Here is a 72,089-nt window from a genome sequence, read left to right as displayed (position 1 = left end):
GGGAGATAGAAAAGACGGACCAGGCTAGGAAGGAATGAATACTGGTTGGCTAACAAAGAAGCTAACAAAGGAATTGCAATAGCAAAGAACAGGGCATCAGAGACACTCTACCAGCTTCTGGAAAGTGACTCAATAGGTGGCACAAAGAAACTATAACAGGTTGCAAGGCAAAGACCAAAAGATAAAGAAGACAGTCAGACGCCCTTCTTAAGGGATGCAGGCAACAACCTGCTTATCAGTCCATAGGACATCAAAGGCAGATGGAAGGAGTACTTCCTGCAACTTTTGAATGAAGAAAACCCCACAGAAGCTGTACTGCTCCAGACCCAGCCTGCAATGAGAGAACAGGAGGAGCCCACCCTAGAAGATGTAAGAACAGCACTAAGGAAACAGAAGTCAAGGAAAGCAGCTGGCTCAGATAAGGTCATAGCAGATATGGTAAAGATGCTGGGTGAGATAGGATAGAAATGGCTCCTGAGGGTAGTCAGAGCAGCATGGAGAGAAAGGCTTATCACAGATGACTGGAGAATAAGCATACTTGTGCCAGTGTACAAGAACAAAGGGGACAGCCACAACTGTGAGAAGTGCAGAGGTAACAAACTCCTGTTGCATTGCACGAAAGTTCTGGAGAGGATGGTTGCTAAACGGATACGCATAGTAGTAGAAAGTAAGATGGGAGATGAGCAGTTTGGATTCCAATCAGGATGCAGCATAACTGACCCAATGTTTGCAGTGAGACAGATAGTTGAGAAGAAGCTGGAGTTGAGGAAACAGTCCAACTGGGCATTCCTAGATGTGAAGAAAGCATATGGCAACGTCCCAAGAAAGCTGATTTGGGCAGTACTGCATTGGTTTAAATTCCCAGAAACATTGGTAGAATTAGTGCAGGCTATTTACAAAAATCCACTGACTAATGTATGAACAGTGTTTGGTCTGACAGAGGGGTTCCCAGTGGGAGTGGGTGTGCACCAGGGTTCAGCTCTGAGCCCACTGCTGTTCATACTAGTGATGGACTATATTAGTAAACAGGCTGAGGGGACAGATCAACAAAGTTGCTGTATGCAGATGATGTGACATTACAGGCAGACTCTGAGCAACAACTTCACAAAGGATAGGGGAATGGAGTGCAAAACTGAAGGCACATGGGATGAAAGAAAGTACCTATATTACAATGGCTGTTGTTGTGTCTTTCGGCTTTTCCCAGTTAGGGGTTGCCACAGCGGAACTCCCTTCCGCTAATGATTGGCATTAGATTTTTATGTGCCGAGTTGCCAGCCCTGACGCACAACCTTCAACAAAGGTACACCCATTCATGCATGTCTCCACACGGAAGACGCTCTAGCTGAGAATCGAACAGGACAATGTCTTACTGCGAGGTGACAATGTTACCGCAGCACCACCACTGCAGTCTACATAATGGCAGCAAATTGGGAAAAGAGAAGAAACTGAGAACTGAGAAAGAAGGGAATATAGTGGAACAGGTTAATAGCCTCAAGTATCTGGGAGGGGTGGTTGAGGAGAAAGAAAGTCTGAATGAAAAGGTCAAAGGTAGAATCAGAGGGGTTGCAGCCAACTGGCATAGAGTGTCAGGTGTAGTTTATGAAAGAAGAATGTCAAAGAAGCTGAAAAGTAAGGTTTACAAGACAGTGGTGCAACCAGTACTACTCTATGGTACAGAAACCTGGGCAGTAAAGGCAGAGCAGATGAGAAAGCAAAAGGTGATGGAAATAAAGTGCCTGAGAAGGGTGATAGAATGTACACTGTTGGACAGATGAAGAAAAGCGGACCTAAGACCAGAAGGCAAAAGTAGCTCCAGTTCCAGAAAAGATCAAAGAGAACAGATTACTCTGGTTCAGGCACATGTGCAGAAAACCAGAAGACAATCTGGTGAAGAAGGTTTGAGACTGACAGGAAGAAAGTAAGAGGGGAAATGAAGACATCTAGGAAATAAATGGATGGATTATGTGAGAGAAGATCTGCAACAGTCAGGTGTGAGTGTTGAATAAGGCCCGAGTGTGGCATTGAATCAAGAGAAAGATGGTGACATTTAACATAACACCCTGACCATGTAAAAATGGGAAAAAGGGGGTTGATGATGATGATGAGTGTGAGTTTTTGGTAGTGGAAAATCCATGAGTTCTGGAAATGTTTGGTATTCCAAAAATCCATAAAGACATATAGGGTCCTCCATTGTGTCCTATTGTTGATGCAAAATATTCCAAAACTGAACCATTGGCTATGTTTATAGATTATAAGTTAAAACTTTTTACGCAAATGCACTCTTATTTATTGAGATATTCACTGCATCTCTTGGCATGTCTAACTCAGGATTTGTTTACAGAGGATTTGATGTTTGTGACAATGGATGTTGTCAATTTATTTTCTCTGATCCTGCATGCAATTGGCCTTAAGTGATGTAGGGACACATTGTTGGGTTGTAATTTTTTAAATAATTTAACTATGGAAGATATATTACAGATGTTGGAAATAGTTTTATACAGTAATTACATCTTGTCTGAAAGTGATTTTTTTGCAGAATTCTGCGGTGGCAACGGGGCGGGATGCGCCCTGATATTTGTAAACATTGTAATGTATTTTTGGGAGAAGCAGTATATGTTTGGTTCTAGGTTAATTACTTGGATTTTAAAATTTTTTTATTTTTTTCATGATATATTCATCTTCTGGGTAGGGTCAGAGGAACGGTTAAAACAAGTTTAGCAGTTCTTTTTTAAAATTTACTTTTAAATTTTCCCATGATGAGATCATTTTTTTGGATGTAATGGTCACTAAGGATATTATTATTCATCAGTTCATGTCTAATATATATGAAAAGAAAATTTTGCAAATTCATATTTGCATTATATCATGATACATCCTTATCACCAAAAGAGAGGTCTGGTAAAGGGTCACACAGTTCATGAGGTCAGAATGACATCTAAAGAAGAGATGTTCTTACATGAAATGAACTGTCTTGTCAATTTATTTATTGAGAGCGGGTGTCCCATATCATTTATTCTACCCATTTAGGATGAGATGGTATTAAAAAGAATGAATGGTGTTTGTAAATTAATGTGTGTGTATGTACTTTTAAGTAGCTATCCAAGGGCTTGCACAAGTGTATAAATACTGAGCATGTCTAATTGCCATTTTGTAGTAAGCTGTTGAGATGTAAGCCTGTATGTATATAAGGTCTGTCTGTTAACCAGTTTGTTCATATTTTATGATGCGGCTCTCCATCCTGACATGTTTCTATGTATTAAAGCATCTAAATGAACTACTCCGCCTACTTGTCATATATGTTAGAGAAGGCCGAGCAACATGGTGTCAGAAGCCACCTGTCTATAAGGACATGGCACCAGGATGGGATCCAGATTCTTCAATTTGAGATCGAGAGGCACTCAGTTGAAACTGGAGGAATATAGAGTAGTGAATCATCCCTACACCATGCATACTTCACAAAATAGGTCAGAAACGAATTTCAGATGTTAAAACTTGCTCAGCACTATTTCTTATTTGCAAATATGAAACAAAGCATACAGAACCTTTAAATGATATTCTCATAAACTGATATGTCTGATATTGATAAAAATCTTCAAATTACTATGGAAAATGTTTAAAATAAAGTCCGAATTGCATAAAATGAATTAAGTAAGAGGAAACAACTGCATTTTCTATAAGCACATATTTTTCATATTAATCAAAGATATTTGAGTTATCAGAAGTGTATAAAGTGTTTGCATGTTTGTGCAGTATTACAGTAAAGCTATTTTGTAAAGTACAGCCATTTCAGAACATATTTCGCAAAGTACAGTATTTCGAAGAGTTTATTGTGCATTTGAATGTTGTTACAAACTCACAGAACAGTTTGTACATAATTGCAAGGGCCATATTTTCAGTGTGATTGTGCATACTTTGTGGGGCACGGCAGACAGATTTCGAAAACCCAGTGCACTTGTGTTTGACAGTAATATTGCTGAAAACTGGAGAGTGTACAAAAGTAAGACATTTTCCTACAAGCTGTATTTTCTGATAAAAATGACTGTACAAAGGCATTTATTCAGCTTAATTTAGCTAAGTCAGAAGCCGCAGAAAGGGAGCATTTATTTGTGTATGGACCTGCTATCTATGCAGGAGAGGGGGAAACCATCATATTGTTGTACCGGCTGATTCAAGGGAGGACCCTGAGTGCATGAAACATAAATTTAGAGAAATGTGTAACCCCCAGACAAATGTTACAATGGAAAGGAACTTATTTTATACAAGGTATCAAAAGCCTGATGAAACTTTTGCAGCACACATAACTGACTTGAGGAATAAGGTTAAAATGTGCAGACTTCGTGATTTAGAGGATGAGTTGATAAAAGACCGACATGTGTGGTATCAAAGATGATGCTGTGAGAAAGATTTTGCTTCATGAAAGTGATTTAACTTTGAATAAGGCCATTGATATTTGTCAGATATACGAGCTCACAGAAAAGCACACACATATGCTTATAAATGAGAGTAGCTCTAGAAGGCACAGAGACAAAGCTCATGTTGATAGTATGCAGCAAGTGGTCAAAAGAAACAGACCCAAGCATATCGCAGCAACTGTAGCCCCTGCAGCACTCACTGGTAAACCCCAGAGCTTTCCAGCAAATTCCAGAGTTCGCACAGTCTCAGTGAAGCATAAGAGTGAGTCAGCAAACTCAAAGCAAGTGCCCCAACCCAGTTTCATTGCTAACTAAAATAATTGTGGTGGAATTCATGATTCTAAAAGGGAGAAATGTTTAGCTTTTGGTCAGCAATGCAGAAATTCAATAAGTGGAATCATTTCAAGACGTTCTGTAAATCAAAAGGCCCACTTTCTTTTATTAAGAGGGAACATTTCAAGAAACGAGTTGATCAATTAGAGAACTGCAACCCTACCCTTTATGCTGATGGTGTATCAGTGCTTCATAAAACAGTCAATGCAGTAGATTTAAGGGCAAAGAATGAAGTATTTTGTGCTGTTCAGATAAATGGAAAATCCACAGAGCTCAAAGTTGACACAGGTTCCAAATGCAATGTTATGTTGGCAGAAACAATTACTAGAGTGTGTCATGGTGAAAGACTTGATTTGGCAAGGTGTGCAAAGCTTGTTGCTTATAGTGGTGAAGAAATTCAGACTTAAAGCTCAGTACTGCTTTCATATTACTCTGCTGAAAGTGGTCAAGTGGCACATCTAGTCATTACTTGGGCTCAGAGACAGTTTAAATATGGGACTGCTTTCATTTAATAAGGAAGTCCACCAAGTCAGCTTGAAAGACCACTACTGTAATTTTGCCGAGTACAGTTTTTCTATCTATGCTGATCTTTTCGAAGACAAACTAGGGAAGCTTCCAGCTGTGTACTTCATGAAGTTAGATCCAGATGTCAGTCCAGTCCAGTTATCAGGCCAGCATGAAAAGTTCAAATAGCCATGTAAGACAGAGTCAAAGCCAAGCTAGATAACATGGAGCAATCTTTTTCTAGCTATCCTTGTGCTATTATAGTAGACAACATTCTAGTAGGAGGTAATGGTGAATCTGAGCATGACAGAAACCTCAGAAAAGTTCTGGAAAGAGCATGTCAAGTGAATCTTAACCTCAACCCACAGAAATGCAAATTCAGGCTACAAGAAGTTACTTATGTTGGTCATTTATTTTCTAGTTCAGTCCTACGACCAGAACCTTCAAAACAAACAGTCATTCTTAAGATGCCACCTCCCGACAATGTTCAAGCCCTGCAATGTTTTCTTGGCATGCTTAACTATCTAGGCAAGTTCATTCCAGACTTGAGCCAACTTTCAGCACCACTTAGAGAGCTGACACATAAATATGTATCCTGGTCTTGATTAGAACAGCACCAAAGAGCATTTGATGTCCTGAAACAGAGAATTGCTAGTCCACCGACTCTCAGATACTATGATGTTCACAAACCAGTTACACTTTCCTGTGATGTTTCAAAATTTGCTCTTGGTGCAGTCATTCTACAAGAGGGTCAACCTGTTGCCTATGCATCGAGAATTCTTACTCAAACTGAAATGCTGTATGCCCAGATCAAGAAAGAGCTTTTAGCAATTGTGTTTGTATGTTTGAAGTTCCATGATTATGTTAACGGTAGACCTATCCAGACTGAAACAGGCCACCGACCTCTAGCCACTATCTTGAGAAAGCCTATGCATTCACCTCCAGCCAGATTGCAGTGTATGATGCTGAGATTGCAAAAGTATAATTTCAGTCCTGTCTACAAGAAAGGCTAACTTCTTTCTCTTGCTGATACATTATCCATATCGGCCAAAAACACCACAGAACAGCACGAGAATGAGTACCTTGATTTTGAAGTCATGGACATGAGAAATTTTTCATCCACACATCTTGATAATCTGGGAGATCACACAGCCATAGATCCAGTTTTACAAAAGCTCAGCCACTTTATCAATCAAGGATGGCCATTGAAACAATCTAGTTAACCTCAAAATGTGCAACCTTATTTTTGATACAGAGATAAGATTTTGTCTGACAATGGTATTGTTATGAAAGGTCCAAAAGTAATTGCTCCAAAGTGTTTGCAACAAGCATACATTACTATCTTGCATCATGGTCACCCAGGAACTGATATACCAAAAGAAGGGTGAGAGGAATGGCATTTGGCCTTCTATATCACTTGACATTGAGAGACCACTTTCATCTTGTTCTGTGTGTAATAATAATAAACCACATCAACAGAAGGAACCACTTTAGCTAAACTAGATTCCTGAACTATCTTGGTCAACAGTAGCCACCGACATTTTTGAGTGGAATGGTCAACATTATCTGGTGTTAGCAGACTCCTATTCCAGTTGGTTTGAAATTGACCTACTTCCTACACTAGCATCCAGTACAGTCATTACTAAGATGAAGCGTTATTTTGCAGTCCATGGTAGTCTGCACAAAGTTATTTATGACAATGGCACGCAGTTCACAAGCCAACAGTTCAAAAGATTTGCTGAAAAATTGGACTTTATTCATATCACAAGTAGCCCTGAGTACCTGCAGTCAAATGGTTTGGCAGAACTTGCAGTTCAAAGTGCAAAACAGTTACTAGAGAAGTCAAACCAAGATAATAGTCACGTTTTCCTGAACCGCTTGACTCTCAGAAACATTCCTCGTGATAAACATCTTGGTTCACCTGCCCAGAGACTTCTGTTGAGACAAACCAGAACCACATTACCAATCAGTATTCAATTGTTGGTTCCATGTGTTCAGTGAAAAACAGTTTGTTGAAGAAACGTCTAACGCAGAAGTCCTACTACGATAAAACCAGCAAACTGCTCAGTCCATTACAAGAAGGAGAAGTGGTAAGGATGCAAATGTCCAGAGGTTATGAGTGGATTGGAGTCGTGAAGAGTATTTGCCCAGAGCCAAGATCTTACATTATGGAATCACAAGGAGTAGACTTTAGGTGGAATTGGAAACATTTAGTATGAGCCTATACCACAGCACATAGCCTGTGAGAAAGACTCTTTATCTCAGAGTGAATTGTCCAGTGTTCTAATTCTTGAGGAAGTTCCACAGAATATTCCCATTCCTGTGATGAATCCAGAAGTTCCTGATATGAGTTGTTCACCAAAGACTGTCCCTGTTGCTAAATTTAGTTCAGACTATTATGTTACGAAATCCGGTCATTTTTCCAGACCATGTAACAGATACACAGCGACTTGGACATGAACATTGTGTTTTGTTTCTAATGTCTATAACAATTAAATGAAAACTCCAGCCAAGCTAGAACTTCCAATGAGTGACCTCCCAAACCTCCTGTAACAGAGACACATGGGATATATGCAAATGACCCTTATGAACATCAGGTGTTTCAGCTATATGGCGATTCTGATTGCCCATGACTTTTACATTTGAAGTCATTTTAATGGACAATTTCAGGCCAATAAAGCCAAACCCCACTAGCTATGGATATGCATATTTCGGCCCTGTTATGACCTCGTCAGCATAGCATAAGCAGAGTGTTTGATTAAGCATAAGAAACACAGGGTTGTTATACCCAGCAATGACTTCAAATGTAAAAGTCATGGGCAATCAGAATCGCCATATAGCTGAAACACCTGATGTTCATAAGGGTCATTTGCATATATCCCATGTGCCTTTGTTACAGGAGGTTTGGGAGGTCACTCATTGGAAGTTCTAGCTTGGCTGGAGTTTTCATTTAGTTTTTTTCTGATTGGTTTTTCAGTGTGACCTTCTAACTCTTTATTTTAATGTCTATAACAATGCATGTATAACTCTAATATTGTTTTACCAAGGGCAATCTTTTTAATAGTGAGGGTGTAGATCAATTTGTGTGTATGTACCTTTAAGAAGCTATCCAAGGGCTTGCAAAAGTGTATAAATACTGAGCATGTGCAAGTCTAACTGCCATTTTGTAGTAAATTGTTGAGATGTAAGCATGTATATATGTAAGGTCTGTCTGCTAACCAGTTTGTTCATATTTTATGATGCTACTATCTTTCCTGATATGTTTCTATGTATTAAAGCATCTAAACAAAATACCACACCTGCTTGTCATCTATGTTAGAGAGAGATGAGCGACAGTGTTTATATACCATTATTGGATAATTCATTGAACAATACCTTAAACTTTTCAAAAAAGAAAAATGAGGGGTTAACAAATTTATTTATTTATTTTACATTTGTTAACCGGGTTAGTTCAGCTGAGCATTTGGCTCGTTTTCAGTGGAGACCCGAGGAGAAAAGCTCTGCAGTGAGTTTTTTTTTAAATTTTACTTACATACAGTTAAGACACTACCATTTGGAACTAATCAAACAGTTAAAGAGCTATCATTTACAATATATCATACAGAAAACCCTTGGGTATAATGTCATAAAACTTTCAGAAAACACTTAGGTACAATGTCTTGAAAGGAATAAAGCATTCATGATTCTTGTTTGGTAATATACATTATATGTACAAAAGGCATAGCATGGGGATGAAGTGGTTAAACATAGAGATAGAGGAGTGCAGTATATTAGATAGGCAGTGGAAGATGAGAAAAAAGATGGAAAAGAAATAGATGAGAAGAATAAAGAGGGGGAGGTATTAGAAGCTAGGGTAGGGTAGTTTCATGGAGGATGTCTACAGTAGCAGGACCATTTGTTTGTTAGGTATCTGCAAGTGATTAGTTTGAAGTGCTTGGTATAGTCAAGGGACCTAATTTCTTGGGATAGTTGGTTCCAAGCTGCAGCAGGGTTATAGTTATATAGTAAACATCCTGTTTTGGTTTTGGGTTTATAAATCTGTAGGAAGTCCTGGTCTGAGCTACGTAGTATCCTGGTAGGGGAATATTTAGATATAATAGATGAGAGACTAGGGCAGAAAGATGGTAGATAGAGGATGGAATAGATAATTTGCAGTTGATGTAGTAGGAGCAGATGAGGGAATTCAAGTCAGTCCAATTGTTTAAGGGATAGGCAATGGTGTGACTTGTAGGGTTGGTTTGTAGCAAATCTGGCAACCTTATTACAGGTAGTTTCAAGTTTTGTTATGAGTGTGGTGTTAAGGTTTGTGAATAATTGACAGCTATATAGAAGGGTGGGAAGAAGAAATGCATGGGAGAGAGTTATTCTAGCTGTATTGGTTAAATGTGTATTATTACGATATAGGAGTCCAAGTTTCTGGTGAGTCTTTTTGATAGAGGTATTGATTTGGAGATCAAATTTAAGCTGATCGTCTATTATGACTCCCAGCAGTTTAGTGCTGGGTTCAGCAGTAATGACAGTGTTAGTGCTTGATAGGATGGTAAATGTAGTTTTAAGATTTATGAGTTTTTTTGGGAGGAAGAGTAAGAGCTTAGTTTTCTTAGTGTTGAGAATTAACTTGTTATCACAGAGCCATGTCTCTATGGTGTTGAACGATGCTTGGGTAGTAGAGTGGAGGTCAGATGGATTGTCTGCAATGGTGATGACAGTAGAATCATCAGCATATTGTAGATTGGGGACAAGAGGTGTAAAGTAGGTTTGTAAAAATATTGAAGAGCAGTGGCCCAAGTATGAATCCTTGGGGGACACCCATTGGGATGCTAAGGGGGGGATAGTGCAGAATGCCATTTTATAGCTTGCTGGCAGTTAGAGAGATAGCTAAACAAACAGGTTATGGTGGGAGGAGAGAATTTTAAATGGGAGAGTTTGTGTAAGAGGAGGGGATGAGAGACAGTGTCAAAGGCTTTGGACAGGTCGAGGAACAGACATGAAGCTAGTTCATTGTTGTCATGGGCCAATGATACAGTATTGATGAAGGATATTAGTGCAGTTGTAATACTGCGTTTAGGAAGAAATCCATGTTGTGTGTGTGTTAGAAGGTTCTCTTGTAGAAGGTACTGCATTATCTGCTTGTGAATGCATTTCTCAAGAATCATAGAGAGGGGAGACAGTATAGCAATTTGTCTGAAGTTTGATATATCAGAAGAACTACCACCTTTATGTACAGGTAATGTATAGAATGTTTTCCATACAGCTGGAACATATGATTCAGAGAGAGACCGGTTAACCAGGATGGATACTGGATAGGTTAAGGGTTCAGCAGCAATCTGTAGAAAGTAGGAAGGTAGATTATCAGCTGAGGGGGGGGGACAGGGTTTGAGTTTGGAGAGTAGGTATTTAATATAGTTAGTAGAAACTGATTTAAGGGAAAAAGAGTTGAAATGATAGGTAGTAGAAGTTGAGAATGTGGAGTTATTAGCATTTTTCCTAGTGGGAAGAGCATTTATTATGGTAGTTATTGAGTCAATAAAATGATTGTTAAATGTAGTGGCAGTTTCTTCAGGAGTTTTATTTGGGCATGGGTTAGGAGGGGAAGGGTTTCCTGGATGTAGTATATGATTGATTGTGTTCCAGAATTTTTTGGGGTCAGATTTTAGGGTAGTGAGAGGGTTTGCATAGAAGTTAGTCTTGTCTTTGTTGATAATTTTCTTTATTTGATTCCTAAGTTCTTCATAGGTTTGTAGGAGAGAAGGGGTCTTAGTTTTAGTCCATAATTTCCATATCCTGTCCTGGTTTTTCATCAGGGTTCGAGTAGATTTAGTCAGCCAAGGAGCAGTGTTAGCTTTGATTCTTATTGTGCGGAGAGGAGCAAGGGAGTTTAGGATGTTAAGAAAGGTGGAGTTGAAAGAGTGGACAGCCTCATCTAAGAGGAGTGTAGTAAGATGGGACCAGTTAATTTTAGAGAGTTGGTCAGTGAAAGAGTCAGGGCTGAAATATGAGATTTTGCGGGAAGTGATAAACCTGAAAGGTCTGGTGAAATGGGGAGTATGTCTAGTTACTGTGATAGGGCAGTGGTCACTAAGGGCATTTGGTAGAGTGTGAGGATTATGGCAGTTTTAAGGGTGAGACACCAAATTCCAGTCCAGAACAGACTGTGACAGGTGTGATTTGTTAATATAGGTAGGGGTAGTGATTAGTTGCTCAAATCCATGTAAGTTGATACAAGAGGTCATATTAGGAGTTTGTATTGAGAGCCAGTCTATGTTCACATCCCCAAGAATGATGGTTTCATTATGGATGGTCTGAGAGAGGTTGGATAGGATGTTCTCGAGTATGCTTAGATTGCCTCCAGGGGGGATATAAATTGCTACAACCATTATGGTGGCAAAGTTGTTAAGTTTAACATTGGTATGTAAGAGTTCGGCTGTAGAGAAAGAGGGTAGAGGGAGGTTTGGACTGGTTATTGAGAGGTGGTCAGGGTAGAGTATGGCTATACCTTCTCCTCTTTTCTTTTGTCTGTCAAGTCTAAGGATGTTATAGCCAGGTGGGGTAATTTCAGTATCTTGATTATGTGGTTTTATCCAGGTTTCAGTTAGGGTGACTATGTCTAGAGTATAGTTAGCTAACCAGGCATGAAAGTCCTGAACTTTATTTACTACACTCCTGAAGTTGATAGAGCAGAAAGATACTTGTTTCTTTAAGGGAGTGAGGTTGGTTGAGTTTTGTACCAGATGATTATTGTTCAGAGTAGGTTGGGAGGGGCCAGGGTTAGGATGGATGTCTCCAGATAGAAGTAGTGGCTTAAAGTAGAGTAATTGTTTAAGTGGGGAGACATTTTTGTATGCTTAGAGTTGGTTAGGAGAGGGGGAGATAATTTTATTTTAGGAAGGAGTGTAGTATAGTTTGGAATATAAGGACAGGTTAGCAGAGGAGCTTGGGGTTTAGCATTTGGATTTAGAGTCCAATTAGTTGAGTGGAAATAGGGTGGGGGTAGATGTGTGTTGTAGCAAGTGAGGAGGTAAAAGAAGCAGAGTATAGGTATCAGGAGTAATGTTTGAAGTTTGACAGGCATGATGTAAGGGTAGAATATGTGTAGACAGTGGGAAGGTAGGGTGAGAGTTAGGCAGTGGTATGTGGGAAGGTGCTATAGATGAAGAGGTGTGTCAGGGAGGAAGTAGTTGGGAGGGATTGGGGAGGAGCTAGAAGAGGTGTGGTTTAGGTGGATAAGTATAAAGGAAATGATATGGGGGGTGGGAGGGGAGCAAAGTGAGCCCAAGCCCAGCGTGGGTGAATGGAGCGGGGCCCCTACCGAGTAGCTGCTGATTTAAAAAAAAAAACTATCAGTCAGCCCTATGTCAGAATGGTTCAGGATTACTTCGGGTAAATTAAAATATCTGTTAAATTGCAGGGAGTTAGTAGGTAGTATGTTGTAGGGAGAGTGAGATATTTAAAGTGTAGTTTTAAGACAGGTGCAGAATCTGTATAGGGCGTCAGGTTCTCGTGGTACTGTGCTCACACTGGTTACAGATACATTATATTCCAGGGAGGAATAAGGTAAATGAGTTCAGATAGGACTTAATCATTATTATTTGCACTTAAAAAGGGGGAGGTTAGCTTACTTTATTTCCAGTCTCCAGAGGTAAGCTTTTCAAGTATAGGTGGGTCAGATTCCAGTATTTAGGCAAAATATGTCAAAGTCTTAAACTGGGAGTCAAGGTGAGGGTATAAAAACAGGGGAGAGATCTAGGAGAAACAAAAAAAAATTACAGCTTATTTAGTGGGCTAGGTTGGGTAGAAGATACAGATATCAATGGTTCAGACACAAGAAACACTAACATAAACAGAATTAGCATTGTGAACACTTTTAAAACATGCTTCTAGATGAGGTATCAGGGACAAGGCTTAGCTGGGATGACTACAGTTCTTAAACAGCTAATATTTGTGAAAACTGGAGGATGTTGGATGTTTGCTTTATGCTATTAAGCTTGGTAAACCATTTATACAGGTTCAAATACTGAGCGCTAGATGCATTAATCAGTACAGTAGCCCTGTGTCTGTATTTACGGAGACAAAGCAAACGTATGCCAGCTCTTAACTAGCACTAATACTGAATGGAGGTTCCAGGACAGAGTGGTTAATGCATTCATCAGGACAGTAGCTCCTCTGCTGTAATCACAGAGACAAAGCAAACATATGACGGCTCTTGGTGAGCACTACTACTGATGCAGGTTCCTGGACAGAGCCCTAAATCTTTATTTAGCCCAGTAGCTCTGCTTCTTTAAGCATGGAGGCAAAGCTTGCAAGCAAATGCAATGGTGTTGACATATTCAACAGACACCAAAGAGTTGACAACGGTGGTGAGGAAAAATTGGCCCTATTGTAGCAACTGATAATGCTTTTAGAGGCAGAGTAAATCTGATTCCTAAATTTATTTTTTAAAAGCAGCAGAAACATTAAAGGGCTTCTCGAGTGTGGAAGTAGATTGGACATGGGGAGTTACGGGCAGAGGAGGAGCAGCACCTATAGTTGTGAGGTTGCTCTCAATGCCAATACATGTATAATGGTGACTTGATACATCCAGAAAAAAAATAACAAGTAAAAGGTATTTCAGTTGTAATACAGCTGGAGTGGTATACATGACAGTTTACCAATCTTGTTCCTTTTACTATGGGTGCAGGTCAAGTAGAATCTTAAAAAAGTGTAAATATGAGCATCTGCAGGATATTAAGAATGATGGTCTGGATAGTGCTCTGGCAAAACATAAAAAAATCTGCATGAATTTTAGTAAATTCAAGTTTGCATTCTTAGAAAAAGTTAAACAGGATGCCAGGGGTGGAGCTTGGGAGGATATGGTTGAAAAAAGGAGTTAAAATGGCAACTTGGGTTAAATGCAGAAGTATTTCCTGGATTGAATGACACCGTAGTAATTAAAGGTATTCTTAAAAAAACACTGTAATAGGTTATGAATGGTTGGATGTGTGTGAATATTTAGAATATGATCTTATTGCATGAATTTTGTGTATTTTTTAATTGTTATACTTTAATTAATTTGTATTTGCTATTGGTTCGTAGTTAATTTTGTGGGTTATTTAATGATGTGATGTATGTATTTTATGTCCTGAAGAAGTCCTTGAGGGACAAAAGTGCTTAACATTAAAGTATTTCAGTGAGTTTCTTGTAATTCTTGTGGTCTTTTGGATTGTTTGTTGTTGTTTGTGGACTTTAAAAGATAAGACAAATTGTACTCCATTAAGAATGGACTATAAAATGACTTGTACAGCTGCTCTTGTCCTTTTTAAAGGGCTCTTTTTAGTTGTCTTAAAATTTAGCCTGTTTTAAGTGGAAGTCATATATGCTACTGACTTGAGCGTTTAGGTATAAGGCTTCCTTTTCTTTTCTGTCTTGAGTTGACATAGGGTGGGATTCAGAGACAGGCACTTTACTGTGAATAAATGGTAGCAAGCAGGGAATCTTAACATCAATACTGACAAAACTGTGATTGAGACACAGCATCATATCTGTCAGATGTCCCACAAAACACCAAACAGTGAGGTGTAAAGTGCAAAGAAAGCATCTCAGTTCAGGATTAAGTTCATTGTTCTGCTGAATGTCCTGCATGAAGTATGAGTTCTCAGGGGTTGGAGATGTAGCAGCAACTAGGTCGTAGGTGTGTGGAACTGTGACCTGCAACATAGAACAGCACTGAAGGTTGTGGGGGCATTATTGAAATTGGAGGATAAGAAGCATAGGAGGCTGTACACCCTTGCAATGCTATGAGCATTGAAGGTGCTCAAAGACAGGCTAATATATTTACTTTTTTAACAATGTCCACTGGGAACAGGGTTAATATCTTTAATGGGGACATATTTTTCTGACTATGTGCCCATATCCAGTATAACACTGGAATACCTTAGAGGAGATCACAGGAGGTGCAACTGCATTTTCTCAAGGATGACCTAAGAGTATTGTGTAAAAGTGACAACTCACAGTCAAGTGGCATTCAGTTAGTGTCACAGGGAATAATGTGTGTGCCATATCTGTGTGCACATGTGCTGAAGCGGTGGATCACTGATTCCAGGCAATGCTTCCATGGAAACATAATGGATTGCCATTTGCTAGTGCACGTCTGTACCTATTATGCAAAAGGGTTGTGTTGACAGCTTTTGTATGCATTAGAGTTGTCAGTAAAATGTGTCATCACTATTACTCTTGCTGCTTACTCAGTTCCGTATCTATTGCACATCATCTGCAGAAACACATTTCTTCTGCAGCCATACTGCAAAGATATCTTGGAATTGGGTGTTGGCTTTCTCTGTGAATTTTTCTAAGCACTGGTTCTATTCAATGTGGGCAATGCATTGCATTTTGCCCACAGTGTAGTTTATCCCATGTTCTGTACTGTGAATACATTTTTGTTGACTATTTTGCATAAAACATCAGTAAAAAAAACTGTTATTTTATTTATTTTACATTTGTTGAACGGGTTAGTCCGACTGGAATCAAAGTCCATTTTCAGCGGAGGCCTGGGGAGATAAGCTCCAGACACAATACAAGAACAAAAAACAGTTGAGAAAGAAGAAAAAACATTGATTATATATAGTATTATAATTTTAGTTACAGGTGTAGTTAAGAACGGAATACAGGTAGAAGTAGATTCAGACAGTCAATGTTACAAATTCCCATTTTAAAGTTAGTAGTAGATAAACAATATCAAATTAGCTAAGTAATTACATACATTATGTTAATTTAGTCAGGCTTGTCACAGTGGCATATTCATTTTAGTCAGGCTTGTCACAGTGGCATATCCATTTTAGTTCCAGATGTTGTTTAATTGAGGCTTTAAATAGGTCTGGTGAGGAGAGCATGGTAATGGCACCTGGTAGTTTGTTCCAGGTTCTGCTTACAGAATTTGCAAATAGGGCCATGCCAGGAGCATTGTTAATTCTAGTTGTTTGTATTTATAAATTATTTAATGAACATAGCAGTCTTGTGTTTTTATGGAAGAAGATGTAGTTACTAAGGGCTGGAGTGTTATTTGGGTTCTTTAGGATTTTATTAGCCAATATTAGAAAGTTGTACTTGACGAGATTGGGAAATTCCAACCATCTGAGCTGTTTGAGGTTAATGCAGTGATGGGTTCTGAAAGGAGAGCCTGTAGCAAACCTGGCGATGTGATTATAGCAGGTAGTAAGTCTATTTAGTTCAGATTTACTTATGTTTGCTAGAAGGGGGGAGGCATATAGGAGTGTTGAGAGTAGGTGCGAGCGTGCAATGGCTATTTTAGCTATGGGGGTAAGGAAGGTTTTAACTCTGTAGAGTGAACCAAGTTTTCTGTTGATGGTTTTGATTGTCTGGTTTACATGGAGGTCAAATTTTAAGTAATTGTCTATAGTGACACCTAGTAGTTTGGTATTGGGGTCCGGGGAAATGACTGTCCCATCATTAGCTTGTATGGTAAAGGAGTAAGGTATAGACCTTTGGGTTGGTGGAAATATGAGCATTTTGTTTTTTTTTTGGGATTTAGTAGTAGGCGACGTTTGGATAGCCAGTTTTCTATAACAGTAAAAGTAGCCTGAGTATCCATTTTTAGGTCATCTGGAGATGTGGCAGAGCAGATCAGGGTGGAGTCATCAGCATATTGGATACAGCTGATGTTCGGTATGATAGTAGGGAGATCATTAATAAAGATAGAAAACAGTAGTGGTCCTAGTATGGAGCCTTGAGGAACTCCGATAGTGTTGGGTAATAGATTTGAGAGCTTATTCTGCCAGAGGACTGCTTGTTGCCTGTCATTGAGATAGGATTTAAACCAGAGAAGGACATTGGGATGTAGACTGAGAGTTTGCAGGGTCTTAATCATTAGTTGATGGTTCACCATGTCAAAAGCCTTGGAAAGATCTAGGAAGAGGGCAGACGAGGTGCGGTTGTTGTTGTGGTTATTATTAATGGTGTTAGTAAAGGACAGTAGGGCAGTGGTTGTACTATGATGTGGCCGAAAGTCATGTTGGGTATTAGCCATCAGGTCATTCTGGAGTAAATGTTGCATAAGTTGTTTATGTATACATTTCTCCATGATCTTAGCAAGTGGGGAGAGTATGGCTATAGGCCTATAATTGGAGTATTCGGTAGGGGGACCTCCTTTATGTAATGGAATCACATAAGATGTTTTCCAGATATTGGGAATTTTGGCTTCTGATATGGTCCGGTTGATTAGGATAGAGATTGGAAAGGCGATAGCATCTGCTGTCATTTGTAGATATTTAGCTGGGAGTTGGTCAGCAGATAGGGTGGTGGGTTTTAGTTTTTTGATTAGCTTGCATATAAAGGACCTCTTACATAAAATCTAATCTTGGAATACATAAGCAAATAGAAATAGAAACTGGTTCATTTATGTTCATTTATTCCTTTGAGTCTGGCTGTCAGCTTTGGTAGAAAACAACAGTCACTTATGAGGCTTTTGATGGTACTCTGGTCATTGTAGTACCATACAAGTTATTTATTTTTATGTTGCATCACAACTGAGACTCCTATGCACTGCAAAGCACAATATGCATGACCATTATAAAGCTATGCCTTGAATACATTTTATATCATGGACAAAGGAATAAATGAACATAAATGAACCAGTTTCTATTTCTATTTGCTTATGTATTCCAAGATTAGATGTTATGTAAGAGGTCTTGCTAGGGATTGCTCAGTTTTATTATCCTGCAAATCTCTAAACGTCTGAGCACTAAAAAGCATAATACCAGCCTTGAAAAAATCATTGGTGGGGTTTAGAAATAGGAGAAAGGTTCCTCTGATACAACTTCATATAGTTAACACAAACTTTTTATGGGCCTAGTTTAGTTACTTAAAAAATTCTGTACCTTTAGAAAAGTTTAAACATATGAAGAATTTAGTAAATCTAAAAGACAGAATGCTAAATCTGGTGGAAAAAATCATAACACTGTGCCTAATAAAGAGCTAAGAGGTGTGCAATAATGAGGTAAGAGAACCGCTGCTGCTGTGCCTTCTTCATGACCCAGTTTGTTTTTAATACTGATACTAATAGTTCTTTAAGGGCACTTGCTGCAATAAACAAATGCTCCTAAACGGTGGAGTGGGTGTTTATATATAACATGGCTGCATCATCTGAATCTATTTAATCTCTCTCTTCTGAACAATAAATGGTAGCAATTTTAACCTGCCTACCAAAGCTGACAGCCAGATTCAACTGTATACTGCATTTACATCTGTTTAAATGAGAAATACATTTCAAAATATGATAAAAATGACACCAGAGAAGTATTTGTTTATTAATGAGATGTCGGTAGAAGTGCATCACTACTGTCTGAAGGATATACATGTCTTTTTCAGGCTTCTTGAGTTTTGTAAATCATCCATTAGAAAGGAGGCATGGTTAGTGTCGGTAATGACTAACCTAATACTTTTCGTAGCTTGGACTGCAGTGGCTAGGAGAATAACTTGTCTATGAAACATGCAGCTGTACCTTTAATCTTTGCTACATCATGAGCATATAGAGAAAACAAAAGCAGTTATACAAGACTCTGGCTATTTTGTGTACTTATAGTGCAGGTTAGAGGAGAAACTGAATTTTGTTGAATTTTTTGACATGCATCTGCAGTATCTACCTTGGGCATAGTCACACTGTCATTAGTGCATGGAAATATACTCGGTGCAATTGCAGTGAAACAGATTAAAATTCCATAGCAGCCTTGTGTTACTAGATTTAATATGCACTTTTATATTGTGATTTTTTTTCATAGCAAAACTAAGAGCTTGCCAGATGCTAGTATTGAATGCAGACACATGTATCTGTCACATGCTATTTTCCTGAGTACTAACATTTGCATTCAGAAAACGGAATAGCTGGTACCATTAATGCTAATAAGATCCACAATATGGGAAAGGCTGAAGTATATTCTTGGGTAAACTGAAAACATCTTGCTTATTTAAACAGCTTGCCAACAAACAAATGGAATGCATAAAGCTTTATTAAATTACTGTGTGGAGTTTTTAATGTCATCATTAGCATTGATTATTATATTTTCAACCCTTGTAATTAATCAAGAAAATATAATTTGCCTAAGTTATTTAATAAAGCTCAAACTGTTATATTCAATCTCCTTTCATTTTGTCTCGCAAAAAAATCTCATCTGCTTCTCTCTAGCTGTAGGAGAATCATTTGCTATCATTTAAATTAAGGATTTTAATGATATTTTAAAAATGAGTACAATAATTGGTTAACTGAACTTAGTATATTTAAATGAGTTGCTATTAAGCTTTCTTGAAAACGGTTATAACATAATCATAGCTCAATCAATGCTGGACAATTAGTTAAATCATAGAGAGGAAATTAGAAACACAGCATTTGTTTCTGCTTCACTAGCAAATTGTATATTTATAAGCAGATTTAAAACAGTAAGACCTGCTTGTACACCTAATTAAGTCCACCAAAAATGCATTTTCTGTATTATTTTTTTTTTAGATTTACCAGACAAAACTCAGAACAATTTATTCCTTCCTCCTGCACCAATATTGCTTTATTCTTGTTGGAAACATGCATTTTCCTTCTGCTGTTTTCTCTGCCATATTATCGTTTTTATCATATATTTCACCTACTTTCTCATTTTTCCTATAGTTCATAGCACACAGGTGTAAGTATGCTTGAATGCAATGTGAAAGCTGTACAGCGTGTTATCATTGTAAGCTACTTCTATTCTCTTTCTTCATCAGATCTTCATTTTTACGACATGCTTACATTTGAAATCTTTACTGACTGTAGTCCACCAGTAGTTTCTTACTGTCCCTCTCCCCAAGTTAGGTTCAAATCCTCCATTGAGAATAAGTGCCAGATTAAAATGTAGCAAAGCAGCATTAAGTGTACTACTGGATGATTTTATTTATTTATTTATTGACATTTGTTTACCGGGACAGTCCACTGGGCCATTACGAGCCCATTTTAAGTGGAGGCCCGGGGAGAAAAACTCCAAAAATATAGTACATGTGACAATCATGAACAAAAATAATAGAATAAGCAATTTAACTTCAAAAACTTCATTTTCCATCCAAAACTTACACAGATGAATGATTAACAACTTAGGAAATTCACATGATACATTAATGTCCAGATATTAACAATTGCTGGGAAGTAGGGATAGCAGGGGAATTGTCGATTGGCATGTGTTTCCATTATTTTGCTTGTTGTACCAGATTTTTTACACACATTGGCTTGTTTTCTCCAGATAGAATGAATGTATTAGCATAATATGGCTATATTAATCAGGCAGTGGCCATTTTTGATTGTGATAATATTGTGATAAAATTTCTTATAACCTTCTATCAAATACGGATGAACAAACTGAAATAACAGCGTGGAGCAATTTTGCCTCTGAAAATGTATGTTTCTGAAAGTATTATTTTATTTGCACGTTTTTATTTATAAACCAGGTAAGTATACAGGTTTATGGTTCATTTTCAGCCAGGATCCTAGGACAAAAGAGAAGAGGAATTAAAAAAAAACATTATTGTGCGGAAATATTAAATATGCAGTATTCGATACAAAAGACATCTGAAATAATTTTTGAGTAAAGCTATGATTGATTCAGTAATGCAGAGCAAACAGAAATGCCAAATGTTGCTGTGCAACTTGGAATAAGATAGCAAATATATATAACCTAAGATTTGAACCAGAAATGCAGTAGATACATTACTGGAACTGTAGTAATAGATGCAATAAGTTTTGAACATCATACAGTATATACAAATAGATATAAATATGTCACCAGAGCCACTTACATGGAACTGTATGCTTTTAAAGTTTGTGGTTAGATGATTAATCTGATTAAGCTAGCATAATTTAATACACTTATTGCAGTGTATGATTAACATATATAGGGCCAGTGTATGATTATCCTATGCCCCTGAAGCAGTTGCATTTCTTTACTTTTAACAAGCGAGTTAGTATTTTCTTAATTTTTTGAAGTCCTCAAATTTGCCTAATTTCTTTAGGAATAGCATTCCTGAGTTCTGTGGTAGGCTTAGTGAAAATTGTTTTCAGTGGTGTGTATACTAAATGCTGGTCTTGATCATATCAAAATGTCTATTTCTCAAAGAGAATATTTTAATTGCCTTTCTAGAAATTTACTTTTCTGAGGAGATGATAACCATTTTCTAGTTATTTGAAGGTGAGAGTTTTTGTAAGTAGCGAGGTCCTTGCCATCACAGGTAGCCAATTACATCTGGTTAGTATGGAGGGTCATTTAAGAACTCTACTTGAGCTAGGAACTGCATCTTTTAAAACTGAGCTATGTGAACCTTTTTGTTTGCTCTGTCTAAACACTACAGTGTAATAACAGCTACATCAAAAGGGATATACAAATTTTGATGCTTTCCTTAAAACTGTACCCTGCAAGTATCTTACAGCAGATCCATTACTTCCTCTTAGCTTTCAGCAAGAATCTATAATGCCACCAGTCAACCCCACTAAACAATATTATTTGCAAAGATAAAATGCTGCAATATTGAAACATCACTACATTTAATACTTAAGCCTCACATTTTCTAAAACAAATTTCTTTACAAAAAAACTATAAACAGCATTAAAATACAGTTTAAAACTCCACAACTCCATCTCTTTAATTCTTGTGTCCTTTTTACCCAGGGCATGTCTGAAAAGGGTGTGTGGACCTGTTCACTTTCTTTGTATACACAACTGCTCATGCTCCCACTGCTGAGTTTAAAAAAGGCAAATAAAACTATGCGAACCAGTCAGTGCTTGACTCTAACACCTCAGAAAGCTGGACTGCTATCAAATAACACAAAGTGTTCATGAACATTTAATAACTATATCTGTGTAATATTATAGAACATTATCACAACTTCAGGGCATGTGGTTATTGACTAAGAGATAGATTGCATAGCATGGAAAGCCATTCAAGGGCCTTTGCTGACTACACAGCGGGGGGGGGGGGGGGGGTCTGATTCTGTAGTGAGCAGTGAGAGTTTTCAAACCAGGGTGTAAATGGTAGTCTGCGAGAGCCTCCTCTGCTATTTATGCCCTTGGACATCCTGCTGCACTGCTCTGCACAGATTCTTGCAAAGTACATTGATTCATGGATGTGCATGCTGTACAAGATCTGTGCACAGCAGTGTACAAAATGCACTAAATCTACACAGTAGTTTAGATGCATGCACTTTTTCACTCCAGCGAGAGATTCTGAATAGGGAGATGTTGAGCAGCTTTGCTCTTTTCCAATTAACAATCTAAGTAAGCGCTGCAATATAATGTGTGCGTGTGTGCGTGTGTGCGTGTGTGCACGTGTGCGCGTGTGTGCGTGTGTGCGTGTGTGTGTCTACGAAAATTAAGTATTTCTGTATCTCTGTCTATGCGTTTCTGAGTTTAGAATAGGTATTTGTATGATTTATTGTAGGTACTTGTTCTATTTAATTGTGCAAGATGATAGGTGTTCAGCTGAGCAGTTGTTCAAACTTAGTTGAGTGATTTGCAATTATAGAAAGTATGTACTAATGACATTCAGTGCTATGCGGATTGTGCTTCACTATGAACTGTATTTATCTGAGAACAATTATGCTTCTGTGTACCATGACACTAGGAATTTCAGCCTGAGACCTGCACTGTGGCGTTATACCACACCTGTTCATTTACAAATCAAAACAGAAATAACTTTTATAGGTTCATAGGTTTATTAGAGGTTACTAGACTAGATGCCCTAGAGTCTTTACATGCCTAGCCATGTTAGTCCCAAGTATCCTCATTTGTTCTTTTCGGGTAGTTTGCAAAATGAATTTATGAGCAGAACAGGTCTGTGATCAACACCAGTTACTCCTGTCCATCAGGGATATGGGTGCCAACCCAGGGGTGAATTTGTGGTCTCCCATCCAATTATCTAAGTTCCTTCTGAATTGGATCAGTGAGTAGCTCTGTTTTATGTGAATAGGAAGTCTATTCCAGAGAAGTGTCAGTCTCTGGGACACATAACTATCTCTCCAGCATGTTCTGTTAATGTCACAAGCTAGGTTGAGATCCCCTTTGTGAATGACTCTTGTCCCATTTGACTTGTGGATGTGCAGCATTTCCATTAGGACAGGGTCAGAGATTGCCTTATAGGCCAGGCATAAGTCACCTCTCAATAAGTTACAGAGTAAAGTGACAGGGCTTTCAGCCTGTCCATGTAGGTCATAGTTCGGAGTCCCTGTATTTTCTTAGTGAGAAACCTCTGAGGTCCCTCCAGCTGCTGCATTTGGCTGGTGAAGTACATGCAAAAGGGTGCATTATACTCTATTAGTGGTCTGATGAGGGTCTAGTACAGTGGAGTTATAACATCCCTTTACTTGAAAGCTATGCCCGTGTTTATGAGGTGCACTATGTACAAGTCTTTCCTCACCACTGTGAATTTCAGATAGCTATCAACCTGTTTTCCCAAGTCTCGCACAACTGGGTTGGAACTCAAAGGGGTGCTGGCAATATTGTAATTTGTAAGGAATTCTGTTTTGCCAAAGGGAATAATAATAATAATGCATTTTGTGCATTTAGTTTTAGACCATGGCTTTGGCAGCAATCATTTGTTTGTGTTAGCGCTTCTTGAAATATGTTAACATCACTGGGGGACTCAGTGATTGATCCCAGTTTGCAATCATCAGCGAACCTGGCAAGCTAGAGATCTTCTATTTTGGTCTGGATGTCTGAGAAATAGATGGCAGACAATAAGGGGCCAAGCACAGACCCCTGTGGTACTACACTGGTGATGGGTCTACTGATGGAGGTGGAGTTACCAATTGTGACAGAGTGTGTTGTGTCAGTGAGCCAATTAGCTACCCATCTAGTATTGTAAGGGTTAATCTCTAGTTTGTAGAGTTTCCTCAACAATGCCAGAGTGGGAAATTGTGTTGAAAGCCTTGGCAAGGTAGAGATAGAATACGTACACTGTCTTACCTTTGTCCATGGCTTTGCTGACATTCTCAAAAAAGTTTACCAGGTTTGCCTTCCTCTTAGCACTACTAACCAAACACTGCTATTCAGCCTCACTAACCAAATTCTACTCAGTTTTTGTCAACTATTGTACCTACACTCAGACATTCTTACTTCAAAATAACGCCTACTCTCTCCATCTCTCCGAACCATGCAGAATCAAGCATGAGTCAAACTTACCCATCTCTACATAATAGTATGTTCCAGCATTAAGCATATGCATTGTGAATGTCTCCAAGTATACTTTGTTATTTTAGTCACCAAACTATTTTTTCCTATGTATCTCACCATGTATACATTTTACCTTTAACAATCTACTTGCTTTATTGTAAATGGCAACTATTATTACTTGTATAAAAATGTGCTTTCTTTATTATCTTTAATTGTATAACCTAATATGTGCTTACTGTAATATGTTATTCTTACTACTTATAATTGGAGTTTTTCTCCCCGGGCCTCCACTGAAAAAGAACCTGTGTCCAGTCGGACTTTCCCGGTAAACAAATGATAAATAAATAAATAAATAAATAATAAATTATCTACTCTTAACAAAGCCACACTGGGTTGGGTTCAATGTTTGGAGGTCAGCTATGTCCTTGTTGATAAGGTCCATAATAATTCTTTCCATTGCCTTGCAGATGAGGCTGGTTAGACTTATGGGTCTGTAGTTCCCATGGTCAGTTGCTGGACCCCCCTTGTGCAGGGGGATTGCTTTTGCAGTTCTCCATTTTGCAGGAACATAGCCATTTCTCAAGCTATGATTAACGAGAACAGCAATTAGGTCCACTAGGTCTTGTTTTAAATTGTTTAATAAACTACCTGGTATATTATCTGGTCCCACTGAGGCCGTGTTTTTGGCCTTGGCAAGTACAGAGATGACCTGTTCTTTAGAGATACTAGGCAGAGGGCTGGTGTCAGGTATGCTTTGGGATATGGCAGGTGGAGTTGGGGGGGGGTTGCACTGAATCTGTCAGCTAGCAGGTTGGTAATATCTTCCAGTTTAGTATGAATGATCCCATCTACAACTAGTTTGACACATAACTTGCCATTCCCTTTTAGACTTCAGACGTAGCTAAAGAATGCCTTTTGATTAGCCTTGGCTAGGGATACGATTTTAGTTTTGTAATTTGCTTTAGAAGACTTTACAAGATTTCTGATTTTCTTGTTTTGGCTTAGGAGGGAGCTCTTCCTCTACAATAGAGTGATATCCTTCTTGCTTTTGGACAATGGTTTCTTCCTCTTGTTATATAATCTGTTTATACCTAAAGTCCACCGAGGTATCCTGTTTTCTTGGGAGGACCTGGTTTTAATCTGGTCAGGTATAGCAGAGTTTATGCAGCTGCATAAGTGTTTGTAAAGGGCATTTGCATACACTTCTGCATAGTGATCTTTGATGTCTGCAATTGCAGGTGGTAGGAAGCTTTTTATACCACCTTTTAGTAGGCTATAGTTAGCTTTGGCAAAGTTTTTTTTTAATAATTTTTGTTCCTGTGAGGTTGTCTATTCCAGTAGTTACTTCAAACGAGACTGATTTGTGGTCTGACCTAACCAGGGAGGGCATCATGCATGGGGAAGTACAGTGACCCCCCCACCCATGTTGGGGAGTACTATGTCCAGAACATCAGAGCCCATAGTGAGGGTGCAGACTATCTGCTCCACAGCATTTGTGTTAATGTCCAGGAACCTCTGAGTGAGCGTGTTTTTGCTCATGTATGTCCTGCAGTCTATGGAAAGATAGTTGAAATCTTCCATGACTAAGGTGTTGGGCTGTATGGCAAGGGAACCCATTAAACTGAGGTACTCTGTTCTGGCTCATAGTGGGGGATCTATAGCTAGCAATGATGTGGTATGGCACTTTCCCAACAGGTAATGAAGTAGTTAGAGAGAGTCATGCTCCTTGACCAGTCTCAAAAGTGTATTTGGTTTTAATGAAGATGGATGCCCCTCCACCTTTGGTTCCTTCAAGCTCATTTTGATATCTGAATATGTGGAAGGCATTGTACCCTTGCACAGTTGGGGTGCTCTCAGCAGCCTTGAACCATGTCTCAGTAACAGCACAGACATCAGCATCCTCCAAGGTGAGGACTGCTTCCAGGGAGTGCAGTTTCATGTTTAAACTCCTAGCATTAAGCAATAAGATCCTGAGTTTGTCTCGATTACATTTTGTTACATTGGAAAATTTAAAACAAATCCAAGGCAGACGCTCGCAAGCAGCAACTGTTTTATTTGGCAAACCATTTAAAACCAAAACAAAAAAATTACATATATATTAAGCACTTTCATCCCTTATCAGAACTTTATCAGAATACAAAAACAGTTAGGTTACAAAACTTTTATACACTCATCCATGAGCAATGACAACACTTCCTTTGATATTTCAAGAGGGAGTGACTCCAATCGTTCCTAGGCAAAGTAGTATCACAATGCCTTCTAGTGTTTGAAAAAGTAAGTGCATTTCATCTTGTTATTATGTAATCTTGCAAGCCAGCTAGAAAACTGTAAACTTTTTGCATCGAACAGATTATATTTTTATATATATTTTTGTTTCTGTGAGAAATATTTAAAAAATAAAAATCACACTAAAATGAGAAATGTGTAATCTTTTAACAATGTTAAAATTGTATACATATTAATTGCTCCAAAACACCTAGTATCTAAAAATAACTTAACATTCAATGCATAAAATGAGATGGTAAAAATATTGAAACTAACTGTAACAGGCAATAGGGGCATTCAATTAAAGAGTATAATGTATGTCTTACTGTGGTGGTGGTGCTGTGGTAGCGTTGTCGCCTCACAGTAGGACGCTGTCTGATTCAATTCTCGACTAGAGCGTCTTCTGCGTGGAGACATGCGTGAATGGGCGTACCTTCGTTGAAGGTTGTGCATCAGGGCTGGTAACTCAGCATGTAAGAATCAACTACCAATCATTAGCGGACCGGATTTCTGCTGTGGTGACCCCTAACCGGGAAAATGTATGTCTTACTGCTTAATAGGTGACAGCTTGGAATCTGTGCTTATATTCTGATCCTGGTGAGAGTAAGAGCAGAGTGCATTGATTCCTGACTCTTTCTGGTTGGAGAGTGAGTGTCTGTGCTTAATGTACCTGATTGGTCTGGTTGCTATTCGAGGAATCTACCAGAAAAAGGCTACAAGCCTGCAGACACTTGCATCATCTGGGACAAGACTGTGGTCATCAAACAGGCCGTGGCCTGCTTCTCTTCTTGGGATTGGTACTAACATTTTGCTTCTGGTGAGAGAAGAAGCAAAGGAGTATTGTATCCCAACAGAGTGAAGCTGTGCTGAGACAAGCATTAGTAGTAGCCAGGCAGTAACCATTCATGTGACTCCCATCTTTTCATCATTCTTGACAAGCTAATTCTTTATTCTTCAGTAAGTACTGCTTGATTTCTTTCTAACTTCAGAATATCTGCCTAAATACTTCATCCTTAAATTTTCAGGGTTGTGTTTGGCAGTACTCTGTACAGACTCAGACACCCTGAGTGACATTTTTCCTGTAAAAGGAATATATAAGGAAACAGCTCCAGTACTTAGTAATAATGACCATTCCTCCTGGCATGTCTAAAGGTCAGTTCCCTGTGCTTTCTCCTATTAACCTGGTTAACTTGGGCATTCTGAGGCAGTGTAGCAACTGCCTCATTTACACAGACAACCCTCTCCTCTTACCTCCCAACACTCAGAATTGTGAGAGACGCACTTATTTATCCAAATTGGAAGCCATGCACTCTTAAGCCAAGACCAGAATAGCTGGTCAAGAGGAGAAGGTAAACACCTGCACCACACCACATGCAACACATAACACTCCAAAACAACCACCATCACAGTTCTCACATAAAAACACAAACCACACACCCACCTTTGTGGAAGCTCTCAATAGAAATCTGCCCAAACAGCATAAACCTCCAAGGCAGAAATGCACGTGACCACCACAACACAGCACAAACCACAAGGCACATAGCTCACCTACACAGTGTGCCCCTCAACCTAAACCCCTAAGGCAAAACAGCTTGTCCAATACACTAATCATAGGTCACTCGATAGTGAGGCACACCGATGTCCCACTCACTAGGTTGAATAAGGAGAAGGTAACAGTCAGTTGTCTATCAGATGTCAGAATCTGACACATAACACACGCACTCAGGTCACTCCACAACAAGTACAAGTATGACTCTGTCACTGTCCATGTGGGTGTGAATGACCTGAAATGCACCTCCCTGGACTACATGAAAAAAGACATGCAGGGGCTCTCGGATTATGTGGCCCAGGCAGGTATGACCCTAGCCTGAGCAGCATCTTACCGTCTCCCAGAAAGGATATACATACCTCCAGACTAGTAGCCCAGCATAACGCATCCAAGATACTTCAGGTACAACTAACATTGGGTAAGATGGCAATTCAGGTCGTAGCCTGCTTTAGGTCCCCAACCATGTCCCAAGACTCTCACTCCACATTCCTAAGCACCCTGGAAACTATTAGGGTCCAACCCAACACTCTCATACTAGGTGACTTCAACTACCCCTCAATCAACTGGGAAAACTACTCATGCACCAATACACTGGCCCAATGCTTCCTGGAATTCATCAATTACAATGCCCTGGACCAGCTCATTCTTACCCCCCACTACAGGAAGCAACATCCTTGACCTGGTTATTACTAATATAGGCAACCATTGCTCTACACCAATAGTCAATTCCTCCCTGGTTAGATCCAACCACAAACTAATCAACATGAAAATCAACATCTCACCCACACCCCCCGCAAAGGTAACCACCATGAAAATCTTCTCCAAAGCTGACTATGGGCTCCTAAAAACAGAGGTGGCTAACTTCACGACATCCATGTCAATGGAAAATAGATCCATGGCTGCCGAATCATACACCAGTGCACTGTACGAACACATACATAAATGCATGGAACTAGCCATACCCAACAGAACCAAGATACTCTCCTCCAAAAAAAGGAAGCCAATCTGGTGGTCTCCTGCCATTAATAAACTCTACAACAGAAGGAAGAAACTGTTGCAGAAAAATGTGAAGTCCCAAGACTGGAAAAACTCCCTTATTAGCCTCAACAAAAAGTTGAGATCCCTCATCAAACCTCTAAAACCAGCTGTGAAGGCAAAATTGCAGCAGACACTAAAAACAACCACAAAGCCTTCTATAGTTATATCAAGAATCTCCAAGGCAATACCGAGGTTTGCTCTGAGTTACTGAAGAATGGCACCACCTATACTGAGCCAACAGATATTGCCAACATACTGGCCGACAGATTCAGTGTCAACTTTACCTCCCTCTCCCCCCAAAGGACCAATCACAATACCAGAGGAATGCCAGGCACCCAGCATTACTGTAGCACAAGTTAAAGCTGCATTGTCCAAGGCCAAGAATACAGCTTCCATGGGACCCAACAATATCCCTGGATGTGTTCTACGTGAACTACAAAGTGAACTGGCACCACATCTGTGTGCCCTGTTCAATCACAGCCTCACCTCAGGCTTTGTCCCTACTTAATGGCACACTACTACAGTCATCCCTCTCCATAAAGGGGGAGCAACTACAGACCCTGGGAATTATCACCCCATTAGCCTGATGAGTCTGATATGTAAGCCTATGGAGCGCATCATCATGGACCTAATTAACAAGGATATAGAGAATATCCAAAGGGTCTATGTTAGAATGATGAAAAATCTAACTGTCGAATGTTCACATGAGCGAATAATCAGGAAGTCAAAATCGCTATTGTGGGGGGCTGCACCCCCACACCCCCACTAAATATATATTCCTACTCTGAGATTGCACTACAGTGAGGAAAGGGCAAATATTCTGATCTTCACTGTACTGCGATCCCAACAAATCAATATCGACTTCATGATTATTCGCTCATGTGAGCATTCGACAGTTGATTTTTCATGGTTCTAAATTAGACCATCTCCAAACTCTAGATTCCACACAATTTGGCTTTTTGAAAGGTAGATAATACCTTCTCAACCTGGCTGACTTCTTTGAGTCAGTCACCAGAGCTGTGGATAAGGGCAAGGCAGTTCATACAGCCTACCTGGATCTGGCCAAGACCTTTGATACCATTTTCCACTCAGGAATTATTGAAACTCACCAAACTAGGCATCAATCCCTATATCACTAGGTGGGTTGCAATTTGGCTCACAGATAGAACCCACAGTGTGAAAGTAGTGGACTCCAAGTCAGACTGCTGACCAGTCATGAGTGGAGTCCCACAGGGATCAGTTCTGGGTCCTCTCCTGTTTGGCATCTACTTCTCAGAAGTCCAGGCCAACACAGAGGGACTCTGGCTGATCAAGTCTGCCGATGACTGCAAGCTGTGAGTCATTATTAATTCCCCAAGTGATGTAGACATCCTACAGAAAGGCCTCACTGAGACCAATGACTGGTGTTGAAACCATGGTCTTAAGCTTAATGCCAAAAAATACGTCGTCTTCCCCTTTGGGAAAAACTAATTTCCCACTAATTACCACATCGATGGGAGCCCTCTGAACACCAAAGGCATTATAAAAGATCTGGGGACACAGGTTGACAGCAACCTCTCTTTCAACCACCACATTGCCACTGTGGTCAGAAAGTCCTTCTATGTGGCACATCTCATTACCAAGGGTTTTTTATCCAGGAAGAAAGAGGTCATCATCTCTCTCTACTCTTCCCTCATTAGGCCAATCATCGAGTATAATGCCTCATTTGGCATGTACCTCACTAGACACATGCAACAGTTGGAAAGGCCACAAAAGGACCTCACAAAGTTGATCCTAGGCCTTAAACACATGTCCTACATGGACAGACTAAAATAACCCCAGCTATTCTTTGTCTCATACTAAGCATTGATCTCTGCTTGACTTACAAAGCCATGTCTGACACAGCTCTGTTAAAAATGCTACATCTAAAGAAATCCCAATCCCTCCGCACCACATTCTCCAGAATTTTCAACCTCATTACCACAATCAACAGAATATGCTGGATGGACAGGTTCATAATCCAGAGACTGCCCATGCTCTGGAATAGACTTCCCATACATGTCAAGCAGAGCACCTCGCTGGCCCTCTTCAAGTGAAATCTTGATGAGTGGATGGGAAATAGAAAGTTCACCCTGGGGATCACTCCAGTGGTTCTACTTGAAAGAGGCACTGGGAACTAACATTGGGCGTCATGATGCTGGGGCACTTCTATGGGCTAGGCTTGTAAAGGCTCCAGGTCCATAAGCCTAGTAAACACCTAAGAACCTATGAGCATCATTTCCTTGAAGGAGCATGAATAGGAGAAAACAATGTGCGTTAAATATAAAGTTCACATAAATAGCTTTATTTCTTACTCTATTGTGCATTTAAAATATAAAAAGGGTGCTTAAAGTGTAAACCTGTAGCGAAGGGGCTAGAGGTATTATTGTATGATTTCCCCCCTACCTCTGTTTCATTATCTAGTCAATGCTTTAAATTTCAAAAGGTGTGCGATGGAACAAGTCTCTAAGTCCAGGCCAACCATGGGCATTCAAAATCAATTGCCAATATAATTCCCTTAGTTCCAATAACTGTACCCATGACCCTCCCCTCATTCCCTCCTTCTATAGCTACAGACTTAAATGTGTGACTTTCATTGTCCAAAACATGTCTTGCCAAGGCATTATTAGGGTTCCTTTTGCTGATATTATACTGGTGTTCATAAATGTTTTCCTTCAACCTACGCTCAGTTTTACCTATGTAACAACATGGGCACTGTTGGCATAATGCTGCTTAGACCCCCCTCATAGAATTACAGTCATAATTTGACCTAACTTTGAATTAATTGCCTTTAATAAGAAACCTGTCAGATATTAGAATGAATTTACATTGGGAACAGAACCCACATTTCTTCATACAACATACCCTGGTACATGTTTTCTTTAGATGTGTGTTCCAAAATTTCCTTCAAGTTCATCTCTCTTCTAAATGTAAAACCAGGTTTGTGTCCTAACTTATATCTCAAAGTGGGATTTTCACAAATAATCACCCATTTTTTCAATAACTTGTTTAAGTGTTCTGTGGTTCATGTTAAAGGTAGTTATGAAATTCTTAGAGTAATGAGGTCTGATCAAATCCCCAGTTACTCCCCCCTCCACTTCAGCCCCTATATTTTGTATTGTAAGATTTGTTGACCCTCCTAAGATAGGTTTATACCATCCAGTATTTCTTTTTCTCATAACCTCCAACTTACAGTCCTCTAGCAGTTAGTCAGCGTAAGCTCTCTTACAGAACATACCCAGTAAAACTTCACATTTATTGTGAAAGTCCTCATCTGTGGTGACCATTCTTGCAGCTCTAACCATTTGCCCTTTCACCACAGATTTCTTTTGATGGAAGGGGTGGTAGCTGTTGAAAAAGAGAAAGGAGTTTGAATAAGTGAGTTTTCTAAAATTCATAGCTATAAATCTGTGGTTATTCCTATCCTTACGGAGAAGGACATCCAGGTAAGATATTTTCTCACTTTTGAATTCATGTGTAAATTTAAAAAAATTTACTAGTGTTGTTGATGTATGTTAAAAATGCCTCAATCCCATCTACCCCACCCCTCCATAAAATAAAAATATCATCCAGGTAACGTGTGTAAATCTTAAGTCTATCCTTGTACTCCGTATGATCCAAAACATATTGGTACTCCCACTGAGCCATCACTCTGTTAACAAACATTCCACCACAATGGGAACCCATAGCTACCCCAGTTTTCTGAAAATAAAAATCACCATTAAAACCAAACAATTGTAGTTCAACACCAGCTCTAACAGATTCTCATGTAGGTTGATGTCATGCTGTGTGACCTCTTTTCTGTGTAAATAACCAACCATCATACTAATTCCATCATCCTGGGAATGATACTGTATAAATCCCTTACATAAATTGTTAAAAATATGTCATCATCCTCAAAATGTGCTCCGTGTATGGTGGTTAAAAAAGACCATGAGTCTTTACAAATGTGTTTTTTGCTGTGTAGATGCACTTTTAGTTTTTCATCAATAAATTTTACATTGAGGTATGTGATGGAATTACGTTCATCAACTATATGGCACACTGGGGGGGGTCTAATATGCTCTGCGTAACTTTGGGATACCAAATAACATGAGGATTATGGGGGAGGACGTGTAAATAATTGAAAAGATTCACATCTCCTTTCAAGTAGCAAATCATCAAGTGGCTTTCAGATGTTTCTATAGCTACAATTTAGTTCATTTTTTAAAACCCCTTGATAAGTGTCAGTATCTAATATTCTTTTCATCCTTTCATTGTACTGGTGGATATCCATCACAACAATTTCTCCGCCCTGTTCAGGTTTCATGATATGAACCTTTTGCTGTTTAAGTAATCTTAAGTTGCTTAACTCCTTCTCACTCAAGTTACTGTTACCATTGCATTGCCCCTTAAAAGTATTCCTTATATCAAGTTCGCAAACTTTCTTATATAACCCTGAAATCAGCTGTAGAGGTGGGTTAAAGGTGCTAAATATGTAAAAATGATCTGGCCTGTCATTGTTCTCCCCCAGCATAATTCTAAACATTTAGTTTCCTTAGGTAGAGTTTCAAGTCCATTAAAGTGTTTGCTAAGTTCATCCTCCTAGCAGGTACAAAAGTTTAACCCTTACTAAGAAAGTCAGCAATACCTGTATCAATTGTAGACTCAGAGAAATTGTAAACAAAAAATCATCGCAAGAATTTAAATCTTCTGAACACTAGATGGCATTGTGATACTACTTTGCCTAGCAACAGTTGGAGACAATCCCTCTTGAAACATCAAAGAAGTGTTGTCATTGCTCATGGATGTATGCATAAAAGTTTTGTAACTTAACTGTTTTTATATTCTGATGATGTTCTGATAAGGGACAAAAATGCTTAATATATATGTAGCTTTTTGTTTTAGTTTGAAGTGGTTTACCAAATAAAACAGCTGCTGCTCGTGACATTCTGTCTTGAATTTGTTTTGGTTTTGGAGCCTTTTGAATTTTGTGTTTAACCAGTTTGTCTTGTTCTACATTGGAAAATTTGTTCTTTTGACATTGCCTAAAAAAGGCACTATGGGGAAGGCAAGGGCCTTTGTGAGCATCCGAAAGCCTAGGGGGTACAGATGCATAGCATTTCTAGCAAAGCATTGAGGTCTGTCTACCATATCCTCCCAGGCTAACAGATAATAAATCCCTGGACTAACACCATAAGGTACGCCAATTGTTGAAGTCAGCATTTTTTGTTTATATTGTGGTATCATCCTGTGTGAGGGTAGGATACTGCCTAGGGCTAGGGACATACCTATCTTGCACACATAATCAGAGAGTTCCATCATGTTTCTCTTCATATAGTCCAGAGAGGTACATCTCAAGTCATTCACTCCAACATGTACTATGACAGAGTCATAACGGTGCTTGTCATTGAGAGGCTTGAGTGCATGCGTGATATGTCATATCCTGGTATCTGATAGGCAGATGACTGTAAATTTCTCCTTATTCAGTCTGGTAAGTGGGACATCTGTGTGCCTCACTATAGAGTCACATATGACCAAGGCATTTGATGTGTTTTGTCTTAGGGGCTTATTTTTTGAGACATGGGTGTGTATGTTGATATGTGTAGTGGTTTATTTTAGCTTAGTGGTGAGTCTGGGTGGTATGTGTTTGGGAGATCTTTGCTCTTTTGGTTGGCTTTTAGTGAATACCTCCATATATGTGGGTGTATGTGTTTTGACCTTATTTTTTGTGAGAGATGAAGCATGTGTGCTGACAACATGTTTGATCTCTAGCTTTTTTACATGCGAGAATCGACTCCAATTCCACAGTGTATTTGTATCTCTCATATAGGGTGTTAGTTTGCTTTAGGAGTAAATGGTTGTCACTCTACATGAAACAATTGTTACATTGCCTCAAGATACCCATATCAATTAAGCTGGCAGGAGAAACAATGGGAAACTGCCCATCCATTGTGGCAGGATTTTTCTGAATGTGGTATTTTGGAAACAAGTGAGCTAGCTGGACTTGGGATTATGGCTTAACTAGTGGGCTTTTTTGACATGAAGTCGCAAAGGTCCTGGGTGTATAGTAGGTTGTGGATGGTAAGTGTGAGAACGCTGCTTAGAGTGCAACTGAGTTACCCTTTGCCCAGCAGGGAAGCTTGGGGGGGGGGGTTCTACTGGAAGGTCTCTAGGGAAAAATAATGTTCCCAGGTATATATATATATATATACACACACACACACACACACACACACACACACACACACACACACACACACACACACAGGGAACAAAAAAGAATGCCACAGGCACAGTGAGCAGCAATGGGCAAATGCAAGGCTTATATACAGGCAAATTTGCACAAGGTTTAATACAATAACACTTTGGTGCGCTTTTTCCTTGTTTTGTGTTTTACAAGGTTTAATACAACTACCAATAGGAAAGTCCCAAACTGAGCCTTTCTCCAGCAATCCCCAACTCAGATGGGTCCTGAGCTACACACTCCTGTCACAAGGGTGTAGGGCAGCCCTCTTAATGTAAGAAGGGTGGTTTAAGAGCACAGTGGTACCAAACAGTCTAGATTCAGATCTATCCTATGGTATATCAAAGTCAAAGTCAAAGTAAACGTTATTGTCATTCAGTCTACACCAGTGTAGCCGAACAAAATTGCATTGTTTTGTTTCCAGTTCAAAGACATACATACTGAAAAATATTTTAGTAAAAAGTAATTTGACATCACAGAAAAAGCAAACCATAAAAAATATAAACAGACAGAACAACATATAGTTATTTTACAGTGTATATTGCACTCTCTTGGATTTCTCTTGTCACAGTACAGGTAAGAACAGACAGAATATAAAGCAATGAAACAGAATTTCAAAGTGCAAAGTAAAAAGGAGTCACAGACAGCAAAAATAAAGCAGCAATTCAATTAAATACAGTCAACAAAGTGCAGTGATGGCTTAAAATATACTTATTGTTAATTTTTTCAGTGGATGCCTTGGATTTTATTGCAGATGCACTCCAGACCTCTGGCTAAAGTTGCCAAATGTTAAGCAGCTCTGGTAAACTGAATGCAAACACTTCTGTCACAAGGGTCCAGGGAGGCTTTCTTAATGTAAGATGGGTGGTTTAAGAGTACAGTGATACCAAACAGTGTAGATTCAGAAGGTCTAAATATAGCCTATGATATGTAAGGCAAGAACATTTCTAGATGGGAAGCAGTAGGGGAGGGTCACTTAAAGGTCAAGGTGAAAGTGTTTACTATTGTACTACTATTAGATGACCTGCAGTGCAACCACCTTCTGCACAAACTGACAGATTTTTGAGCAGCTGTGAACATTGGGAAACTATGTAGAACATTTCCTATAGAGATTTTAAATAGGAGAGGTTTGCTTATATGCATGCATGGGGAACCACATTTGCTCAGGCTTTTATACCAGCAGGATGAAAGACTTTTAAAGTTAAAGCCTCAACTCAATCAGATAAAAACACAATAAGCTATCGACCAGTAGTTCCAACCTTGGATAATTGAATTTAGCTCTCTGCTCCCACCAGAGTGCAAAATAAACTTCTTAATGCAAAATAAACTGGTTTTGAGTTCAAGTGCAGTAATAAATGCTTTACAACAGAAGTCAGAATTCCTGCAATATCAGGAATCCTTGGAAATAAGTTCACTAACCCTGAGAAATGTTGACACACACAAAAACTTTGCAAAACTTAGAAATATTTTGGCAGATTCAGGAGAAATTTGGCAAACTTAGAACAGATTTTGCAGTATCGGAGGAAGTTAGGAAATATCAAAATACTGTTAAAACAACCTAAGAGCAGTACAGTAACAAACAGATAGAGTTTCTTTAACAAGTGCAGGCTGAAAAACAGTGATAAATACAACAAAATCAACAAAAGCAGCATAGAAGTGTTAAATATCACTGAAACAGAACAAGTGCAAAAAAATATACTTATATCACATTTGAAGGTCCAGATGGTTTTAGAAGCAATCCAAGTCTTGTAGTCACAGGTGTTCAAGCCAGGCACAAGGAACCTCTGAATAAATGAGCATTGTCTCACAAAAGTGTAATTCTTTTATACCAGCAGGATGAAAGACTTTTATAAAGTTAAAGCATCAGGCCAATCAGATAAAAGCACAATAACCTATTGACCAGTAGTGCCCTCCTTGGATGGGTTGAATTTATCTATCTGCTCCCATCAGAGTGCAAAATAACCCTCTTCAATAATAAATATACAGCAAACTGGAGAATTAACATTGCACTACTTCAAGCTTTTGTTTATCAAATTAATAATGCTAATGTATATAATGTGATAGCTATACTTTTGCTTTCCAGTATATGCAGCAAACAATGGACATGCTCCACTTAAATAAATCCCAATCCCTCTGAGCTACATGCTCTAGGGACCTAAACCTTGTTACCACAATAAACAGAACATGCTGGAGGGATAGCTTCCTGTCCCAGAGACTTCCCATACTCTGGAACAGACTACCTATCTATATCAAATAGAGCTCCTCATTAGCACTTTTCAAAGAAAAATCTTGATGATTGGATGGGAAATAGGAAATTCACTCCTGGGATCACTTCTGTGGCTCTGCTTGACAGGGGCACAGGAAAATAATTTTCTTGGGTGGCGAAAGCCATGGTAACTTTTTGGCAAGGCATGTATAGGCCCTAGGGCCAATAGCCTAGGACCTACCTATGAACATCCCATGTAGCAAATTCTGTTTTATGTTTTACCTTTATGCAGCAATAACAAATGTAAGGCATGATGATTCCTTGTCAGCATTGTCATGTCACTTCTCCATTTTCCCCATCAGTCTTTGTCAATAGTCCTGTTTCATTGATTGCCAAAAAACAACATATAAATGAAATCAGGTCACTATTGCACATGTGGGACTGCTCAAACTTGCATCTTATGTCTTGCAATACATTTACTAAATACTCTGTTTTTACTCTTTGCAATTTAATACACTCACTGGTTAGTAATATTTGCAAATGGAATTTCCATTTTATGGCATGTTGGTATACCTCTCTTTGCCATTTACTGGATCATGCTATGTGACCCATGTGGCTACATGTTCATTCATTTATTCTTTCCTTCCCATTTTATCTTATATAGGGTCATGGGGAACCATATCCTACACCAACAACCCCAGGAACAAGATGGAAAACTAGTCCTAATGGCACAGCATCCTATCACAGGATGCAAACATGAACATACAACCCAAACAAACTTGTGGATAGCTCAGAGGATTGCCAGTTAATGGCATGTCTTTGGGATGTAAAAAGAAATTGTAGCACCCATCAAAAATCATATGGTCAGAAAAAGCAAATGTAGATACAGAAGTCATCCTAGCCAGGAATCAAACCTCAAAACCAACAGCTGTAAGGCAGCAGAACTTCATACCTGACTACTATTTAGATGGTCATTGTTCTATTAGTACTGCTTCTTGAACTCCATCCACATAGATTTGCATTTTGAATCATTTATTTAAGGTACATGTACATTAGCTCCAGTGAAATAAGGACCCCATTAAAGTAAATATCTGTAATGTAAACTGTTTTGATGCTATTCTTCACTATCGATTTAATCTTAAATCTCTGGTAGCATATATTGTCAAGAATGTGTTTCATTGCAAAAAGAAGCCATACATATAAATCAGACCTCCCGATGTTTGTTGGAAGTTGCAAATAGTAGGCACACATCAAAAGAGCAACATAAAGTATACAATGTACCCCAGTAAGCACTATGTTTAATATGTTTTCTCTTGCCAAATAAACCAAGCAATAACTACAAAAATATTAGAAGCACTTGGACAAAACATAGGTGGGGATTTAATAAATAGTGGAAAGCCTACACAGAGAGTACTGTGGCTGTGTCTGCGGCTCCCCATCAGCAGAGTGCCTTGCATAGTAATTAAGAGACGCTACTGAGAGAGAAACATGTAACATGTAACATGGTTACAGAATCAGTGTAGGGGGTGTGTTACAGTGTCTGGAGATGAGTAACACCCCCCCTGCACTGTTAAAGTGCCGGCTGGCACTGAAATATAAAAGTAAAACATTTTATTTCCTTGTGTGTGTGTGTGTGTGTGTGTGTGTGTGTGTGTGTGTGTGTGTGTGTGTGTGTGTGTGTGTGTGTGTGTGTGTGTGCAGTGCAGTACTTAGCAAGAGACATGTGCCAGACATCTAAAAATAGAAACTGGATACTTTTAAAATTTAACTTAAAGGTCATGTTTAAGCATAGCTGAGCATGTTTGCGTGGCATGGTGCGGTGATCAACAGTGCTTAAATGTACCTGAGAGCTATATAGAAATGTATAGCTGGAGGCATCATATCCACAATAGCTGAATGGTTAGAGTCATGTCCCTGTGTGCAGTAGGTACATGTTTTGAATACACAAGACAGGCCGTTCAGATTTTACATCTGATAGCAACATTTTATAAATTAATTTTTTATTTTAGTGATGTATGTATTGACATATGTTAACCTTTTAGTTCAGCGGGGGCAGAAGCCCATTTTCAGTGGAGACCCAAGGAGAAAAGATCCAGTTACACATAAGTCTAGAATACCTACAATACACACTCCAAGATAAAGAAATTGGAATACATAAGTTTAAGAAATATAAAAGTACAATACATATACATAATAATAAAGTAGTAGTAATGAACAAAAAATTTAATATTATTTCTTTTTTTAATGTGGTTTGCCCTTAGCTAAGGTCTGCTAAGCACTGCTAAGCCAAACAGTGCTTAAACAGGACCCGTTTTTGCAGTACTTAGCAATGTGCATCTCAGCTTAGCTGGTTTGGGCACTGCTAAGCAAATCCTGTTTAAGCAGTCCTCAGCTCAGCTAAGCTGGTTTGTGCTACTAAACATTGCTCAGCATAGCCAGTTTAAGCACTACTCAGTTGAGCTCAGCAGGTTTACCCAGTGCTAAGTGGAGGGTCACATTTTTAAAAATGGCTCAATGGTGGCAAAGGGTGAGTAAGCCTTATTTAAGGGCAACAGGTGGGAACACAGCCAGCATCTATTAGAGTTTGATCTTGGCAGAGACTATGGCAGGAGTTCGAGAAGGTGCGCACTTCCAGGTGGGGCAGTGGACATTTTGGAGACCAAGGTCATGGTTGGACTCCTTGTGAAAGACCATGACATCCTCCTGCTTCAGGGCCAGTGCCAGGGGTCAGAATACAAATCAGGGGTCTGGGACTAGCTGGCATGTGACCTCACCAGTGCAACTGGCATCCCCCACACAGGTGAGCAGGTGCATCACCATTATGATGACCTGAAGCATAGGAAGGGGGATCTCTTGGCCACATGGATCAAAGATGATCGGGCTGACAATGCTTCACAAGTTTGTAAGTATTGCAAGCATTGTTTTACCAAATTCTAGTATGAATATGTGATAGACAGGTATGCATAATGGTGTTGTTCTCTCCCCACAGCTGCAGAGAAGCAGCTCGCAAACTTTAGCTCCATGCAGGGTGCCTGGCCAGGTTGCATCGTGAGTGTGGTGAGTACAGCTATAACTTGCAACTTATAGTAATATAAATAATGCAGAGTACAGTAGCAACTGCCAGTAGGTATATTCTGTTTTGAGTGTACTGCAATGTATGTGGTCATAGACCTGGACTGATATAAGTGAGTAATACCAGGTACAGTTCAATATAGATGAATGCATGAAAACCTGCTAATGTTAAGAAAAGAAATTTACAACTGCATTAATAATATTAAAGAAATAAAAGTTTATACTGTATTAATAATATTAAGGTAATAAAGTACAACTGCATTTATAATGTTAATTAAATAAATTCAATTGCATTCATAATTTTAAGGAAATAAAGTTCAACCGCAGTCACAATGTTAAGGAAATAAAGTTCAGCTGCATTCAGAATTGTTAAGGAAATAAAGTTACTACTGCATAAATTCTAGAATAACAGCTGTTTTGCAACACCTGCATTATCTAAAGTGTTCATCAATAAAGACTGTTAGATGTATATAAATCACTGTTTCATGTCACCACTAATAAAGCTGTGTTGTGCAGAATGTGTGTATTTTGGGCTGTTGATCAAGAAATTTGAGTATTGCAAGTGCTGTGAGGTAAACACGGGAATAATACCATGAAGTGACTGAAGGTTAGCTGATAAAGAACTGCTGTGCTAATGTATAGATGTGGTGTTGTACTACAAGATATTGCATTATGATATTTGTTCTGCACTAATATCTGAACCTAGAATAGTAATGGCTAAGGTATAATAGTGTGTTTATCTCAGGCTTGTCTTGTGTTAACCATTACATTTCAGCTATATGCATTCCTGAAATTAGATACACTGCTGCAGGCAAGTATGAAACTGTAATAGCTGTAGACTGAAAATATACCATCTGCAACTGCATATTTGCGAGGTAGGCAACCCAGCACTCTAATGTGGTCTGTACACATCACACATATTCCCATCCAGTAGGGATTAAATCTATACAGCTGCATTCCAAGTATTAATACACAGTTCACCTACTGTCTCTGTCATGCTTGAATCTCATGTATCTGTGTTCAAGTGTCACTGCAGTCTTATATGACACTCTACCTCTATTACCAGGTCACAGTTTGTTACCAGGTGAGCTCTAGGCATATATTAGTCAATCAATGAGCAACAAAACACGTACAGTCTCAGGCACAAGAACGGCAGCAGCAGTTGTAAAAACCAAAACTTTTTATTTTTATAAAACTGTAGATGAGCGCTTTCGCGTATTGCTACACTTCTTCAGATCAAAGACTAAGAGACAAACCATCTTATTTAAGCACATACCAATTATTCAATTAATTCAAACTCTCCAATAGCCAAAAGGTAGGGTGGATCATTAGTTGATTAATTGAGACACGACTTCAGATTCTCCTTAAACTACCTGTATCTAAAAACTTGCCAAATAAAGTAACAGCAATTAGATAACCAAAAAAGGGATATATAACAGAGGCATCCTATATCAGTACAAACACTGATGAGATGTTCAGGTATATTTAAATATACAGCAAATAAAAACTCCTCATATAAATCAAATTGAGCTCATATATAAAATCTATGAATGAAATTGCAAACAGTACATCACCCAAAGACATAAAAACTGTTTAAAAATATATGTGTATGTACATATATAAATGTAAACAATGCCTAAATACAGATGAATAAGAAATATTTAAATGCAAAAATGTATGAATGCAAAGAATACCGAAATATATATACATATAGACATATAAATACATGTATGTAAATGTATGTAAACATATTCATGTATAAAATGCTGAATCTAAAATTCATAGAAGTGAATAGATATAACTAACACAATAATGCATAAGATATTATTTACGAGATTTTAATACAGATCGTAAGGAAACATAATTATTAAGGCCTGGAGGGTAGTGGGCTCTTAGCTTAAAAACCCATCCAAGTTCTTTACTCTCTAAATGATTCATATAGTCTCCCCTTCGCTGATTCTGGGGAATAATCTGGAGTACCCTGAATACAAAACCATGTTCTTTGTAAATAGAGATATGTTTAGCTAGGGCATTTGACTGATTGTTGTTCCTTATATCATATATATGGTTGTATATCCTATGTTTAAGTTTCCTTTTGGTCATGCCCACATAAAACGCAGGGCAAGAATGGCATGTTGCTAAATAGATGAGACCTGAGGTGTCACAATTAGCAGTAAACCTGGGGGTAAAAGAAAAGTCTAAATTAGGGTGTGTAAAATTTTGTGATGTTGATATATAACCACAATAATTACATTTCCTGCATGGATAAGTCCCACTTTCTTGTGATATACTCATGCCCATTGGACTAATATCTCTTACTTTAGTATTATGATCAACACAAAGCAGTCTTTTCAAATTCTTATTATTCCTAAACACAAGTCTGGGTGTAGCCCCTACTATATTTAGTACTTTGTCATCTAGGGTTAAGATACCCCAGTGTTTGGAAATGATTTTCTTAATATTTAGACTGTCATTTGTGTATGTGGTTACAAACATGGCCTTGCTAGAAAAAGTAGTATTAGCCCTATTTCCATAGCCTGTTTTAGTAATAGTTTGATTTTCTGAATTTTTAGGTTCTCCCAACACTTCAGATTAAATACGCCTTATTAGCTTTGCATCATAACCCCTTTCTAAGAAAATAAATTCCATTTTCTCTAATTCCATATTCAAATTCATGGGATCTTTACATAATTTCAATAGTCTCTGGAATTGGCATCTCACTATCCCTTTGAAGATATGTCGGGGATGCATACTGTCATATCGTAATATGGCATTCTTCCAACAAGTCTTCCTGTGCAGAGAAGACAATAACCTATTGTTTTGAATGCTAAGATTTACATCAAGGAAACTTATGGTGTCATGTGAAGTTTCTATGGTAAACCTTAAAAAGCTGGTGGTAGTTTCCAAGTATGATACAAACAAAAGAAAATCTTGCTCACTGCCATCCCAAACCACAAGGACATCGTCCACAAAACGCTTATAAACCAAACATTTTTTGAAGGATTCATGACTAAATAGAAATTCCTTTTCCCACTGGTGAACCACTAGATTGGCATATGTATTCGCGCAGGGGGTGCCCATGGCAACCCCTGCTAGTTGTAAGAACATATGCTCTTTAAAACAAAAAACATTATTGCTTAAAACCAGATCTAACAGCTGGCAAATCAATAAATGCATATTGCAGTCTATTGATGGTGAAGCTTGCAACAGTTCTCTGATTAGGTCAATGCCCTTGTCGTTTGGGATACAAGTGAACAAGTTCTGAACATCCATGGTTATTAAAAGATGTCTATCTCTACATAACTCAACTTCCAGGTCATCCAGAAATTCCAGAAGTTGATAGGTGTCCTTTAAAACAGTCGGAATATTATTAATAAGGGGTCTCAAACATTTTTCTAAATAAATGGAAATGTTTTCCGTACTCCATCCATCCCCCGAGACTATGGGACGTATGGGAGGTGGATATATCCCTTTGTGCATTTTAGGTAGTCCCTTTATGACTGGGAGTTGGGGATGGCTAGTGTGAAAAAACTCATAAACATCCTTTCTGATCTGTCGACACATCAATAAATCATATAGTGTGTCATTAATATCTCTAAGTATTTTATCTAAATCTTTTTCATCTATGCATTTATATGTTAAATGATCACTGAGCATAGACTGCATATACCTATCATAGTCTTCCCTATTAAGCAACACAATCCCCACCCCTTGTCTGCGGGTCTGATAGCAATAGAGCTATCTTGTGATAATTTCTTCATGGACATATTTTCCTGCTTAGACATATTAAAATATAAACATTTCTTATTCCCATCCAGGAAATAAGTGTACATATCCCGTTCACATAATTTAACAAAAGTTTCATCAACCCCAGATATTGGAGGAGAAAAAGTACTCCTATGTTTAAATAAACAGGCACTCTGTTTACATAAATTATCAGAGAAACTTGTCTCATCTCTATAAAATAACAATTTAAGAGCTATACTTCTGGCAAAAAGCCGTAAGTCTGTTAACAAATTGTTCAATGTGCTGCCTTGGGAAGGGATAAAGGAAAGACCTTTATCTAGCACACTGGCGTCAGTCGAAGTGAGTACCAACCTTGAGAGATTGAAAAACAAGTGTTCCGTCACCTGAATCTCCTTCTTTGTGGATAATGGCTCTCTCCTGAGAGCTTCCGTTTCCTCCTGTCCCAGCTCTGTGATCTGTCCCTCGATATCGCTGGTTTTCTTTATAGGTAGAGGTAAAAAATCAGAAGCACAAGGTAGAGCTGTATGTTTCCTTATGGCTCCTAAGTCTTTTCTGAATGTGGTGACATTCTCCGCCTCCTGGTTAGGTTGTGGTGTGGATGCCTCATTGGTTCCCTCTGTGGAGACCTGAACCGGAACCTCCGGTGGTGTAACGAAGCTGGTTCCTGACGTATGTCCAGAGTTTGTCATAACAGCACTTCTGGGTATGGGACTCACTGGGTCAGCGTCAATCAGCGTGGTTTCTATGGTAGCAATATCCACAGGTACATTGTGTGTGGGAATGGCATTCTCCGTTCTTCTCGCCCAAACAAATACATTACCATCTGAAAAATCTTTGAAGTCACGTTGCAACTTTTTTTGATTAGTGGATTGCAATTTAAGGGCATATGAGTCGACCTGTGCATATAAGTAGTCCAGTTTTTTTAAACAAAAGTCATGGTTAAAACTATTACGTATATCAGAATTTAATTTATCGACCTTTGCCACCAGTTCATTTTCTATCGGTGCAAAATAGTCAATAATTAACTGAATATATCTGTAGCTGGTGTCCAGATTGATCTGTTGCCATGACTTAAGTAGCAGCGGATGCTGCTCACCATAGGAGGGCATACAGAGGACCCGCATCCCCCTCGGTATGAGTTTAAAGTGCAAACATGCTTCTAAATGTCTGCGCTGCCATATGAGACGTTGTAGTCTATAAAGATCATTTTCAAGTTGTTTCAATAAATGAACAAACTGTTCTGAATTATTCATATCAATGTTGTTGGCAATGAATGCATGGTTCTTCAAATCCAAACTCAATAAAGGGTTACTGTTATTGTTCATAATGCTAGTCCATTTGTTGATAGTAAGACTCACCCTTGGGCTCGGATTGTAGTCCAATTCGACTTCTGGATTTGCCATCATGTGTGGAGAAGCGGCCAAAAATAAGCGAAATTTTTTTCAAAAAAGACCACCTCACCAGATAGAGACTGTGCGTTACCAGATGGATATATGAGCAACAAAACACGTAAAAAAAAAATTAGTCAATCAATATTCAACACTGGCTCAGTAGCTCAGTAGTTCAGTGTGATAAATGCTAGGTATGATTTACGTTTTGTCATGCACAGACCAGGGTTCAAATCCAGGGACAAGTACTACTAAATATTAATGGAAACTTTTATGTATTGTTAACAGATTTTCTCCCCACAGAAATTACAGGTAAATAAATAGCTGTAGTACCTGTTCAAATGGGTTACTAATTTGTGTGTCCAGATTTATCAGAGTGTTAACAACATTGCTCAGCAAGGTGATAAGACTGCAGTAAATAAAAAGTCAACAATTACAATGCTAATACAAGTTATTAAAACACATAAAACTGTTTAATCTTGGTACGGCTGTATGCCTGGTGTGTCTGTGAATGTCTGCTGATAGTCTAACCCCATGTCTGCCAAGGACGGCATGAAAAGCATAAACTCTCTGTACTGTGCATGATACATGTCTCTTAAGTGTCACGCTGTCACAGACTGTGATCACTGATGCCAAATCCCTGGGACACAGATTTAACAGCCACTTGATTTATTTCAATAGCACAGTCACACTATATCAGTCCACACCTTGGTAGTCACATATGTTCCCCTGACATGTATTAGTCCCCTGTAGTTGTGTAACTGTAGGTGTTACATCTTGGCCCATACTGTCCCATGCTGATAGTTTGAGAGGTATGTAGGTGCTACAGAGGTTATAGGGCACTTGTATACATAAATTACGGGCAGACCTGTAGAGTATATAGGAGTTCTGTTGCAAACAATATAACCAATACTGGTAGTAATGGCATGTATTTCTCTCTTCTCCCACCCCTTATCTGCATCATAATTTATTATTCTTATACATCGGGTATGGTTTACTTTTAACATATGTTGTTCTCAAAATGTAATGTTGAGCCTTGTGTTTTATAATTGTTATGTATTACAATGGCATACTAACATACCTTGTTGAATTAGCTATGTTGTTAGCCTTATGCTGTAACTGTAACTGGCATGCTGTTACAGTACTGGCTGTTATCCAATTATTGTTTTGTTCTATATGCTATGCAATGTCACATTACTGGGTTATATGATTTGTTCTGGCATGCTGTTACAACTAACCACATGTTCTCTTCATTACTAACATATACACTTTGAAAAACCTCAACACCATAGCTTGACTGGGTAGGCCGTTTCCCGGCGATATGCCTACACTACCTGAACTGGCCATGGCACCGGGTCCCAGTATGTCTGGGACCCAACCTGGAGCTGCCCCCTCTGGTGGTCCTGCACCACCTATGGATGGAACTGCCTCAGGGGATGGGGCCCGTCCCCCCAGGAGCAGGCGCGGAGAGGGAGTGGTCACCCATTGACTGCTACCAGGGATGGTGCACAGGATCATCCAGCTTGGTTTGGACAATCACCTGTCCTGGATTGAGGGCAGACTGGGCAACCTGGAGAGGCAGGCTGGCCCTGGCACCCAGCACCCAGCACAGCCACCTTCAGAGCCGTGAAGGAACAGTGGTGACTGCCCATGGGTGGGGAGCTCAATCTCACTGCTGCCATCTGGGGGCACTTAGTTCTCTGATTCCACAACACCCTCCCTGTCCAAGGTGTTTACCCCTATCATGTGTCTTACACCGCCCCTGTCTGCTGTCTTGTCTGTCTTGTCTGTTTGCAAATGCAACTTATCCTACCCAACTTACCTCCCCACACATACCTATATCCCTTCCCCAACATTCCACTCTCTCCTTAAAAAAATAAAAAAAATGTGCAGCTGTCCCACAAAAAAATATTGCCCCATACATAGCTTTCCATTTTGCCCACACCTACACTATCCACCATCAATCATTACATCAATTAATCAACAAAGTTATGTCACCCACACCCTTCTCTCTGGGATGTGAGGCTCAAAATTCCAAATTGTCCACAACCTGCACAGCTGTTGCTGTACAAGAAATGGAGAGCTACTGTCCTTTCCTATACCCATCCTGCACATCCCCACCTGCCTTTCACATTGTTTTTTCCCCTGCTTGCAGCCATTTCACCACTTTCCTATCACCCCCTTTTTCTTTACTTTTTTTGGAATTAGAACAGGGTTAAGCAGGCACTGTTTTATTCACCTTATATGTTCCTGATACTGTTATGCACATTAGCAAAATAATCACCCCTGCCAAGTGTAAGACACAGGACCCAGTCAACTATAGCATTGTGCATGGCCACTCAGCACTGATGAATAGCAGGTGCTTCCATAAACAGATCCTGAATGCCAGTGACACACTTACATATAATGGGGTAAATTACATCATACTTGGGATTGTGATGCAGACACCAAACCAGTACACAGTCAAATACATGTTGATGGATTATGTAGGGCCTATGATATCAGGTAGAGCTGACAACTGCACAGACTGTTGCAGAATGTCCACAGTTGTGCCACCAAAGTTTGGCACTGTTGTCAGAAAACCTATTCTGTGTGCTGAAGTACTGGCAAATCAGTGCAGATTGAAGCTGCAAAATCATGACAGACAGTTCATTGTCACACGTCATACCCATCTGAACACACATGTTCATGCAAATCCTGTGTAACACACTGTATGCATGCACGTATGTCTTTCAAATACACCTGCTATAATATTGCCTCAGTAGCTCTATCTGTTACATTCCTAGCATACTATACATTTTGACTCCACAGTCATGGCTTCCATTCCAGTCTGTTGCACATGACAGTCAAGTACATGCTTGTCTATACAAAAATAAATAACTGAGACCTATAATTTCCAGCAGAACTGGTTGCTGCTACTGTAGTCTCTGCCACCCTTATTAGCATGCCAAAGGCCTGTAGGCTGGGACACACTTCACAAATATGTATAGGTGTCCTAAATGTCACCTACCACTCTCTGGATGACACTGTTACATAACATATGTACCAGAGGCATATGCCTCACCTGGACTGTTATGGGTACCCTCACCCTGGCTATGCTGTGACAACACAGCTGACAATGCTCCCTCACTGGCATATACAGCTTGCTGTCCCCAAATGTGTTCACAATCCCCAGTATGACTCCTGGGCAGAATGCAGCAGCTGCAGCCTGCAACATATGTATCAGTATGTTCTGATACCTGTTACATACCTACCATAACTCCTAAACACCTGGAATAGGGAATCCACACAACACCCATACATAAAGGGTGGGAGGGGTGGTCAAGTGACAGGGACATGTGTCACAGTCTTCCCCTACAACCATACACAGCTGACAGACCAGTGGCTACTGCAGCACCATGCATATTCTGATGCAAATGATGTATGACACTCACATCTGTCTGTCTCCTTACTGACCTCAACCCACATTGTTAAACAGTAAACTGCCACATAAGCAGAAAGTCTGTTCACAATGGCCAAACATAGCAGGCAAAACTGTGGACATACCACATAAATCCAAACAGTGGACAGTATTTCTACCTACCCCGTGTGATTCTGTAGTTCCCACACCTCAATAATGTCCTTCTCACAGGCCCGGAAAAGTGCCAAGGCCTGAAATATAACACTATGTTGCCATGCCATTGGCTAATGAAAATGTAACCCAGCTCTTTCTGGATGCACTTATCAAGTGTGAGCCACATATTGGTGCACAGGCAATCACCTGTTCATGAGCATCACCTACAAAAGGCAAGCTGTTGCCTATGATACACAGGTCTGTGACTTTGTTTATGAAGACAGACTGCGCTATCCTAGCATTATACCACAGGATTTCTGCACATAAATAAGTACAGCACTATACCAGGTATGTAATAGAATTCCCCATGAAATGGGACACAGATGGGGGGATGCAGGCATGGGAAATAGGGATTACAACACTAGGTCTGTAGTAAATATCGTGGAATGACATGTTGCTGTTAGTCAGCTGTCCAGCACCTACAGCCTTCCCTTTTGACTCTGTCTGCTGTGGCATAGCTCACAGCTCTGGCCCCTGAGTCCCCCCAGCAATGGTCAGCTCATGTACGAATGCTACTGGATTGTGTATTAGACAATAGTCACAGTAAGTACTGGTGGATACAACTGGCATATCACATGATGTACTGTCAGTCTGCTCCTTTCACTCTGTGAATGTCACACCGGCATAGTGCAAACATTGTCCAGGTGTCCCCGACTATTCCTGACATACTCTGGATAGGTCACTGTGTACTCCGCTATGGTTAGCATACCTGTTGACCCTCTACAGCAGGACAGCAGGTTATACCCAGTAGTAGTGGATGGGCACAGGCTCCACCTCAGCAACAGAGTGTAGATATTAAGCATGACACTTAAGGGAATGAATTCATTACCAGATATTAATATACCACAACTGTTTTCTGAGGTGTCTGGTGTGTGACAACCAGATTCCCCACAGTCTGGAAGTAACCATTACATATTGTCCAACTATTTTCCAGACATTCATATTTGTCTGGCAGAGGGTGCACATATATCTGGTGCATGTACAAATTCTGCAAACATCTGTGTACTGCAGATGTTGGACACTTACAAGAAGGATACCCTACAGCACGTTTGTAGTGTTTGTAATTGTGTAGCACAGATGTTGCTGGACTGTTCCCATACACCTGTAGTACCACTCACCTATTTGTTGGGTGATGGCTGTATGACATGGTACTAGAACATCGCCCATAGGGGAGCACACCACAGTAGATGGCAGTGATGGGTGTGGAAACATAACAACACAGTCCATCATAGCACGCAGGACCATAACTGGTATACCTGGGATCATATCAGGTTAATAGGTTATTGCCCCTGAGGCCCTAATAAGGATAGCCCAGAGTTTAGCCCATGTCTATGCAATTGAGCACCCAATGCCCCAGTCTAACAGGGACACAGGTGGTATCCCAAAGGTGTATGTCCTATTAACCATCCAGTTATCCAGGTTTCACTTGAAAAGGTGTAAAGAGGTACTCTGCTTCATGTGGACAGGGTGTCCATTCCACAGGTGGGTGAGTGTGTGGGACACACATCTGACCTGCCAACAAGTCCTGTTGATATCACAGATAAGGTTGAGGGTGTGTGTGTGTGTGTGTGTGGGGGGGGGGTAATAGAGTGGAGCTTGACTTGCAGTTGTGCAGCAGTCCCAACAAGGTGGAGTCCATGATTGGCTTGTATGCTAGACAGAGGTCACCCCTGAGGAGTCTGTATGAAGCTGGGTAGAGGGATGAACTTATAGCCCATCTGCGTGTAGTAGATACCAAAAAACGGAGGATGCAGAACAAACCAGTAAGCAGAAACAAAGCACCCTGAACCACTGCTAGGTAGGCAAACAAATTTATTAAGCCGAACAGTTCACTCGAAAAAATAACGCTGAATCAAATCACCATACGTTTTCGTCCACAACTTCATCAGATTACACTAATACATTCAGTTAACTGCTTTTATATACTCATCCAAATTTTAAAAAACAGCCAGTAAAAACAATCAATGAAAACAATCATTGTACATAGAAATGCATTGAGTTACTGCCCTCTACTGACAAGGAGGATTATTACACATTAAAGTCACAATTTTGCTGATCTCATTTTTAATACAGGGGCAAGTGAGATCATGTCATTTAAACCAGGGAATTTACTGGCCTCCAACACCACTTGCCAGTATAATTCCCTGTATTCAACTAAAGTCTCCCACATACCGCCCTGGGGTCCTTTGGCACAACCTCTAATATAAAAACTGAAATTCAGCTTCAGGACAAGTTTTGTGTGTTTGTACAGAGAATTTGTTTCACATTTTATACGAATATCATAGGTGTGCTCATAAATTCTCTGCTTAACCTTTCTTTCACTCTTGCCAATGTAAAAGCATTACATTTTTACATAACCCAACATAAATAATCCCTTTTGTGTTACAATTCGCAAAGTTTTAAAGTTAAAATTTTGTTATTTCTGGCAGGTAAAGTAATGGTATCCCCAGTAATCAAATAAGAACAATAATTACAAGCACCACATTTAAATACACCAGCTTTTTTGTTTGTACCTGCTAACCTTGAATTCCCTTTACTACCTCTTTCAAAAATGTCCTTCAGGGTGTTCCCTTTCCTATAAATATGTTTTATTTCACCCTGGAAAATGTGATTTAAGTCAGAAACTTTAGAAAAGTTAATCCACTCTTTGTCAAAAATTCTTTTGATCACACCAGCTTGTCCATCATATGTGGTAATGATACCTGATACGAATTCATTATTTAACCCATCTACTTTCTTGTTTGTGACTTGTTGAGTTGCAACATCTTCAATTTTACCCAATACAGGGGCAAACCTTCCTTCCCCCCCACACTGACTTCTTTGGAAACCCTATCAATGAGCTCTTCCGGTAGCCTCTATTCAGGAACATGTTTCTCAGGTTTTTACATTCGTTACCATAACATGCATCATCAGAAGTCATTCTACACAAGCGCAAATTGCCCTTTTATAACACTCCTTTTCTGGTGTGGGGGTGCGAACTTGAGTAGTGCAGATAAGAATTAGAAAAGGTCTCTTTTCTATAAATTCTAGACTCAAAGCCATACTCAGTTTTAGATATGTTAACATCAAGGTATTTCAATTCATCAGTAGTGAATTTGTGAGTGAATTTTAAAAATTCTGTGGTACCGTTTAGGTATTCCACAAAGCTACCAAATTCATCTTGAGTGCCTGCCCATAAGAAACACAAGTCGTCCAGAAATCTACCATACAACTTCCATAAACTACTATATTCTGAATTCAGTACAAACTTATTCTCCCAGAAGGACATTATAGTGTTAGCATAAGTGGGAGCACAGTGTGCCCCCATCGCCACACCTTTAGTTTGTCGAAAATACTCGCCCTGAAAGAATATAAATTTATTCTTTAGGACAATCTCCATTAATAACAATACAGTTCTGAACTCATTGTGCCCTAGTAGTTTGGATTCAAGTAGCATTTCTTCGAACCATTCAAGGCCTACATCATGGGGTATACTTGTAAATAAGTCAATCACATCCAAGGTACCAAAACCTTTTGTTTCATTTGCAAGTGATTCATTTAGTTTTCCTAAGAAATGCCACGAATCTTTTAAAATAACATTGTTGTCACAAACAAGCTTTTTATCTTCTGGTCAATGTACTTGGCCAAAGGTGCAGTGACCGAACCTTCGCTGACACTATCACTCTCAAAGGTGGGTCACTTTCATCTTTATGCACCTTTGGTATCCCAAATATGGAGGGTATTCTCGGTTTGTCTACATGCAAATATTTAAAAGTACTCATGTCAATAACTCCATCCATTAATAAGTCATTTAAAATAACATAAATTCGCTTGTAGGCAATATTAATTTCATTCAAGGATATTCTGGTGTATTTGGTATTATCATTTAATATGTCAAACATTTTGCTCTCATAATTAATGGCATCCATAAGCACAACCCCGCCTTATCGGGCTTCATAATTCTTATATTCTTGTTCTCACTTAATGATTTCAAAGTTTTTAACTCTGGGTCTGTTAAATTAGACTGCACTTTGTGACAACTCAGAATTTTCCTAAGCTCGTGTTCCAAGCTCAATTCAAAGTTTCTTAGCTGAGGGTGTGTTGGGGATTAAAGGTGCTCTTACGTCGCAATTCTACATTGTTCATGTTGACACCATTTCCTTTAAAATATAATTCTAAGTTTTTCTTCCTGATAAATAATTTAATATCAATTAAAAGTTTAAAATATTTGTTTTCTCTCTAGGTATAAAACCAAAACCTTTTGTCAATAGTTCAAAATGACTACTGTTAATTGCTACATCTGTGTAATTAAAAATATTAAAATCTTTATAACTGTATTTGAAACCACAGTTTGTAATTATTCCCAGACTGGTCGTCTCCTTTCCTGAGCTCCCCAGTTTCTGGTTTTGTAGTTTTTTGAATTGTAAGTAACAGGTTCCCTGTGCATAAGTCTCTCAGACCGCCTTAAAGGTGGAAATGCAGCATCATAATCATTCTCTAAAGGCAATTCATTGTCAGAAATGTCATTGTTAGGTTCTCTGAAATGATTAATGTCATAATTTCTAACATTTCTCACCCAATTCTTAGGCTTCGGGTATTGTTTCTTTGTTTTGTATTCATTTAAATCTCTCTCAATCTTGTTTAATTTTCTGTTTTTAACCTCCAAACATTTACTTTCTAAATTGTTTAATAGTTTATGATATTTGCTTCTCTCTTCGTCCACTGTAAATAGTAAATCGTGAGTAATGTCCTTGTTTATACATTCTACAGTTTCTTGCAACTTCTTTATTTCTACCTCATTGTTTTTGATGATAGCCCTCATTATATCAAAACCACAATTATCAAAAGCCTCTATTAGTTCAAAATAAAACTCTGTACCTTCCACAACCTTGTTAGGGTATTTGCATACCCTAAGCCCTTTGGGCACAATTTTCTGTTCTAAACAATACTTTAAATAAGTGTTATCCATTTCTAACATTTTGCATTTGTATAAAAATAGTCCAGGTCATCAAGCTTTTGAGAAAAAGTTCCTTGTAGTTTATCATTGGTGTTGTTTTGCTAGCAAAATCATAAACAACATTGAATAAGTCACTGAAATGTCTTTTGTACCTGTAGAGTTTAAACTACCACCAGGGCCAAAACGAACTCCTTCACACATTTTTCTAACATTGTTAGGCTGCTCAGATTGTCCGTGGTCGGTTTCTTCCAGCAAAATCCGAGGGAAACCATCCAGACTGCTGGATCCTGCTCCATTTCGTCTTTCTACATCTCTGGAATCATTTTCCTCACCAACAGCCCGTCTCTCTCGCGCCTCAACACTCCGATGCACTTCCTGGTTTCCTGGTTCCAATACAGACGTCAATACCGAGGCCAAAGATTGGCTGACTGGGGTCAAAAGCCCCACAAGTTGAGTGAGCTGTCCGATAAGCTTCCTGAGCTCACCGACTTCATTATGTCTTATGTTCATTATGTATTATGGCGGTATGTGGGAGACTTTAGTTGAATACAGGGAATTATACTGGCAAGTGGTGTTGGAGGCCAGTAAATTCCCTGGTTTAAATGACATGATCTCACTTGCCCCTGTATTACAAATGAGATCAGCAAAATTGTGACTTTAATGTGTAATAATCCTCCTTGTCAGTAGAGGGCAGTAACTCAATGCATTTCTATGTACAATGATTGTTTTCATTGATTGTTTTTACTGGCTGTTTTTTAAAATTTGGATGAGTATATAAAAGCAGTTAACTGAATGTATTAGTGTAATCTGATGAAGTTGTGGACGAAAACGTATGGTGATTTGATTCAGCGTTATTTTTTCGAGTGAACTGTTCGGCTTAATAAATTTGTTTGCCTACCTAGCAATGGTTCAGGGTGCTTTGTTTCTGCTTACTGGTTTGTTCTGCATCCTCCGTTTTTTGGTTACTAGTAACTTTGGGATGGAATCACCTGCTGGGAGTGTGGCAAGCAATGGAGCAAAGACTAATGAAGTCGGTGAGCTCAGGAAGCTTATCGGACAGCTCACTCAACTTGTGGGGCTTTTGACCCCAGTCAGCCAATCTTTGGCCTCGGTATTGACATCTGTATTGGAACCAGGAAACCAGGAAGTGCATCGGAGTGTTGAGGCGCGAGAGAGACGGGCTGTTGGTGAGGAAAATGATCCCAGAGATGTAGAAAGATGAAATGGAGCAGGATCCAGCAGTCTGGATGGTTTCCCTCGGATTTTGCTGGAAGAAACCGACCACGGACAATCTGAGCAGCCTAACAATGTTAGAAAAATGTGTGAAGGAGTTCGTTTTGGCCCTGGTGGTAGTTTAAACTCTACAGGTACAAAAAGACATTTCAGTGACTTATTCAATGTTGTTTATGATTTTGCTAGCAAAAACAACACCAATGATAAACTACAAGGAACTTTTTCTCAAAAGCTTGATGACCTGGACTATTTTTTATACAAATGCAAAATGTTAGAAATGGATAACACTTATTTAAAGTATTGTTTAGAACAGAAAATTGTGCCCAAAGGGCTTAGGGTATGCAAATACCCTAACAAGGTTGTGGAAGGTACAGAGTTTTATTTTGAACTAATAGAGGCTTTTGATAATTGTGGTTTTGATATAATGAGGGCTATCATCAAAAACAATGAGGTAGAAATAAAGAAGTTGCAAGAAACTGTAGAATGTATAAACAAGGACATTACTCACGATTTACTATTTACAGTGGACGAAGAGAGAAGCAAATATCATAAACTATTAAACAATTTAGAAAGTAAATGTTTGGAGGTTAAAAACAGAAAATTAAACAAGATTGAGAGAGATTTAAATGAATACAAAACAAAGAAACAATACCCGAAGCCTAAGAATTGGGTGAGAAATGTTAGAAATTATGACATTAATCATTTCAGAGAACCTAACAATGACATTTCTGACAATGAATTGCCTTTAGAGAATGATTATGATGCTGCATTTCCACCTTTAAGGCGGTCTGAGAGACTTATGCACAGGAACCTGTTACTTACAATTCAAAAAACTACAAAACCAGAAACTGGGGAGCTCAGGAAAGGAGACGACCAGTCTGGGAATAATTACAAACTGTGGTTTCAAATACAGTTATAAAGATTTTAATATTTTAATTACACAGATGTAGCAATTAACAGTAGTCATTTTGAACTATTGACAAAAGGTTTTGGTTTTATACCTAGAGAGAAAACAAATATTTTAAACTTTTAATTGATATTAGATTATTTATCAGGAAGAAAAACTTAGAATTATATTTTAAAGGAAATGGTGTCAACATGAACAATGTAGAATTGCGTAAGAGCACCTTTAATCCCCCAACACACCCTCAGCTAAGAAACTTTGAATTGAGCTTGGAACACGAGCTTAGGAAAATTCTGAGTTGTCACAAAGTGCAGTCTAATTTAACAGACCCAGAGTTGAAAACTTTGAAATCATTAAGTGAGAACAAGAATATAAGAATTATGAAGCCCGATAAGGGCGGGGGGGTTGTGCTTATGGATGCCATTAATTATGAGAGCAAAATGTTTGACATATTAAATGATAATACCAAATACACCAGAATATCCTTGAATGAAATTAATATTGCCTACAAGCGAATTTATGTTATTTTAAATGACTTATTAATGGATGGAGTTATTGACATGAGTACTTTTAAATATTTGCATGTAGACAAACCGAGAATACCCTCCATATTTGGGATACCAAAGGTGCATAAAGATGAAAGTGACCCACCTTTGAGAGTGATAGTGTCAGCCGAAGGTTCGGTCACTGCACCTTTGGCCAAGTACATTGACCAGAAGATAACAAAGCTTGTTTGTGACAACAATGTTATTTTAAAAGATTCGTGGCATTTCTTAGGAAAACTAAATGAATCACTTGCAAATGAAACAAAAGGTTTTGGTACCTTGGATGTGATTGACTTATTTACAAGTATACCCCATGATGTAGGCCTTGAATGGTTCAAGAAATGCTACTTGAATCCAAACTACTAGGGCACAATGAGTTCAGAACTGTATTGTTATTAATGGAGATTGTCCTAAAGAATAAATTTATATTCTTTCAGGGCGAGTATTTTCGACAAACTAAAGGTGTGGCGATGGGGGCACACTGTGCTCCCACTTATGCTAACACTATAATGTCCTTCTGGGAGAATAAGTTTGTACTGAATTCAGAATATAGTAGTTTATGGAAGTTGTATGGTAGATTTCTGGACGACTTGTGTTTCTTATGGGCAGGCACTCAAGATGAATTTGGTAGCTTTGTGGAATACCTAAACGGTACCACAGAATTTTTAAAATTCACTCACAAATTCACTACTGATGAATTGAAATACCTTGATGTTAACATATCTAAAACTGAGTATGGCTTTGAGTCTAGAATTTATAGAAAAGAGACCTTTTCTAATTCTTATCTGCACTACTCAAGTTCGCACCCCCCACACCAGAAAAGGAGTGTTATAAAAGGGCAATTTGTGCTTGTGTAGAATGACTTCTGATGATGCATGTTATGGTAACGAATGTAAAACCTGAGAAACATGTTCCTGAATAGAGGCTACCCGGAAGAGCTCATTGATAGAGTTTCCAAAGAAGTCAGTGATGGGAGGAAGGGAAGGTTTGCCCCTGTATTGGGTAAAATTGAAGATGTTGCAACTCAACAAGTCACAAACAAGAAAGTAGATGGGTTAAATAATGAATTCGATCAGGTATCATTACCACATATGATGGACAAGCTGGTGTGATCAAAAGAATTTTGACAAAGAGTGGATTAACTTTTCTAAAGTTTCTGACTTAAATCACATTTTCCAGGGTGAAATAAAACATATTTATAGGAAAGGGAACACCCTGAAGGACATTTTGAAAGAGGTAGTAAAGGGAATTCAAGGTTAGCAGGTACAAACAAAAAGCTGGTGTATTTAAATGTGGTGCTTGTAATTATTGTTCTTATTTGATTACTGGGGATACCATTACTTTACCTGCCAGAAATAACAAAATTTTAACTTTAAAAACTTTTGCAATTGTAACACAAAAGGGATTATTTATGTTGGGTTATGTAAAAATGTAATGCTTTTACATTGGCAAGAGTGAAAGAAAGGTTAAGCAGAGAATTTATGAGCACACCTATGATATTCGTATAAAATGTGAAACAAATTCTCTGTACAAACACACAAAAACTTGTCCTGAAGCTGAATTTCAGTTTTTATATTAGAGGTTGTGCCAAAGGACCCCAGGGCGGTATGTGGGAGACTTTAGTTGAATACAGGGAATTATACTGGCAAGTGGTGTTGGAGGCCAGTAAATTCCCTGGTTTAAATGACATGATCTCACTTGCCCTGTATTAAAAATGAGATCAGCAAAATTGTGACTTTAATGTGTAATAATCCTCCTTGTCAGTAGAGGGCAGTAACTCAATGCATTTCTATGTACAATGATTGTTTTCATTGATTGTTTTTACTGGCTGTTTTTTAAAATTTGGATGAGTATATAAAAGCAGTTAACTGAATGTATTAGTGTAATCTGATGAAGTTGTGGACGAAAACGTATGGTGATTTGATTCAGCGTTATTTTTTCGAGTGAACTGTTCGGCTTAATAAATTTGTTTGCCTACCTAGCAGTGGTTCAGGGTGCTTTGTTCCTGCGTGTAGTAGATGTTTGAGGCCCTGGTATTCCCTCGTGAGGAACATCTGTAATCTCCCTAGCTGCTGCATGTTCTTTGCGAGGTACATGAAAAAAAGGGCATTATACTAAATAATGGGCCTTATTGGGGGGAATTACAGGGATGTTATGAACTTTGTGTCACTGGATGACATACTCTTACTTATGAGGTGGGCCATGTAGAAGGCTTTCCTTACAATGGAAGCAACATGGTAGGCAAATGTCATGTTGCCATCAACCTGTGTGCACAAATTACTCACAATGGATTGCGTGCTTAGGCTATTGTTAGTACTGTGATAATATGTGGGGACATCACTCTCCCAAAAGTGGATGACACTGCATTTTGTGGTATGCAGCCTGAGGCCATGTTTCTGGCACCAGTCATGTGTCTGTGTGAGATCCTCTTGGTGGATGTCCACATCACTAGGGAATGTGGTGACAGTACCCAGCATGCATTTGTCTGCATACATTGTCAACCATAGCCTACTGGTTGTGCCCTGCACCTCAGAAGGGTAAATCACACATAACAGAGGCCCGAACACAGAACACTGGTTTACACCACTAGTTATGGGTCTACCTCTTGAGGTGGCTTCCCCTATGTGGACTAAGTGGGTTCTGTCAGTGCACCAGTGTGCTACCTATCTGATATCATATGGACTGATGCCTAGTTGGGAGCATATATCTATTATGTGCAAGTGAGGAATACTGGGAAAGTCTTTGGCCAGATCAAGGAAGGCAGTGTGCAATGTCTTCCCCTCATCCATGGCTTTGGTGACTGTGTCATAGAGGTCAACCAAATGTAACAAGACATAATCCCCCTTTGACAAAGCCTAACTGTGTGTGATCAAGTGTGTGGAGGTCGCCAATGTCCTTGTTAATGAAATTCATTATAAACTGTTCCATGGCCTTGCAGATCAGCCTAGTTAGGCTGATGGGTCTATAATGTGCCAGACTGGTGGATGCCCCACCTTAGTGTAAAGGCGTGACAGTGGGTGTCCTCCACTTGGCTGGGCCAAAGGCGGCATTCAGGCTTTGGTTGAATACAGTGCCTTCTGGTGCTGCAAGGTCATGCTTGTGGTCATGTAAGATGCATCCTATGATGTGGTTGGCTCCCATGGTGGCTCTATACCATGACTATGAGATGGCAGTGATGACCGGATCCCTACATATAAGGGGAAGAGTCAGGTACTGGGGATGTCCTGATGTACTGATGGGGGGAGAGGGGGCAAAGCTTACACTAACTCTGTCAGGCATCAAGTATGCTATACCTACAACACTTGTAGATTTGGTTTCTGTGAACACCATTACTGAGCAAATCTGAGTGCTTCCTTTGTTGTTGCAGAGATATGTGAAAAAGGAGATATGATTGTCTGTAGTGGATGTCGCCAATGTGGGCTCGGGGTTTGCTTTGCAGGATTCCAGTAGTACTCTTATTTGCTTGTGCAGGCTAAGGAGACATTGTTTCAAATTGGGTACCTACACCTTCTTTGTCTCGGACAGCAGTATGTCATCCCTGTTATAGACACTATTGCAGATTTCCACCACACAAGTTTATGTATCCTTGCAGAGGATGATGTAGACCTGTCGAGTATACTTGACTCCATGCATGTATACAAATGCACGGATAGCGCTTTTGTGTATTTTTGGATATTGGTTCCAGTTCCTACAGAGGGGGTGGGGACTGTGAAGCTGTTTATATCATACCTCAGGAGGCTGTATTCAATTATGGTGTTGTTTGTACGTCTGACCCTACCTAGATGGGTATTGTGGGAGATGATGACTGCAAACGTGACTACTTTGTGGTTGGTTTGATCATGGAGGATGATATTGTAGGCATGCTGCAGTGGTTACCCATTTTGTTTAATATCAACTCCAACAGACCTTGATCTCATGAGGGGATAGCACCTAGCTGCTCTAAGGTGTTTGCATTTCCACTGTTGATGGATCTCTGGGCATTTGTCTGCTGGTATGAGTATGTCCTCCAGTGTAAGTTTGGGTAGTTAAAGTCACCCATGATCAGGGTACAGACTCAAATCCTGATAGAGTTGATCAGGTCCATATAGGCAGAATGGGCTTCCTGGTCACATGTGGGGGTCAGTAGCAACCTATGTTTTGAATAGGTGTCTTTGCAATGGCTAATGGCCCTTGCAGTGTCTCCTGTGCGTCTCACTGTTTGAGCAGCCTGGAGGTATGTATGTCTTTCATATTTAGTGAAATCCCATGTCCCATGGCTTTACTGCCAACACCTTGGGGTATGACTGTATGATAAGATGGTTAACCTTGTAAGGCTGGGGTGCTCTCTGCAGCTTTGAACCATGTGTCTGTGACTGCACAGATGTCAGCATTTTGCAGGGTTATGACTGCTTGCAATGAGTGCAGATTCATGCTTAGACTCCACATGTCTAGTAGCCTGACTTTCAGTTTGTGATGTGCTGACAGTTGTATGTTGGTAGTGTTAACCTCGCCACTTTTCCTAATAAAGGCACTATGGGGGTGGCAAGAACCATTTCCAGACACTTGAAGGCCACTTGAGATAGATGGAGGCCTTCTCTGGCAAAGCATCATGGACTGTTGATCATATCATCCCAGGCTGTCAGGTACTGGGTTCCCCTGGAATGGCACCTGAAACCAAGCCAGTTGTTAAGGTCAATCATTTCCTTATTGCATTACGGCCTCATTTTGGGTGACAGCGGAATGCTGCATAAGGCTAGGGATATACCTTCCTGGGACTCATAATCAGTGTGCTCAATCATGTCTCACTGCATATAGTCCAGGGAGGTACATCTCAGGTCATGCAAGCCAACATGGACTGTGACAGACTCATAACAGTACCTGTTGTTGAGAGATAGCAGTGCCTTTATGATATGGCAGATTCTGGCACCTGACAGACAAGTAACTGTGACCTTCCCTATATGCAGCATGGTGAGTAACACGTTTGTGTGTCTCACAATGGAGTCTCCTATGACTAATATGTTTGACCAATGGTGATGCCTTTGTGGCTGTGGGTCACAGGTGTGTGGCTATGCATGGTATCTGCTGTGGAGGGCTGTGGAGTTCATGTGTGTCTTTGCCTCAGAGGTCTCCTTTGTTTGTGGATGTATATATTGAGGACCTCCACATATGTGGGTGTGTGTTGCGTAGGTGTGGGTGGTATGTGAGGTGTACTGATTGTGTCGACATCCTGCTCAGTGCCAGACATGCTGGCTTGAGAGGGAGACAGCATGGACTGTAGGTTCCTAATGTCATTGCATTTCTCACAAATTGTGTTCCTTGGTGCTGTTTGTAGATGGTTGTCCATCTACATGAGGCAGTTACTGTACTGTGCCAGGATGCCCATATCAACCAGACTGGCAGGGGACACTGTAGAACACTGTCAAGCCATATTTTCCAGAATCTGAGGGAGGAAGACCAGGAAGACCTAAGGGGTGGGCCTACAACCCAGGTGTTTAAAACAAAAGTAGGAGGCTGACACTACTGCATCCAATGTAGACAGGCTATAAACAAGCAGTAATAGGTGCAACCAGAAAGATGCAGTTGAACACCTTAGAGAACATGCAGCAGATAGCAGGAAACAGCAAGATCAGGTGGGTAACGCATGATTTATTGCCACTATATTCCTGATAGCCACATACATAATGTGGTGATAGGCGATGGACTATGATGTGGTAGTTAGTGGAGGATAGTGCTGGCAAATGTGGATGTCCAGGGTTTGCACATAATGGAGAGCAATGTATGTGGTCCTGTGATGTGTTTCCCTCTTCTTGTCTTTCAGGAGCGATGTACAGCTGTAGGACCCCATCATTTTTGGCAGTGAAGAATCATGCCATAGTTGACAGACTGAGACTCCATCACTAGATCCTGCTGTCGAGGAGTAGGCATAATAAGCAACAATGTGCTGCACTGTGGGCAGATCTCGTGGCATCTGTGAATCATGTTGGGTTATAGGAAAGGAGCTATGAGCAGGTCCAACACCGGGCCACAGATAAGATAAATAATGCATGGTAAAGGGCCACATCTAGGGCCAGGGACCACGCTGACACCAGTGGAGGGCCTGCAACATAACTACAATGTGCATTTTTGGGGGTTTGTAATGCACACATGTGCACACATAGTGTGAATGTCAGCAATGTGGGCAGTATCACAGTTCGTACTGTACATGTTGATATATGCACATATTATCCTGTACCAATGCCACATTTGTGTCTGCTGACGATACCTATCCCCCACAATTCCATAGGTACCTCTGGTGTGACCAGAGTCCAACATCCTGTACCTGGTGAGTGTGAAACTGTTTTGATATGGCTCATCTATACCCTAGACATGTTAAGGGCTGCCAATTTGCCATGGATACAACTATGAAGCTTAGCCATATTGCAATACTTGTATGTTCAGTTGTGGAGGGGTTCACTGCAGTGCATTACATCAGTAATTACAATAGCATATTTGCAGGAGCTGTAACATATTTACACATATTTTTGTGAAAGTCTAGGCAGTCTGCTATAAAGGAGGCATTAGTATGGTGGAAACAGGTGCACTATGTTTTAGTTGAAGGTCCATCACATACACTAGCATGTCGCTTATCTCACAGGTGTATAGTACTGGCAACATTAACTGGATGCAGCTGCACTTTGTGTTGTTAAGGGCCTGTCTTGTCTGTGTCTGTTGTGGTCTGCTTCTGTGTTGTGCATGGGATCAGTAATAAGGTGTGGTATGTAGAATGCATTTGTGGCACCTCACCTGTATGTGTGTGTGTGTGTGTGTGTGTGTGTGTGGGGGGGTGTGTGTGTGTGGATCAGCAGACATAATAGTGCAGGAATTAATGTAGTCTTCTTGTCTTCCTCCTCACAGGTGACTATAGGGGTTGGAGTTTGTCCTCCCTCACAACCTGATGTCAGTGTCTCATCAGACTCTGATGTTGATGGTGGCCATAGTGAGGCACAGGTGGGGTTGCTGGGGGCTGAATATGTCCCCTGGGTTGACAACCCACTTCCTTCCCCAATGTCCCTGCACACAGTCAGTATGCCCACACATACCCAGTCCACTGCGGCCACAGATATTGGACAGTCAGAGGGTGGTGGCATTGAACAGGAGAGTGTGGTGACTATGGCATCTGTGATTGTAGACAGTAGTCATAGCCAGACAGCTGCTGAAGTTCCAAACAGGTAGATTGACAGGGGTGCTCGATGGAGGACTGCTGCCCATCCACCACCTGTCAGAGGTGTCACATCATGTGTCACCCGATGCATATTTTGGTCCATCATGGAGGCACAGGCACGTTCTGAACACAACACTAGATGGATGCTCAGGATCATGGGTGCATCACTGCCTAGCATCCATGACTCCATCCATGGCTTTGGTGATGCCTTACATCATTTTGCCGATGTAGTGGACAGAAGGTGGGGTGAGACATTGTCACTCCACAACTGTGGAATGTCTGTGCTTGAAAATGTGGTGGGAGTAGAGAGTCAGACATGTGGATGTAGGTCAGCAACAACATCAGCTGAGAGCCCACATGGCCATGCACAGTCACAATCCCATAGTGGCAGTGCTACCAGGACTACCAAAGGGAGGGTGCTGTCCACACCACAATGTGGTAGGCCATGGGCATGTGGTCCTGGGTGTTCCCATGAGGGACATAGACCTGGTAGACACCAGTCACCATCAGCAAGTAGTACTGCATCTGACCCTGGGCATGGTGGTGCCAGTGCCACTCCTGGCAGAGTCAGTTCCCGTGTTCGTGGCCAGAGACAGTGAACTGTACATTCTGCCATGTACGGTCCACAGCTGTCCAACATACCCTTGTGTAGGGGTAGCATGCGGCTTGACTGTGTGCGCTTACATACTCACACATCACTGTCACATGCAGGTCACCACCAGACACACACAGCTCCTCTCCATGGCCCAGCTGAGCAGCACCCCTCCAGACACACATACACAATGTCAACTGTGTGGCACGGCCTAGGCCTCTGGCAACCCGACACCATACCCTGTGCATGTGAAGATACCTGTGCCACATCCCTGTCATCCATATCATCGATGCAGGGACATGCAAATATGTGTCTGATGTACAGGCTGACTATAGTACAGTTAATGACAGTTTGTAGTGCAGTAGCCTTAGCCCCTGTAAGGTGCTGTCTGCTGGCATGTGTCATGAGTAAACATCAAAGTGTATGTACCTTTCTTCCATGAAGCTGCATTTCTGTTAGTATTGCTGCCTCACTGTTGTCTTCCAGACCTATTTCTGTTTCTGTTCCAGGTGTCTATGTGTCTATGCCATGGGGACCTGATGCCAATACAGTGGCTCAGGATGGCATGGGGACAATGCAGAAATGTGACTTTGCCAAGGTACAGCTGTATATGTGCATGGTTACCTAGGTATGTATGTCTAGAGCAGTGTGTCAGGCACCATGTGGGGAGACAGAGTAATCTTGCATGCATACCCCTTGCTACTTTTGATAGATGACACCTGGGAGTTCAATAGGATCATTGGTTCATAAGATCATAGAAGGTTACTAGCGTAATAGCCCTGGGTCCCTTACAAGGCTAGCCATTAGTTTATCCCTAACAGAATCATCAATCAGCACCCATTGCCCCGGTCACTGAGTGGCACAAGTGGGACCCCTGAGACAGATTTGTGGTTTCCCATGCCCTAATCACCATTGTACTTGAAGAGGGTCTGCGTGGTTCACTGTTTGACATGTATGGGAAGTGCATTCCTGAGACAGTGCAGCCACTGGGAGACAAACCTGTCTGTCCAGCAGGTTGTGTTGATGTTGCATATCAGATTCAGGTCTGTTATGCTGCTAATGCATGAGGAGTTAGACTTACATATATAGGGCAGCTGTTGAAAGGCAGAGTCCAACATTGCCTTGTAGGTGTGACACATCCCACCTCTGGGTCACCTGTCCAATACCAAGTGGAGTACTACTGATTCAAACCTGTCTGCATGAGACAGGTGTTGGAGGTCATGGATTAGCTTTGTGGGCATTACCATGGACTTTCCAGTTGGTGAAGATGTCTGGATAGGTACGTACCAAACAGGGTGTTGTAGAAAATTATTGGTCTACTGACTGAGGACTATACAGAGGTAATGACCACTTTCTGGATACAATCCCTTTACATATGAAGTGAATCATATATGTATTTTTGTAGGATTTGCCTAGATTATGCTATTTCTCATAACTTTAATGTGTTTCTAATGTAAAATGACTGCTTTATGTAACTATAGGACATGTTGGTTGTTCTACACTCTCAGAACATATGCATTATTTTAGTTGTTTTCACAGGATACACCTGGCCAAACATGGACTGCAATCTGCACGGTGGGACAGGTGGTAGCCCTAACACAGTCACACTGCTGCAAGGGGATATACAGACACATACAGACACACACACACACCCACTCATGAACTTACACACACTTATAAACTCATGGAGTTGCCCATTTTGAGATTAGAACCCCTATTTATCTAGTTTTACATACTATAGTGCTAAGTACTTATTGCATGCGGCATATAGTTTATGTGTCTGGAGGGTGTCTAACTGTGCTTCTAAGGTGAATGACATCAGCAGGCCCTGTAAGGTAATCCAATGAGGGGGTTAGCAGGTAGGCACAGGCCTTAAAATTTATTGGTATTGCACACACATGGACAAGACATACACACTGCTACAAGGGGATATACTTAGACACACACTAACTGAGTTGCTGTGATTAGAACCCCTACCTATCTAGTTGTATATACTATAGTGCAACATACTTATTGCATGCGCCATGAAGCTTATGGGCCTGGAGAGTGTCTAATTGTGCTTTTAAGGTGGATGACATCAGCAGGACCTGTAAAGCAAGCCAATGGGGGGGGGGGTGCTTAACAGGTAGGCACAGGTCTTAAAACATATTTGCATTGCACACACAGGCAAGACATACACACTGCTGCAAGGGGATATACTTACACATACACACTCACTGAGTTGCCATTGCTGGGATTAGACACACTACCTAACTAGCTGTATATACTGCAGTGCTACGTACTTATTGCATGTACCACAGGGCTTATGTGCTTGGAGAGTGTCTGCCACTGCTGTTGGGGTGGATGATAGCAGCTGTTGAAGGGAGGCCACTGTTGTGGAGGACACTGGTCACAGGGCCATAAAATGAGTGACCATTGCACAGACATAGGCCTGCTGGGTGTGTGTATACTGCTGTAGGTGGAATATCTACACAAACACACAATGTGGCTGATGTGAGATGAGAACCCCAACTTACCTACTACAGCTCACCGTACTAATAGCATGCACCACTGGTTACAATTGTGTACAACTGGGTGCAGCAATACATCACTCTATGCCTTTCTGTGTTTCTAACTCTCACTCTCTCGCTCTCTCCCCCTCTCTCTGTTTCTCTATATATGATATAAATATGTTTATATATATATATATATATATATATATATATATATATATATATATATATGTATCTATTTTAAACAATACAGATCAAAGCAAAAAGATGAGCCACTCCAGCTGAAGAGTCCTTGGTTAAAGTAATGTTGCAAAATGTGAATATAACAAACTTCGGACTCACCACGACCAATATTGAAAACACTGGTAAAATTTATTAAACGGTAAGCGCTTTCGTGTATCGTAAATACGCTTCCTCAGACCATAAACATTGAAGTAAAACCATGGAGTTATATAGTCAAATACAACTTCATAATTCAATAAAACAATTAATCAATTATAGTCATCAACAAATCAAAAAGCTTCAAAGCTTCTTTTAATTACAGCATGAGTATGCAATGAATGCTAGCTCTTGTCTTCTTTAAAAATATCATTGCTGCTACTACGATGCCTTTAACTAAATGCATTTCATTTAAACTAAACAAAAATGGAAATATTATGCATGCTATTAAATGTAAGACATTATTGCACAAAACATATGCTGAAATTAATTAAAAACTAAATAATTTATATTATATATATATGCTTAAATTGCTTTTAAAGTGTAAATAGACAAATTAATAAAATTTCTAAGTTTAAAACGAAATGGCTATAACTATTACTGTGGAGCCTTTAGCAAAATATATTTCATTTAAATGAACAAAAATAGTATACATATGAAAGGCTATGTTGCATATTTCATGGTTCTGAAGTTAGTTATAAACTAAATAATTTATACAGATAAATATGAACATATACACTTGGTTCAATTTAAAGAAACTAACAACTATAAATATCCTAAAACATGTAAATATGACGAACATCCTATGCATATATAAAATATTATATTATTAAATGTAAACTAAATAAAAGCCACACTATCTGTATCAAAATTAAAAAAAATTTTAGTTTATTTTATTTTATCTTGAATGATTGCTACAAAGTTATAAACCAGTTCATCTACGTGTATTGAGGTAAGACCTGAGTGAAACATATGTATTTAAACCAGAAGAATAGTGTCCCTTCAATCTAAAAATCCATTTTAGCTCCTTTAGTTCTAGAAAATTCATGTAATCACCACCTCTAGCATTTGGTTCAATAATCTGTAACACCCTGAACACAAATGAGTGGTCAGGGAAAAGTATAACATGCTTAGCTAGAGCATTTAATTAATTTTTGTTCTTAATGTCATATAGGTGGTTATAGATTCTACTTTTCAACTTCCTCTTGGTCAAACCTATATAAAACGCTGAGCATAGCTCACATGTAGCTAAATAGATTAGACCCGAGGTTTCACATGTGGCTTGAAATCTAGGACTAAATGAATAGGTCAGCTCTGGATGTGTAAACACTTGTTCTTTTGTTATAAATCTGCAGTAACTGCAATGATTACAAGGATAGGTACCTAATCTATTTCCATAGGAGGCTGTAATTACCTGACCTGTCCCTGACGTGTCACATAGAAGCCTTTTTAAATTCTTATTATTTCTATATGTGAAGAGAGGAGTTTTACCTACTAACTGTGATGTATGTTCTTCAGTTGTCAGTACTTTCCAGTTATTGCTAATAATTTTTCTGATATTAGAACTATCATTAGTATACGTTGTCACAAAACATATCCTCTCAGAAATATTACTTGAACTCTTTCTAGTATATGAAGGAACATATAGCTTGTATTTAACTGCTATGTTAGAAGCTTCTATCTCACCTAGAAACTGTGCTCTAATGCATTTTACTAAATTAATATCATATCCCCTATCAGTGAAGGTTTTTTCCATTTTATCTGCCTCCATTAACAGATCAAAGTTGTCTCCACATATTCTCGATAACCTGGTGAACTGACTCTTTATATTGCCGCCAAATACATGGCGTGGATGCATGCTGTCAAACCGTAAGATTGTATTTTTCCAGCATGTCTTCCTATGTAAAGTGGAGGTCAGTTTACCTCCTCTAATATCCAGACAAACGTCTAGAAAATTCACTGAATCAAACGATGTTTCAGCTGTGAATCTAAGGAAACTGGTTGTTGTCTCTAAGTATTCCTTAAATAAATTAAATTCTTCTACCAACCCATCCCATACAACTAAAATATCGTCTACAAAACGTTTGTAAAGCAGGACTTTACTAAATAGATGATGGGTGAAAACATACTCCCTTTCCCACTGGTACATCACTAGATTGGCGTATGTATTGGCACAAGGGGTGCCCATGGCCACACCTGACTCTTGTAGAAATAGGCACCCCTCGAATGAAAACACATTGTTACATAGCACCAAATCCAGAAGTTGACAAATAAGAATTTCATTATTCCTATCAATGGAAGGAAAAATTTGCAACACCTCCCTTATTGCTTGTATGCCTTTGTCATTCGGGATGGATGTGAACAGGCTCTGCACATCCATTGTAACCAGTAGATGTTGTCCCTTTACTAACATTTTGTCCATTGAATTTAAAGATTCTAAAAGTTGGTATGTATCCTTTAAGATGCTTGGAATCTCAGTAACTAAAGGTTTCAATGTATTTTCTAAGTAGATGGAAATATTTTCAGTGGCCCACCTTTCACCAGACACTATAGGTCGCAATGGAGGTGGAAGAACTGCTTTGTGCATCTTAGGTAGGCCTTTGATGACTGGAACTTGTGGACATTCATTAAGAAAAAACTCATACAAACTTTTAGATATTTGGTGACACATAAGCAGATCGTACAAAGTATCTTTGATAGCATTAACTATTTCCATTAACTTCCTTTGATCTATTTTCAAATAAATGGTGTCATCATTTAACATATCAAACATAAGAGACTGATAATTGTCTGTGTCAAATAATGCCATACCTCCACCCTTGTCTACTGGTCTCAATGTAATGGAGGAATCATTAGCAAAATTATTCAAAGATAGTTTTTCTTCTCTAGACAAGTTAAAGTATGAACATTTTTTATTACCATTTGGAAAATATTGATAAAAGTCCCGTTCACACATTTTTATAAATGAATCAATATGTCCTGGTAAGGGCGGAGTAAAAGAACCTTTCTTCTTATAGGGGAAAAAATCCGATGTATTACTGTTCTTAGTTTCTGGTGCTTTTATATTAAAGTACAATTTTAAAGCTATGGCACGCCCAAACATACGGAGATCTATTTAAAGATCTGATAAGACACTACCCTGAGAAGGGACAAAAGATAGCCCTTTATTTAAAAGTTCCATATCATGAGAAGTGAGGACATACCTGGACAGATTGAAAAAAAGTTGTTTTAAGGTTTCTGTATCCTTCTCTGATGTGCAGGGTTTTCCCCCGAATATTTGCGTTTCTTTCTCTCCCAGCTGTCCATCCGTTCTCGCGAAAAGGTCGCTTTTTTATGGGAAATGGTAAAAAATGCGAATTATAAATAATATATAAATACATATGAAATACATAAATATATAAATAAGTAGATAAATAAATAAGAAATTTTAATAAATAAATATAAATGTATGTATATGTCTTATATATAATATATATCTTGTATAAAATTTGTATAAAAATGTTAACACATACATACATCACAGTTAGTAGGTAAAACTCCTCTCTTCACATATAGAAATAATAAGAATTTAAAAAGGTTTCTATGTGACACGTCAGGGACATGTCAGGTAATTACAGCCTCCTATGGAAATAGATTAGGTACTTATCCTTGTAATCATTGCAGTTACTGCAGATTTATAACAAAAGAACAAGTGTTTACACATCCAGAGCTGACCTATTCATTTAGTCCTAGATTTCAAGCCACATGTGAAACCTCGGGTCTAATCTATTTAGCTACATGTGAGCTATGCTCAGCGTTTTATATAGGTTTGACCAAGAGGAAGTTGAAAAGTAGAATCTATAACCACCTATATGGCATTAAGAACAAAAATGAATTAAATGCTCTAGCATGTTATACTTTTCCCTGACCACTCATTTGTGTTCAGGGTGTTACAGATTATTGAACCAAATGCTAGAGGTGGTGATTACATGAATTTTCTAGAACTAAAGGAGCTAAAATGGATTTTTAGATTGAAGGGACACTATTCTCCTGGTTTAAATACATATGTTTCACTCAGGTCTTATCTCAATACACGTAGATGAACTGGTTTATAACTTTGTAGCAATCATTCAAGATAAAATAAACTAAATTTTTTTTTAATTTTGATACAGATAGTGTGGCTTTTATTTAGTTTACATTTAATAATATAATATTTTATATATGTATAGGATGTTCGTGATATTTACATGTTTTAGGATATATATAGCTGTTAGTTTCTTTAAATTGAACCAAGTGTATATGTGCATATTTATCTGTATAAATTATTTAGTTTATAACTAACTTCAGAACCATGAAATATGCAACATAGCCTTTCATATGTATACTGTTTTTGTTCATTTAAATGAAATATATTTTGCTAAAGGCTCCACAGTAATAGTTATAGCCATTTCGTTTTAAACTTAGAAATTTTAT

Source organism: Protopterus annectens, chromosome 7.part0 (assembly GCF_019279795.1).
Source record: "Protopterus annectens isolate FY-2018-M chromosome 7.part0, PAN1.0, whole genome shotgun sequence".
Classification (NCBI taxonomy): domain Eukaryota; kingdom Metazoa; phylum Chordata; order Ceratodontiformes; family Protopteridae; genus Protopterus; species Protopterus annectens.
Note: the sequence above shows the minus strand (reverse complement) of the source record.